General features: G+C 40.4%; 1 protein-coding gene across 3 annotated transcripts; it reads left to right on the forward strand.

The window, feature by feature from the left end:
• The first annotated feature begins 4,470 nt into the window (after positions 1 to 4,470).
• Positions 4,471 to 30,667, forward strand: IRX3 (iroquois homeobox 3). 3 transcript variants are annotated; one of them, XM_038368347.2, is made up of 4 exons: positions 4,473 to 5,315; positions 6,592 to 7,606; positions 8,522 to 8,588; positions 9,295 to 9,706. In XM_038368347.2, exons 1-4 carry the CDS (start codon positions 5,097 to 5,099, stop codon positions 9,347 to 9,349), a joined length of 1,356 nt encoding a protein of 451 aa, XP_038224275.1. In that variant the 5' UTR covers positions 4,473 to 5,096; the 3' UTR covers positions 9,350 to 9,706. The 3 variants fall into 3 exon arrangements, with proteins under 3 accessions (XP_043350961.1, XP_043350962.1, XP_038224275.1); XM_043495026.1 differs by lacking the exons at positions 8,522 to 8,588; positions 9,295 to 9,706 and adding an exon at positions 29,052 to 30,667 and having other exon boundaries at positions 4,471 to 5,315; XM_043495027.1 differs by lacking the exon at positions 8,522 to 8,588 and having other exon boundaries at positions 4,472 to 5,315.
• The last annotated feature ends 41,422 nt before the right edge of the window (positions 30,668 to 72,089 follow it).

The following is a 72,089-nucleotide window of genomic DNA, read 5'->3' on the forward strand; positions in this document are numbered from 1 at the left end:
TTGCGGGGGGAGGGAGAAATCTGTGTACCAAAGGTTTTAAGATGGATACATATATTTACAATTTGAAAAGGGTTCTGCTGTTTCCTGGTAACGCTCCCCACAAATGGTAATAATAAAAGGCGAAGTCTTTTTTTTTTTTCCTCACCGTAGGTCATTAGATTTACAGACAAGGTACTAAATCATTTTAGGTCCCAAACCCCTTAAGGAAACACACACACACACATTCTGGCCCCCTCCCCTTTGTAAAGAAACCTTAGATAAGAGGAGACAAAACAAACGCAAAGGTTTTATGAATGTCTCCTACTAATAGCTTACAAATACAAAAAGTTGATGTCGGTTGTAAAACGCGAATTGTCAGTGGCCTCTTCCCAAAGCCTTCACATGAAGGGTCATTAATTGTGTTTTCTTTCCAAATCATATGTCACTGCAATTAACAGATTTTGATCAAGAGACTCCTTTAAGATTGATTCCATATGTGATAACGAATGTGCAGCTTGTTATCTATCTGTCGCCTTGGAATTATGGAAAAGCTTCAAACGTGTAATTTGAAGAGTCTTTTACTCAGCTCTTTGATCTTTCCTTTTAGTTTTAACTCCTTTTTTCACTGCAACCCTTTCCCTGATTTCACTTGTTTGTTTATTCCCTGCCTTCCCCACCTCTAGATCTTGTATATTGGCTGTTTTCAGCCTTTTGTTTTCCCCGTGTGTTGATTGTGAAAATTGCCAACGCTTTGGCAATCCACAGTTCCTAATCAAGCAGTTATCATAATCGTCCCGGAAATTGGACTTCACAAGGGCAGGTAAGAGCCTAATTAAACTCACAGCTTCAGTGACAGCTTTTCAACAACTTCCAACAAGTGACACCCATTCTACCAGGCTGTGGTCCTGAATTCGCAGTCTCGATTGGTTATCTGGGCCACGGTTCCCCTTTTTCCTAGCTAGGATCTCTAGAACTCTAGATGTTTATGGAGTGAGTGAGGGAGATGTTCAAAGGAAACACAGATTAAAACATGGCACAGTGTCCACGTTATATAGTCTGTGACCTGATGTATCTGGGCGCAGCAGACTGTGAGTGGTACGAAATGTTAGGGCTATCAAGCCCATGTAGGGTGTGACAGGAGCTTTGATTCATTTATATACATATTAAATAACAGTACATATACTTCTGGGCTGGGGTGTTTTATGCACAGGGCTTGGGTCCTGTCTGCAGAATTTCTTCTTGCGCCCACATAAGGACCGAGGCTCTGTTTGCCTGGGGAGAGGCGAAAGCCGCCGCAGCTTCGGTACAAATGAACGCAAATCCAGTGCACGCTTCTTGGTCTCAGTCCGCATTTTCCTTATTACAGGGTCCCAGCTTCTCTCAGAGCTTGGAGCCAAGGAGGCTCTGTTGCAGTTTGAGGAGGTTTGGTTTTAGCTCACTGACCGTGTGAGTGAGCCAGGGAGGGAGAGGATGGCTGTTTGGGGTAATAAATCAGAAGCAGCTCTCCCAGCTTTGACAGATCCCGGCCAGGAGACACGTGTCTGTCCGGAGTAGGAGCGCCGCACCGAGACAAGCCGGCTGACCGGAGAGAGCAGCAGATCCTTTCAGTCCTACGGGCTTTAGCCATCTTGTCCCTGAATAGGTTTTTTCTCCATCCGAGCAGGCACATTCGCTGCTAGCCAGCTCCAGGGCTCCCTTTATCTCTCCAGTCTGTTGCCAGATGTTTCGCAAAATGTGTCCCACTTCTCTGCTTTACATCCGTCTGCCTCTATTATTTTTCCTCTCTTCCGTCTTCTATTTTTTCTCTCTCCCACCCTTCCTTCAGCGTTGCTTTTTTCTTCCTCCCCACTCGGTAGCACTGCCTGGGCTGAAGGCACGGCTGCTGCTTTAATTGCTCCACGCTTAGCAAGTTCCCTGCCCCATCCGCAGCTCTCTCCCTAGACGGCGCGTCGCTGTCACATGCTGGTGTTTCTATCCTCCCTGTGCCATGTGCCTTTCTGGCCGGGGAGATGCTTTGAACCTTCCCCTGCCATAGTTCGGCTGGAGTCTTTTCTCTCCCCTGCTCCTGGTTGTTGTTTTTCGGGTTTCTTTTGAACCTCTCCGCTTAACAGCCGGAGCTTGCCCACTTTCTCCTCCAGTCCATTTGGTGCGACTGCATTTCCTGTCCGTTTCTTTCCCATTAATAAACCATCATTCATCCTCATCCTGACCTGAATTCATTCGCCCCCATAAATTTCTCGCCTCCCATATTCCCTCTGTCAGGGCTTGCATTTGCCCTCACGTATCTTCAATCTCACTTCTTTTCTCCATGCTGTTTGATAGTAGGATGAATGTCTACATTTTTATTTCACCTGGGTAGCGGCGGTTTCTTCCCTCCCACCCCCGTTTTTGGTTTTATTCTGCACTTTAAAGAAGAACCAAATAAACCTAGATTCCTTCTCTATACTTTATTCAGCTTCTACTACTGTCAGTCATGAATTAGATTCAGCACAACAATCCATGTCGAACACGTGTATTTCCCCTTTCGGGATGAATTTATATTGATTGTATTGTTGATTAAAAATCTATCTTCATGACACAAGACAATAGGATGAGATAGTAAAATAATCTTGCCAGCTTCATAAACTCAGTAAATGAGCAGCAGTGATGTCAATCGTGAAGCCACAATAAAAATACGTATCTGATGCGTTAGATCTAGGCTGTGTGTATGCAAATCTATCATGTGTGAGTGTGGGTACATTATGTAATATGTATGTAGAGTAGTAGGTAGAATTATGGGGACTACCTGCTGAGAACTGATCAAATGATAATTCATTTCCGTGACACTTTACCTTTCCTCCCTCCCCCCTATAAAATACATTCCTAAAAGTTGTGTTCCGCTTTCAAGCTATTTCCAAACCTTCTCAGAATCGCAGCGATTAAACCTTGCAATTTGTACAGAGAATTAAAAGAAACAAGGACACAGGCTTCCCTCACTACTTCCTTCAGAATTAAAAAGAAACAAATATACAACTGAATTTAATATTATCTCCATTACATTATACTATAAAAACCTATTACAAGAGCAAAGTTGAATAGGAGAAAATAAATTCCTCCAACCCAGAGTTGTTTTTGCACTAGATTAGCAGATAGGGGATGCTATAAAGATGAACTTAATACGATTAGAGATGTTTCCTACAGATTTTCATATATTGATTCAGGGAATTTTAATTCTGGGTCTTGCTTTGCCATAATCCGTATTTATTACAAGATGATACAGTTTTATTATAGCAAGCTATGAAGGTCGATTCCTTTAACTGTATAATCTGACATGAATTTCATTTTTTAAAGAAATGTAATTGTAAAAAGCCATACTGTGACCATAGGTATTATATTGTAGCTAAATCATATTTTAATGGTGATAAATCCATAGAGTATTCTAAAACATGGGGCAATATGATTAAGTGACTCTCCAGCATAACAAATATAAACGCCTCAGAGGAACCTTCAGAGGTTTGTTTTTAATTAATTTAATTCCCAAAAAGCAACAGTGGTAAATTCAGAATTTTGCCCTGCAAAAGTCTTAACTCTACAGGTGGCAAAAACTTTTTATGTTCCATTTCCTCGAGTCCTCCAACACAACGGTAACAAGTCAGGATACACCTTTTCTTTCAAGACACCCACTTTGTCTTAAATGCATTTTAACTCCTCTTAAAACGCTAAAATTACAACCCACACGATGGTTTCAGAAAAACAATATCTCCGAGTGTGTTGATCATAAAGCAAGGGTATCCAGTAATTAAAACATATTTCGACTTGCTCCCAGGAACTCTTTAAAACATGCCACTACACCCATGGCAACTGCTCTAGGTCCCAGGTAAGGCTGCACGTGTAGTGATTCAGAACAGAGGGAATAAGCAAAATGATCATAAATTTCCTAATTAGAGATTTCGCACCAAGACAAAAAGGTGTTAATTAGTTTAATTCCAGTGCCTGTCATTGTCCCTTTTTTCACACCACTTATTTACTAATGGCCCAGAGGGCTGCTCCCGTCTCTTCTTTGTTAGGATTTTAATTTGCCTTCTTTTCTGCCTTTGATGTAAAATTGTGACCCTACAACTCTTTGAAGTCTCTTATTAAGAAGAAAATTAACTTAGCTTTTTCACTGTATCTACCCACTGTTAGGCCAGACAAAATGTAGAGAGCTCCTTAAAGGTTCAGTATTAGGAAATTTCAAACTGGCTCTGGAAATGCAAATTAAAAAATCTAATAGACTTTAAATCTATATTAGGAGATGTAACCCATGCTAGGGCCCGGGGAAAGGGGGAGGGAATATCTTAATAAAGAAAACAAAAATGAACCTACACTAGATTTTGTAAACGTAAAATTCGGCAAGGAAACATAACTTTTTGTTCTTTTTCCTGCGTGCAATTTTCCAACAGCTTCCTATTTCTTTTATTTCGGGGGAGGGGGAGAGGGAACCAGGGGGGGTATGAAAAAATAATTGTGTGTATCTATCTATATATAATACATATATAAATCATAAAACCGTAGGGCAGGGTTTAAACCTTTGTAAAACACAGAACTGATTGGCGATTGCTAAAACGAGATTTGAAAGCAACTCAAATAAAAGATCGCGACGTCAGTAAACAGATTTAGAGAAGGGGAGGGAAAAAAAAAAAAAAAGCTAGTGACAAACCCAGGGAGAGAGCTCTGGGCAGGAGAGAGAGAGAGAGAGAGAGACTTAAAAGAAATAGGAGGGGCTTGCGAGAGACTAGAAATGTCAATCAGAGCCCAGAGTCCCAATAATCTCCGCCAATCTGTTAGGACCTGACCTGAGTCCACTCAGATCAATAGGAAAAGTGAGAGAAGAAAGAAGCGATCGGATCGTGTACAGCAGCGGCCGGAGAGAGAGAGGAGGAAGCTCACGGCCTCTCCAACACCCCTCTTTCCCCCTCCCCTCCCCACCCATGTCTGCAAGAGTTTGCGGGAGGCACTGAAAAGTGCAGACAGCCAGCAAGGGCGAGCGAGCCAGCTCCCTCCTCTTCTACCAGCCCTTCTACTTTCTCTCCTTTCTCTCCTTTTTTTCTCCCCCCCCCTCCTTTCCCCCCTCCCCTCCCCTACCCCCTCTGCCCACCATGTCTTTCCCCCAGCTGGGCTACCAGTATATCAGGCCGATTTACCCCTCTGAGCGCCAGGGGAGCGGCAGCGCTCGAAGCGGGACAGAGCTCACCCCGTCCGGGACGCTCTCTAATGTGTTATCCTCCATGTACGGAGCGCCTTACGCCGCGGCAGCTGCTCAAGGATATGGTGCTTTCCTGCCTTACACCGCCGAGCTCCCCATCTTCCCGCAGCTGGTAAGAGCCGCACAGAGCCCCCCCTCCCCCCGCCCCCCGCCCCAACTCCGTCCGCGTCCTCCCTCCACCCCCATGCCCCCGGCTCCCCCTCTGCCTTGAGGGGGCTCGTCTGTGGTTTTTCGGCTTTGGCCTTTGCGGAGGAGCGATTGGCACAAGCCGGAGCGGAGAACTGGACCGAATCTCTCCAAGGAAATCCGACTTGCCTGCCTTCCTGGCGCCTTAGAAAGCCCCAGATTGTTTTCTAACCGAGCGAACATCTTCACCTGGATCTAATTCTTTCCATGGGGGGCAGGGGGAGAGGAGAGCGGGGGGGGGGGAGAAAGGAAGGGTTTGGGGTGGGGGGTTTTGGTGGGGGTTGGTTTTTGGTTTTTTGTTATTGTTTTGTTTTTGTTTTTTTTTTTTGTTTTTTTTTTACATTGCTTTCTGTTTGTGTGAAGCCGGCAGAAGACATGCCGAGTTCAGGCCACGTTTGCACGTTGGCAGGATTTGTAACGATTAAGGAGAAGAACAATGAGTGATCTATTTTTCTTTCTTTCTTTTTGCTGGCCAGTTAAAAGGCAGGCAGGTGAAGGGGGTGGCAGGGGTCAGAACTTTAAACAAACCCCAGGGGGGGCTTGTTGTTTCTTGCTGCGCCCGGGCAGGTTTGAGAGGGGCGACAATCCGCCTGCGGTGGGAACTGCGGGGACCGGAGAAAGATCCGCGCACCGAGAGAGGGGCCTGCTTGAATTTCTGCCGGGAGAGGTTTTGATTGACAGTTTCGGCTTGTGCTCTTAGGGGGTCTGCGAAAGGCTTTAGAAGTGTTTTATAAACAGCACGTCACACGACAGGGGCCGCGGCACTGGCTGGCTGCGTTGTTGTTGTTTCGGGGGGGGTGTGTGTGTGTGTGTGTGTGTGTGCGCGCGCGCCTGCCCCGGCGCCCATTTTTATAAAAGCGTTTGCAAAGTTGCAAAGTGGGGCTGCAAAGGCAGGTCGGGGTGTCCCGCTCGGCGGGGGGGGGGGGCTGCACCCGGCAAACTGGGCCGCTCTGCGCGCTGCCTTCACCGCCAGGGAGAGACCTGCCCGCTCCCGGCCCCTTTCCCTCCCGTCTGCAAAATCATCCGGCGGGGGCCCCCCCCCAGCCCTGGCGGGGGCTCTCCGCACGCCTGCCCAGGGAAGAAAGCCACCCCCCCAGCCCAGTGGCCTGGGACACCCCGGGGAGGGACATCCAGCCAGAGCCCTATTCTTCCCCCGCCCCCCCGCTGAAACCTGTCTCTCTCCTTCTCCCCGCTGGCTCTAGGGTGCCCAGTACGAGCTGAAGGACAGCCCCGGCGTCCAGCACCCGGCCTTCCCTCACCACCACCCCGCTTTCTACCCCTATGGGCAGTACCAGTTCGGGGACCCGTCCCGGCCCAAGAACGCCACCCGGGAGAGCACCAGCACCCTCAAGGCCTGGCTGAACGAGCACCGCAAGAACCCCTACCCCACCAAGGGCGAGAAGATCATGCTGGCCATCATCACCAAAATGACCCTCACCCAGGTCTCCACCTGGTTCGCCAACGCCCGGAGGAGGCTCAAAAAGGAGAATAAAATGACCTGGGCGCCCCGCAGCCGGACGGACGAGGAAGGCAACTCCTACGGGAGCGACCACGAGGGGGAAGAGGACAAGCGGGAGGACGAGGAGGAGATCGACCTGGAGAACATCGACACGGAGCACATGGAGAGCCACAAGGACGAGCTGGAGGAGGACCCGGACCTGCTGCACTCCGACTCCAAGACGGACTCCGAAGGCTCCGAGGGCTTCGAGGACTTGCCCGGCTCCGAGGAGCGCTTCCTCAAGGCCATGGAGGGGGAGCGCCCCCACCCGCCGGCCGGGGGGCTGCCGGAGCCCCTCAAGCTGCCCCGCCAGCCGCACCGCCTCTCCCCGCCCGCCCCGGCCTCGCCCCCGACGGAGGGCAGCTTAGCCAGCGCGGGGCAGAAGCCCAAGATCTGGTCCCTGGCTGAGACGGCCACCAGCCCGGACAACCCCCGCAAGTCCCCCGGGGGCGGCAGCGGCTGCTCCCCCCCAGCGGCGGCCCCCCAGAGCCTGCCGCTGGCTCCCCCTCCGCCCCACAGACTCGTCTCCTCCTGTCCGCTGGGCAAGTTTCCCAACTGGCCCAGCCGGGCTTTCTCGGCCCACCACCACCACCCGCACCCGCTCACCTTACTGAACACTCCCCATCTGCTGGGACTTGGGGCCACCCCCGGCGCTGCAGCCATCGCTGCCTTCTCCAGACCCGCCGACCAGACTCAGAGCACGGAGTCCGCTGGAACAGGTGATGGCTAAGGGGGTCTCCTGGACCTGGGGGCTGGGCTGGGGGGCAGAGTGTAGGGAGAGGTGGAGGGGCAGAGCTGGAGAGACCCACCCCACCCTGCGGGCAGAGAAACTCCCCTCCTGCCACTCTCCCTTGCTGGATCCCCCCCCCCTTCCCTTTTGGGCTGAAGTGGTTACAGATTTTTGATCCCTTGGACTCTTCTCGGAGCAGCTAACCAGAGGGGTGGGGGGACCCATGAACCCAGAAGCAGTGAAATGGCTATTTGCAAAAAAGTGGAACGACCCCAATGCTTAAAATCCCAACTCTTCCAAATTACTAGTAGCCCAAGAAAGGGGCGGGGGAAGGGGGGGACTGAATAGAAAAATGATAATTGGTTAATATATAACTTCTTTGTTTTTAATGGTAAAATTCTTCTCGCTTGGCTAGCGGGGCCAGTTATATTTCAGGGCTAGTTCTCAATGTTGTTGCGTGTGTTTGGTTATGTTTTGAACACCGTCTACTTCTCATTTAGCATGAAGTGTGGTGCTCTGCAGTGACCCGCAAGTCTGCATTGTATAGTTGTCAGTCACGATATAGTCACTTACTGTGTTTCACGTGGAAGAGAATAAATAGGCGGTTGCTAGTTCCTGTTTAATGTAACACGGCGACGTTACTTATTTCGTAAAAATAATGACTTGCCACCAACGGAGATTTTTGTTGTTGTTGCTACTAAAATGGCCATCGCTTGGAACTCTTTTATGGGGAAGACTGGCCCTGAGACTTGCTTCAGTGCTTTACAGTCATTTCTACAGCAAACCAATCTTTCCCCCTATTTGAAACATGCTAAGCAACAGTGTTATCCCCAGCGGCTTAATTCGGGAATGGGGGGAAAAGAGAGGGGTTTTAAAAAGGAACATTTTTTTCTTCTGTTTTTAGATCGATCTAGTGCCTTGGAAGTAGAGAAAAAGTTAATAAAGACAGCTTTCCAGCCAGTTCAGAGGCGGTAAGAGATTACTTCCTCAGTCTCCTATGGATATATATATAGAGAGAGAGAGAGAGAGATGGAGTTGCAAATAGTTAGATCATTTTCTCTGCTACTTTCGTTCCCTTTACAGTATCTAGTCATAAGAAAGCAGCTTTTTCTTCCCGGGGGTGCTTTGTGGGGGGGTGTTATGCTCAGTTAAGTATTGTTGAATTTTCAGTTCAGCGTTCTAGACTTTGCAAACCTCTTGTGCAATGCAAAGTTGCATTAGGCACGTCTTGATTTGTGGGCTTGCTCTTTTTGTTTGTGTTAAAATAAATAGACAAGGCAGCAGGAATAGTTATCATAGTTCTTATCCCTTAAATAGTGCAGGTAAAAATCAGGCCTGGATAAAAACAAAGGGGGAATTCAGTGAACAGTAGCAGAAGATATTGGAAGGATGGTTGGGATAAGAGAAACTTCAGTCTGCTCCTGCCAGCCTCATTCAGGCATAACTCCCACTCGAGTCAATGACACTTTTGTGGGGGGGAAAAGAATTGGACCCATCCTGTATCACAGCTAATTAAAATGGGTATAACTAGTCTATAGACATTTTTAATATTTATATATAAATATTTTTTAATTCAAAACAACAACTAAATGCTATCTAAAGTTAAAAATCACTGTGCCAACTAAACCTGAACAGAAATCCTATTAAATATTTCTTCTGTGTCATTTTTTTTTCCAGGCCCCAGAACCAACTTGATGCAGCTATGGTTCTATCGGCGTTGTCATCCTCATAGTTAATTTTTATTATTATTATTACTATTGTAATGATTGTGTAAAAAAACAAAACAAAAACAACAACAAAAAAACTCTGTATAGTTACAACTTGTAAGCATGTCCGTATATTAAAATAAAAAAAAATGGAGAAAGAAAGAAATAAAGAAAGAAAGAAAGAAAGAAAGAAAGAAAGAAACCGCTTCTGTACTATCATCTGGATTAGCTGAGTTCGTGAGGTTTTTTTGGAAGTCCAGTGAGAATTAGGTGTCTCAATTTTTTTTTTGTATATACAGTAAAAATGTACATATGTGTGAACCAAATTGTACAAGAAAGTATATATTTTGGCTAATAAATAAACTGTTGCCACTTTGACTACATTCTCTTCCGCCACCAATGGAGTTACTTCCCCCCTTCTGTTTGTAAGCCTGAAAAGATGGTTTGGGGGATTTAAAATAGGCTAGTTTCGGCCGCGTCTATGTGTCTTGTCTGCTCAGAACTTCTCTGGAAGGGGGAAGGCGTTTGGGGGTGTAGGCTCGAGTCGTAAAATACAGGATAAAGGGCGGGGGTGGGGGGGATGATAGGGGAAACCATGTGTAGGCGGCCGAGGAAAGGCAGGGTTGCGGAGAGGTGTTTGTTTCTCGGGTCTCTGGCAGAGGAGCCGCTGAAGTTCCATGGTTGGGGCTAGCAGCGAATTCCTTTCGGGGGGGGGGTCGCCTTTTAATCGGGGGCGAGATTTAGGAGCCAGAGCTGCGGGGAAACCCCTACAGAAACAGGAGCCCTCTTCAGTTATTTGCAAAAAAAAAAAAAAAGAAAAGAAAAGAAAAAAGGAACCTTTGTGCCTGACCACGGCTCATTGCTGGCAAAGCTCCGACGGCAGGCTAGCCTTTTCGGGGTGCATTTTCGTGGGTGCAGACAGTCGGGAAGGGGGAGAAGGGTGTGTGTGTGTGTGTGTGCGGGGATTGCCAAGGCGAAAGCTAAAGGAATCAAGAGCAAAGCCTGTTTCAGAGGCTGGGCAAACTGGGCGTGAGCTTTGCAGTGGAAGTTGTGCTGGGATCGGAGGAAGGCTGGATCGCTATTTTACACGATTCTATTACATTTGGTCGGCTACCCTTTCTATTTATAAAGGCCTTTCCCAGAAAGTGATAGGGGGAAGGGGTGTCTTCGTTGTAATGAGCCCAGGGAATGGTTGAAATCTGGAACTGGAACGCCCTCTACAGGAGGAAAACACCCTTTCTCTCCTGCAGGCACCCTGGGAAAATTACACCTCTACAATTACCTCCCCCTCTTCCCACCCCAACACCAACTTTTCTCTTTTAAAGATCGTTTCTTTTCCTGTCCTCTTTTGTCTTGCTCTCACAGTTTTTCTTTTAAGGGTCTGGCGGTTATTTCTTTCTTTAAGAATCAGAGCTGGTTTGGCTTCCAAAACCAATGGCCATGTAAGTTACAGATGTAGACTTGGGGCTGGGGAGGGGAGGGTGATTTAAAAATCCCCTGGGGAAAAGTAGAAGGGGGGTGGGGAGGCGTGAGTCTGGAGACCCTTTCACTAGGTGAGCAATGGCTATCTGGGAGCAGCTCAAATATGATCTATGACCCCCCCCCAGGACCTTATTACTAGGTGTTAGCTGTTGCTGCCCTCCCTCCCCCCCCCCCCCACAAGTGGAAGTTGAATCATGGAGTAAGGAAGAGTTTGATTTAAAGAAAACTTTCAAGAGCTTCAAAGTCATAGAAGTCAGACTAGAGAAAAGTGTTGGATTTAACCGCTTATGTAGGAAACAATCTACAGAGCAAGGTCAATGGCAGCAAAACAACAACAAAAAGGGGGACGGGGAGGAGGGGTCTTCTTTGTCGCTTTGGTTTGACCTTCTTCTTTGTACCTTTCTTGGTGGGCTTCTGTTCTGAGCAAACGTGGCTTTTTACGTGCTACTTAGACCTTTAAGGAATTGGAGATGGGTCCCGGCTACTCTTTTACAGGATAGTATTTAAAATAAAGATGGTTTGTCTTCTGCCAGCAGTAAAATAATGACAATAATTAATAATATTCGGTATGGTTAAAATTTTTTGTGAAGCTGCCCTGCGGCAGGATTGGTAAAACTCACTGGCCCATGTGAATAAGTTATTGATGGGATGAATTCATAGCATATGGGTGATATAGCTCGCTGTAAATATCATATGCAAAGCTGTTAGAGCCTGAGCCACAGCTCAGTGAAGTCAATGGGTGCCTTTTTTTCACTGATTTCTGTGGGCTTTGGAGCAGGGCCTGAGGTCTTAAAGGAACACACCAATATTTGGGTTTGAATACAAGTGCAGAAAGGAGCTGCAGCCCTAGTCAGGAAAATTTAGAGCAAAGAATTTTCTAATGAACTGTTACTTTGATCAGGGAGAGCCTTGCAAAACCTGCACAGTGAAAGGATGGGGTTCAGCTACCTAAAACTGGAGTTTTGTTATGCCTAATCTAAAACACACTCTCAAAAGGCAGGGAGCTACTGAACTCCTCCCCAATTTGGTTTTAATTAAAATAGCTACAACTTTGCAAATTACATTTTAAGCTGATGGCTAGTTGCAGCGTCGACAACTTTTAGCTTCATTTCCTTGGCAAAGTGCTGAAAATTGGTCAGATCTGTAAGAGGTCAAAATGCTTAGAGTCACTTCAATTCTACCTGCCAACTTGAGAGTGCTGGGAAAATCATGTCTGCAACCTGAAAGGAGCCAGGGCTTCAGAGGGGGGAGGACTTCCTCCTGCATTTGTCTTTTCTCATTAAGAAAATTAAAGCAGACACATTCTAGAGGCTGACCCCTTGCTTTAGACTTAGTGAAATCACTACAATCAAATTAAAACCAGCCCAGGCCTTTGTTTTCCCCCTTTCCTTTCCCCTGTTAGCTTCCAAAATTACATGTGAGCAATTATTGAATGTTAAAAGCTAAAGTAAAGTCTGTAATGAGGTCGAGCAGGGCTGTGTTGAAAATGACATGTCATATTGGAGCTAACAAACTATTGAGATTAACAACTTGGGCTGTATAAGCAGCAGGACAGTTCATGCCAGCTTGTGTTTAGATGCTCTTGCTTAAATTCTCTCTATAATTTTTTTACTCACACTGGAAGTGGCAGAATTTGGAGGTGGTGATTAAATGGCTGGTGCCTTTCTTATTTCGGGGACCGGCCATAGGGGAAGAAGGGTGCTAGGTGCTCAGAGGCAAGAATTAAAATGAAAGTTAAAGTACAAACAGAAGCACATAGCTGACATGCTTCAAGTTTAGACAGTGAAAGATATGCAAATGTGCAGGGGTGTGCAGTATTGACATTTTGAGGTCATAGTGATAGGAATGTATTATTTATAGGATTTGGTTGCAGTAGGCCGCTAAACTACATTTTAAATCCTAGACGTTTGTAAGCAGTAAGTTTTTTGTCCCTCTCCCCCTCAAATTTCATGATTGGTATTCCAACTGCCAGGCGTGTGTTATTGTTGCTGCACAGTGGAGAGAATATACCTTGAATTGTATGTGTGTGTACAAATCTCTGAGCTTGTGCTAATAATCACTGCAATGGAGCAGGCTCAAGCACACACAGAGGCAGGCAGAGGGGGCCCAGAAAGTTTAGCAGTTTATAATCTGTGCGTTTTAGCCTCTTTCTTTTAAAAAATGTGGTCTCCCAGCACCAATCGCTCAGGAAATAAACAGGTTTTTCTCTCTGCAGCCCTAGGTGTCTGTGCAACTACAGCAGCCTAGTGTGTCGTTACTACAGATGAGCAAACTCCTTGGGTAGGTGTGTATAGCAGGAGGTTGTCTCATGTAAATGGAACCCAAGTTGCTATACTTTATTTCCCAGCTTCTCTTCTTCAGTTTCTTGCAGGGAAAAGGTTAATCACACACAAGATTTCGGGGTGGGGGGGGAGTGAGGGAGAGAGTCAGAAGCAGTTTCCTTCCACCCTTTCCTCTTCTAGACTGGAGTTGCTGGAGAAGTGGAGATTTGTCCTCCTCAGAGTGGGAGTTCTATTGAATGGGTGGTGTGGGCAGCCTGGAGGAGTCCATAGGTCCTATCAATCCTCCCTAAGGTGGAGGAGACTCCCATTGATTATTTGAGCAAAGATTGTGTAGTGCATGTTGCAGGAGACATTCAAAATCCCACTTACATATTTGGAAAGATCCTTCACTCATTGTCACGGTTTACTGGAACCCGAGTCAGGACTGCTTGAGACCTCTTAGCAAGGCCTCCCTGTCTTTCTCTCCCTCCCGCTCTCTCTCTCAGTCTCTCTTTCTAGACTGCTCTTTTCTGTCTAATCAATTATCCTCCTAGCTAGTCCTTCTCAAAGGTGAGAACTCATTATGCATATTCATAAATCACAGTGCCCAGGCCTGACACTGATTGATGTAATCATCTCCTGCTCACTCCTTTTTTCCATGGGGCAAGGATGGAGGAAGTGACACAGGAAGGAGATGGCAGGAGAATACTTCCAAGTTGTCAAACCAACTTCTAGCTGGGCCTATTAGAAAACAGCTCTCAGAGTTAAGCAAGCCATGTAATGCTTGCCATTCATTGCAGCCAAAGTGCCTATCATGGACTTTTGATAAGAGAAGGGAAAGCTTCTCTGAACTAAGAAGTATCAGTGAGTTGTCTTCAGCACACTGCTTCCTCTCAGCCTACTTAACCATTTTGCAGACAAACAGAAAGTGGGAAGGAAAAGATCATTTTAAAAACAAAACAAACCTCCTTTTCTGATATCTAGAATCAGCATATACCTTAAAAATAAAAATGACACCTTTCACGTTAGCTTATAGCCTTGCTTTTTATACTTCTTGGATAGTTCAGCCCCATTTTATCCCAGCAGAAAGAATACATTCTGTCACAGTACTGGATCAGTAAATCACAATATTAATGTCACAGTCTCTAATACGATAATATGATTACCATCCTTATATTAATCTGCAGCTGTTTTATTTGGATAAATTGGGAAAACTTTAAAAAAGAAAAATAAGTCTTGAATTAAATAAGTTATTGCTTCAGTGATTTTCAGGCTAACAGTCTCATTTTTGACTGTTTCTATAGGGTTTCACATTATTAATATCTCTCTGATCTGTGATGATTTATGTTTTCCAACTACGCTCAGGCATGGCAATTTTCAAAATGCAATTCAGACTATGCAGTTTACCTTCATGGCTAATATTTACAAGTTTAAAATACTCTTTTTTATGACTGATGAGAAATATGAGTGAAACAAAACAATAATACAATCTGTCCTGGAAGCCATAACAACATACAAATCAAAGTGAGCCCTAATCAAGTACTTTTGAAAGTGTTATCTTCCCTGTTAACAAATGGATACAATATATTAAGGCTTATACCCGGATTGAATTTTATCTAAGAAAAACAATAAAGATATCACAGGTTCTTATTTTACATAGGTTTGAATATAAATATTTTAAATATTTTTTATATTCATTTGTATGTTAACCCTTTAACAAAACAGTCTGAATCTACAGATTGGGAAGAGGATATGCTGCCGTTTGGGTTTTTAGGAAACTGGTATTTAAAAGTGTGGTATATAATTAAGACAAAATCTTTCATTAAATGCTGAAACGGAACAAAGTAACAATGGCTGTTTGCTACCTATGAATGTCCAACAGGCCTCTTTACTGATCAGCAAATGGAAGATATTAAACAACATTTTGCTTAAAGGTACATTGAGGCCATTTCCATTAGGACATGGTGTCATTCATTTATTCACGTGTTAAGTGGGTGTCCTTGTGGCTAATGAGCAATAATCAACAGTGATTCCACTTTATTCCTTTGCTCCCAGCAATGTTAAATACTCTGATGGAGTCTCTTTGCTGACACACTAGAGAATATGGTTAAAAAGTGCTTCAGGACATTATCAACAGAGAGCAGTCACAAACAAACACATTGGAAATAGCACTTTTAGTACAGTCTATTCTATTAGGAGCTCTGTTCTCGTTGTTTTAGGCAACTCAGATGGAAAGCTCTGATAGTCATTTGAAGATGTTTTATGCCTTAAATATCCAAGAGTCTAAGCCTGAGAATCAGTTTGGCTATTGCTGTGAACCACCTGCTCTATAAAATATTGGCCACCTGCTTTATAGAAATCAAAGGTATGATACAGTACATTTGCAAGATTCTAGATACAATTATTCACACAGATGTTCAGTAGAGAAGTGATTTAGGACAAAACTTTCTATTCAAAAATTTAGTTTGATACAGATTGTATAAAAGAAAGCAACTCTGCCACCACTTAATTAATCCATTTTATTACATCAGCCTCAGCAGTTATGAGCAAAAAACCTATATATTAATATAGTTTATTAACCTACTTATGATTGTTCCATTGCTTATGCTAGAGCCTGCAGCTTAGTTGTCTTCTGTATCAATTCCTAAAGTTTGAAAGGTATAAATGAATCATTCTTGGTCATGATAAAGCTTAAGTTCGAAATAAAATATGTCAATCAATCTGGCTGAAAATGTTCCTGCTGTCTAAGTTGGTTATGCAAAGCACTCTAAGGTGTATAGGCATGATCAATTAGGTCAAGGGATGTGATGGCACTCCTAGCCATAACGGTGTGTCACTTGGATTCCTCATTATTTTTAGCAGTTGTGGAAATGCATGTCAGTAGGCCAGCTAGCCAGTCTAGAATAAAATTACTTACTAGCTATGCATGAAACTAAGGTCTAATATATTAACATCAGGTTTCAGAGTAGCAGCCGTGTTAGTCTGTATTCGCAAAAAGAAAAGGAGTAATTGTGGCACCTTAGAGACTAACAAATTTATTAGAGCATAAGCTTTCGTGAGCTACAGCTCACTTCATCGGATGCATTTACAATGCATTTAAAATGCATCCGATGAAGTGAGCTGTAGCTCACGAAAGCTTATGCTCTAATAAATTTGTTAGTCTCTAAGGTGCCACAAGTACTCCTTTTCTTTTTATATTAACATCTTATCACTAAATGTATTTTCAAGCAAAACAGTGAAAAAGGACTATGGTCATCTGTAGAAAATATGTGAGCACCACCACTGAATTGAATTCATTAATAATTATTAGTGTAACACACCAGAAATACACAATAATTGACATGATTCATATCCACATAAATAATCCTACATACTACTACAAGCTCCATAAGAAACAGTTAATGTGATATGTATAAAATATATATGTTAAATGAAATTAGATATAAACAGTAAGCTTCTTCGTACTGATTTGCTTCCATGAATAAGTGATTAGCCCCTTCCCAATAATTTAATATGAACATGCATTTAAGAAATGTTGTAGGACAGCAGGGTCAGTGTGTATGTGTATGTACAATGTCTTATTTATTAATAGAGCCCTGCAAATCTGTGGATAGCCATGTCGGTGGATCGCAGAGGGATGCAGATCCAAATTTTATAGCTAGAGCCCTGCAAATCTGTGGGTATCTGCTTTATATCCGCAGCCCATGTTTGCAAAGTGCGGATTGGATGCAGATATAAATTTTGTATCTGTGCAGAGCTCTAATTATTGAATGAGATCGTCAGGAAATTTAGGCTCAACATTTAGGTTTTGTTTAATCAATTAAATGAATAAACTAATATTAATAGAAATAGTTTCATGAAATTGAAAAATGAAAAATTCAGTGGAAACAAGTTTTCAGTCAAAGCCAGCTTTCATGTTATACCTACTGAAGTCAACAGGACTGCTCTCTTGAACAAAGTAACAAAGATGTGACCCTTTGATTTTAAACTTTTCCTGGCAGGTTCTGCACCCACCACATTGCAGCCTTATGCTAATACATGAGAAACTGGAAGTGAAACTGGCTAGAATAAAAAGTGAAACAGACTAGTCTCTTTTCACAATCCAAAAAAAGTAACATGCATAAATGGAGAAAACTAAATTAAATTTCAAAATGCTTTCACTTATCAGCATCTCAGGTATAATCTGTGGCATTGGTATGGATGCTGTTTTTGTAATATATGATTTTTTTTTTCCCTGACATTAGCCCTCTAAGAAAAAGACAAGGGGGATAATATTTTGTTCATTGCAAACAAAATGCAGTTAACCTTGTGGATTAATATATTTAGTCTAGTAAGAATGTCCCATTCTTTTCTTTCGGATATCAAAATGGAGCCATCATCAGTCAGTTAGTTAAATAGGAGAGTCTGGAGAGTAAGTAAATGGAAGAGCTTTCAAATACAGAGCTAAAACTGCCCAATGAATGCGTAGGGGGCTCCAATAAAAAGATTTTGACTTGTGTTTTCACCCCTTTCCCAGTTTACTCATTGTTTACTGACACCTCTATGGACAGAGTATTCAGGCAATGCCCGCCCAAGCCCTGGGATGTAAAAATGTCATCTCTATTGTGCTGCTGGGCTGGCTTTGATGCTGCCGCAGCCCTTTGTGTACTCTTCTAAATCCCTTTATAAGGCTATCCCGCTTGTCCATACTGAACATCACCACAAAAGCTTGTCTTATTGAGAAAATAAAGTCAGAGAGAAGCCAAATGATGGGTGATTGGGCCTTTGCGGTAAAATGCGTACTATTCACATGCCGTAGTGAATTTTTTTCACTCTAGCATTATAAGGTATGGCTTGAAGGACCAGCAAACACAGACAACCTCATAAAAAGTCACATTTAAACAGTCTCTTCTCAAAGCTTATTTAAGTTATTATTACTATTATTTATTTGGAACGATGGCATCATGCCTCGAACAAAAATGAAACCATTTGGACAGCGTTTACCAAAAACGTTAAATTTAAGCAAAACAAACAAAAGAATTGTGCTCTGATTGTTTTGTCCCAGCAGTTTAGCAGGCAAGCAACTCAAGTTTAGTTCGGTGAGTCTAAAAAAAAAAAGTGGCTAACGTTATGTTAAAGGAAGCAAAAAGGATAGGTTTGTCATTTATTATGTGAGAACAGATTTCAGCAAATCTTTTGAAAGATGAAACCAAGATTGGGGGAATCGCTTGCTCTCTCTCTCTCTCTCTTTTCACCTCTAGCAGCTCTTCTGATTCTTAATGCTATTCTAATTTTTTTTTAACTGAATGTTAGTGGGCAGGCTGGAGACAAAGGCTGGATAAGGTCTTATTCTTTAGGAATAGGCCAGCGGAATGGGAGGACAGTGATTTCATGGCTTTTGTTACTGAGGTTAGGGAACTGAATTCTCTCACTGAATTAGAATAGTAACAAGTGGGACTGGGGAATCTCTAGGGCTTTTGTAGTGCACTCATCTGAGAGATTGCGCTTTTCTCAGCCCTTCAGATTTATTTTGCCAAAGTTACAGGGCAATTATGGAAATGCGCCCTTTGAAGCTAGGCCGATTTCTCTTTATTTTCTTTCCCCCTCTCCTCCCGACAAAGCAAAGCTTCCCTTGCCTCCTTTTTTTCAGCAAGTCAGCAATCATTAGACAGTGGGGCTGCAAGTGGTGATTCAAACATTCTTTTGAATAAGTGATAAAAAGTTTTAATAAAAATATGTTAAAAATAGACTTTGAAGATTTTGAGAAGGACATGTAAAATAACAGCAAGGGAATGACATCCTAGAAATGGCTTTGTGTCTGCAATGTGTTGGTACATGGAATCTCTCCTATGAAAAGAGCCTTAGTGAACTAAGACTGCAGCTGACTGGCAGGCATGTAGTATGTTTGGCTAGCTGATTGTCTCAGCTGTCTTACTTCCTGCCATGCCAGTATAGTTGTCAGCTCCACAAATTTAGCAGGATAAGTGTTTTGCTCCTTTTACCTCACATCTCGGTAACAAGAGGCCCAGAATAAACAGAACTATACTTTCTCACCTTTGTACATTATTTATCATTGTAGTTCAGAATCTCAGTGCTGCGTGTGAACTAATAAGACATATTTTTTCCTTTACTTGATACACTACCATTAAGGAAATGTGTCTGAAACCAGATGGTAAGATCTGGCATTGGAAAGTCCATAAGAAGAATTGTTTTTACCTCAGAAGCTCAGTTTTATAGCTCTATGTTCAGCTTGTATTCTGTTTGTTTCTTTATATCTGTTGGATTACTTTGCTCTTGCAAGATAAATTATCATTTTTCTGGGCCATTTAACAAATGTTATCGGCCAAATTCAGATTTGGTGTAAGTGGGTATGGTTCCATTGACTTCAGTGGAAATTGCACCTGCTTACACCACGTCTGACTCTGGCCAGATATGCAGACTTTATATCACCTAGGAAATATGTGTGAACACAAAGTGTGATTGTTTGGTTTTGTAATTTTTGTGGGTGAATATCCTTTTCCTCATTACATATTTTTTTTACATAGCACCACAGCCAAATTTAAACCTGTGATACAGATAACAGATTTTGTCCCTGTAGATGCACTGTTTGAAAAATTTGCAGTAAGAACGTCCTCCTAAATACAAAAAGAAAAGAAGTACTTGTGGCACCTTAGAGACTAATAAATTTATTAGAGCATAAGTTTTCATGAGCTACAGCTCACTTGCATCTGATGAAGTGAGCTGTAGCTCACGAAAGCTTATGCTCTAATAAATTTGTTAGTCTCTAAGGTGCCACAAGTACTCCTTTTCTTTTTGCAAATACAGACTAACACAGCTGCTACTCTGAAACCTCCTAAATACACAATCATTTGACAGCATGCAAGAAAGGCTTTACCTACCTATGGGAGTGGCTTTGCAATAAAATAATAATAATAATATTGGCCTCAGTCATTCCATTTGCTTTTGTGGAGTGGTTGCTATGGCAGATTTCTTATGATGGGTGCAAAAAGGAGGAATGCTGTCTCTGTGGCATTGATCCTCTGACACAAAGGATTAAAAAGAGCTTCATGCAAACTGGGCTCAATGGAGTTTTAGAGAGGGTAAAATGGGGAAGAGCCACTATCTTTGGCATTTTCCTCCTCCCATCTGTCCCTCATACCCAAAGACTTCTCTAAGCTTTAGCCAAAATGCTAAGGGCCCACTCCTGCAGTCCATCCACCCCTGAATAGTCTCACTGATTTTAGTGACAGGTTTCAGACTAGCAGCCATGTTAGTCTGTATCCACAAAAAGAAAAGGAGGACTTGTGGCACCTTAGAGACTAACAAATTTATTTGAGCATAAACTTTCGTGAGCTACAGCTCACTTCATCAGATGCATGCATCTGCAGGTCTAGATGTAGGTGTAGATACAAAACGCATGAAGAATGGCTGAGGTCAGATCTGGTGTTTTAGTTCAGGAGTCTCTTTAATTGCAATATAGATTGGTCATACTTAAAAGAAAGGAAAATGTGCTCAAAATATCAAGAAACCTGCTGCTACTTAAGCTAGTAGGGTGTGGAATTGGCTCCCAAGGAAAATGGTGGAAGCCCCTCTGTCTGGTTGGGACACAACACTACTAAACATGCACTGGGGAATAATCTTGTTTCAGCAATCCTGTGTTGGCAGGGAAATTGTCTAGATGATTTGATGGGGCTCTTTTCTGTCTTCTATGATTGTTATGTTTTCAAACAACCTGACACTAAATAACATAAACCAAACAGGGTGCACAAAGATCCTGAGATCAAAGAATGTCACAGACCTACTTTCATGATTAGTGCATGATGGATCAGGCCAGACCTGCTGCTCCAAGATGGAGAACACCCTGCACTTGTTGTCATTAGATCATATTATATTTAGATATTATTATAATTTTCAATCCCCACTGTTCACAGTTGCCACAGTGGAGCACAGGTCAATAACTGCTTCCTCAGGGATTCTGGCTCCATATTGTTTTAGGCTTTAAATAGTAATAGTAAAAGATCTTGAATTGTACTTGCTAATGTAGTTTACAGAGCATGGGGGTTTGCCAACTCTCACAGATGAAGCCCCTTGAGCAGTCCTGCTTCTGTGTTCTGCAATAGCTCCAGCCTGCAGGTGGTTTTCAATGGTGCACATTACAGTAATCTGGCCTTGAGGCCACAAAGACATAGATCACCATGACAAGGTCTGTGCCTGGAATTAAAGGTCACAAATTTTGAATACTTTAGAATTTTTTTTAAAAAGCCACTTTTGATGATTGCTTTAATAAATAAAGAAATAAAAGCTTTCCATGTTCAGATTGCTGTCAGAAATGACCCTCGGGATGCAAACCTCAGTTTGCTTGGGTTAAATCCCACCACTACGTAGGGCAGCCATCAAGCGATGAGCTCTTCCAGATGGCTTGTCCCACAACGAATATTTCCATGTTGTCTGGGTTGCGTTTTAGCTGCTTGTCGTGTATCCAGTTTGCAGCAGAAGTGAAGCAGCAGTACTAAGATAGTCAGTGGCTCCCTAAGGCTGCAGGGAGATAGGTATTAGCAGCAGATACATGTTGCCTAAGATGATGATGCCTATTAGCTTGATGAGTGGACTTCAGATAGATGTATTAATTAGCTGACCATACAAAAAAATGTACAAGTAACCATTTTAGTGAGTAACAAAACAGCAGTACACAAAAATTGTTTGGTTCCTAGTGCAGCCTGTTCATGCTGATGCTTCTAATTCCATCATCCTTTTCTACAAAACCACCATACCCACGGCTGTCTATACCTTGCTTATGCTCTTAGAAGATAAATTGATACATTCTAAGCCTCTATGTGTGTTAAGAGGAGAAAAATCCACTTTAGACTTCCAAGGAGTCACTACCTATTAAGGGCCTAATGCCTACCAGAGTAGCAAGAAAGAGGGTAAAGAGCATCTCCATTACTCCTTAAGGGGGTACCCGCATCACCAGAACCTGTGCAGGAGGAGAAGGAGCAGTCAGACTACTATTCTACCACTCGTACAATAGGGAATTTCCCTCTGCATTACATTAGTTTTAAGCTAATGAAACACCACTGACGTCAATTAAGATAGACTGTAAAACTAGAGTAATGTAGTTCTCTACAGTCTTGGAGCTTTGTTTTAAAAGTACAAGTGCAGGACAGAACCATGTCTGGTATTACTCTTTTGGGACTCTGTGAAAGAGCTACTGAGGTGTTCCATCATATTGCTCACAACCCTTAGTTCAAGGATGTACCTGGAAGACGTAAATCAGATACGGGAGAAGAACCTACAAGTGGCTAATATGTTAGAGAAATTGTTTCACTATATTTGAACCTTATGCAAAGCTTAGCTTTAATTGTACGCTCAATTAAAAATAATACAATGAAAAAAAATTGTTTTAATCCTTCCCGTTTCCTCTCCCAGTGTACTTGTGCATTAGTTTCCTCTCACTCCTGCTAAGTGAGTAAGTATGTTTGTGGTGTTATAGACATCTGGGTTGGAGAATACACATTTCACATAAATTAGATGGGAGAGTACAGTTCCACTATTTTATTGTCTAAATTATATAGAAATTGGCCTTATGCAAGGAGTAAGTCCTCACAGAACAGGCCCTTAGGCTTTCGGTTTAATTATCATAAGCTTCCATTTAATTAAACTTACTAAGTGAGTTGGTATAAGAGTATGACTATCGTTTTGCAGATGAGTTCTGTGAAGAGAAAATATTTACACTCTAAATGATTGGAAAATAAATGAAACTTTGTTCTAGTGTAGTTTTCAATTTCAGTTTGTATGGGACAAGAATTTACCCATTTTTTTTCCTCCAAAGCCTTGTCGTGGTGATGCTTCTTCTGGCTTATTAGCCAGGATGGGAGGGCTTTAGGTGCTCTAATGTATATGAAATCCACTCCCTCGCCATTTGGCCTGTGAGTTAGAGCAGCCTCTTTGCAGTTGCTATTTCAGTTTGTGTCCTGGAAGAGAGACTGCAGCTCCTCTCTGTCACTGGCATAGGTTATGGCGGTTGGCTGATCCATATAAATGCACATCCTTCTCACTCTCAGTGCCTGCTTCTGGCCTCCTCCTCCAGTGGCCATACAGACAATCCATGCAGGGTTGGTAGCGAGACCCTTTCTAGGTTGCTCCACAGGCTCTGTGTGTGAGGCCTAAGTATGATAGAGGGCTATGTACTGATCATCTTCACCCACAGAGTTCATGCAGGCTCAAACCTTTATGTACTGAATCAATGCCAAGTAGCTCCATACAACATGCATTAGCTTTGTTAACTTTTAGGAAATAGCATATAAAACATTTATTGAATAAATACCTATTATCTCTTATTTTATTGTATAATATTTAAACTTCAGAGGTGTCAAACATGCAAGGAAGTGCTTCTTATTACCATTCACCTAGACATGAGGTTGTGAAGCAGCAAGACATAGTAGACTGTGTTGTTCTGCACTTAATTGTTTCCATTTTAGAAAATATAATTAGGCAAAATTGTACAAACAAGATACTATACGGACAGGTGGGAAGCTGATTGAGTGGTTTTTCCTGCTAATAAATATGTTTAAGAACAAATAGGTAGAAGGAGAAAGTACACATGACTAGTGTTAATAGAAAGTCTTAGCTGCCTAATGAATTTGAAAAATTGCTTGAGAATGGTTTATCTGTGTGATAACATGACCCTCCAGGTTAGTTAGATCTGTGGTGAAGTCTTATCCTCATGACTAGTAGCAAGGTTCACAACAAATTCTTATAAAGGGAAAACCATTCACAGTTTGAAGCACATATACAATTCTGTTTTTTTTAAATGTTGAAATTATATAAAAAATAGAAGTATGGAAAAGCAAGCTCTAAGGCTATGCATTGCTAATTATATTTTGATGACAATCTTTCATGACTTTTGAATACACTGCTGTGCAAGTAATGATTTATTATAGAATCATATACAACTTTAAATTATAAAGGGTGTTTCTCCACAACAATAGTTGATTTTTAGATGTGACTGTATGCTGAATTAAACCCTGTTCATGTGCTGAAAGGCAAAACACATCATCTGAGTATTTTCCTTGTTTAGTCAGGCATTCCTTACACACCCTTTACAAAAATTTCATGGGAAAAATCACAGAACACCCACATAACTGTTTTTATAGACTAGAGTTGTAAAGTGCTTAGTAATTGCAGCCTCGTCAGCACAGTATGAAGGGAGTTAATCGTGAGGTAGCTACAAATTTTTATAGAGATTTCAAAAAAATGTTACTGTAGACAGAGTTATGTGTTACCATATGGGAGACCTCAGATCCAATGTGACCATGAGATTCCTCCTTCCTGAACCAGTGGACATCAGCTTGATTGCAGAGGGAATATAAGTATGGGGAGGCAAAATTAGAGGATGCTATGCCATGCTCTTAAGGCACTCCATGCTTGGAGGAAGGTGGGAAGTTAAAGGAAAAATTCTACTGCAAATGTAATTTTTGATACCCATCAGAGCAAAACCAGAGAACTATTAGACTGCTTTTCAGAATGATCTAAGACTATTTGGTACCCAAATTCCATTGAAATCTCCACTGAAAATCTTAGCTTTAAGTGCGCAGTGACTTGCTGCAGCACCAGTTCCTTCTTTTTGAAGAATGGGATAGCTTTTTCTCTTCCAAATATGAACATACTGGTTTAGAAGAAAGGAAGAGGAGCAGCTGATTTTGCAGTAGGCCTGGAGATGCAACAGAGCAAAAGACAAGGCTGATCTCAATTATTATATATAAAATGTGAAGTGAAGAAGCCTGTGCTTTCCTCTGACTCAGTATCTATACTCCCAAACAGGAGGCTATGATCTGCTTCTCTCCAAAGGTCTTAAGAAGCTCAAGAGAATGGTGGTCCTGAGAATGAAAAGCAGAGAGTAAACACATGTTTGAGCATACATCCCACCATAACCTGCAAAAGAAAAGTGAGAGGGTATTTCTAACACCAGTGTTAATACTGCATAGTTGTACTCAGGAGGTCCTGCCAAAAATACTTATATATAATTTAAGAAAAAGAAGTTTTAATACTAAGAAATTATGGCTTAAAGCTTTCTTATTTGGAAAAATTCCAGCCTCTGTGCTTATATCGCAGTTATTACAGTAAAGATTTCCAAATGGGAGGTATTTTAGAAGAGAACTGCACATCGGTGATAAAAGTATCATGCTTATTTTTCTTAATTCAATGGTAAACTTTTACTTTGGGAAGGTATTTTATAAAGTTCTAATGAGCTAGTACAATAGACAAGTTCTACTTGTAACATGTATATAACATATATAAAGGAAAACAAAGGATACTTTAAAAAAGACTCAAAGAGCTGCATAACAATACCATTGCAAGTAGGCATTTTTTAGTCCCACAACTATTTAAAAATAGAGTTGAGGTGGAGGCATCAGGGTCTTTAATATATGACAGTAGAACAAGGAAAAAGTTGCGAAGGACTTTGAAAGTTTTTAGAAACTTACAAGCATGCTAGTTAACTTCAAAATTGTATTAGTTATTCCACCTGACTTTTGTGGAAGAGATGTATCTAGGAAAGATATGTGAACAGATATAGATAAAGCTCTGAGCACTAGCCAACACCAGTTGATGGCTCTTGGCATGGTATTTGCTATTATGACAGCTGGAATATTTATTTTCGGTGATTCTACTAAAATACTGATAGAAATAAATTTTATCAGCAATGACAGAAATGCAAGGAAGATTGCGGAGTAAGATCTGGGTATGCGGGAGGAAGATCAAAAAAGACATGACAGAATCTAATATCAGCATCTTCTGTGATACGTACGAGAGACAGTGAAGCTTCAAAAAGATAAGAAGAAAACTGATGATGGGAATGACAGAAGATGCTCCTCTCCAGGACAATGATGGAACAGTAATTATAGACAAAGATGACATGTGATGGAGAGTTTTACCCTCAAACTCTACAGGAATGGATCTAGGCAAATATGTATCAACATACTCTATGGTAGGAGGAATGGGAAATTAAATGAAAGGTGAAATACATCTTCCAACTGAGCAATAACATCAGCCTTGTGGTATCAGAAACGAGATGGGAGCCTAACAGCAGCAGATAAACTAACAAATGTGTCCCCAGGAGAGAGACAAAAAGAGCATCCCTGAGACAGAAAGAACCTTGTCCCAGCAATGCATTCTCATGGTTTATAAGAAAGCTGCCAAAGGACATGTAATTTAGGGTTGGTCCTAGAAGGGGCTTCTTTCTAGAACCCTTTCTAGAATATCAAAAGACCAGAGGTCTGGATGCTGCCTCCAAGTAGTATTTGTCTCAGTTTGTACTATGTACATTAAAGAGTGCCCATTTTAGGCTCTGTGCGCCATAAAACTGTCACATAAAAAATTTAAACCACTGCAGGTCCACCCCACAGAACCAGAAATAATGAACAGTTGTTGAAATCAAAACCCTTCCCACCCTTTCTGCCACAAAGACTGGATAAAGATCAGCCATGTGAGTGTCTTTGATCATGGTTACAAAGCTGAAGGCCTTTTGTGGAGAATATCCTGCTGGCAGCTTCCTCTCTTTTAAAGTGAGGGGGCTTGAACTTCTCCAATGACCACTGCTCTGGAATTGGGGGAGTGGGAGAAGTGGTCAAGCATAAGAGTTTCAAATGTTGTGAAGTGTGATCTGAGCCATTACCAGTCATGTTTTTATTCTGAACAGTACACTAACAGGCTGGAAATGAGACCAGTGAAGTCAAGAGTCTGTTAGACACCATATGGTTATAGTGCCTGAACACTGGCTCTTGCCACAGGGACAGTCTGTTTAAAAATCAAACCTTTTTTGCCCTGCTTTACTACCACAATGCAAAAATAGTTCATTTTGTTCAAAGCAGAAGTAAAGCAAAGCATGGACATAAGAACATAAGAATGGCCATACTGGGTCAGACCAAAGGTCCATCCAGCCCAGTATCCTGTCTGCTGACAGTGGCCAATGCCAGGTGCCCCAGAGGGAGTGAACCTAATAGGTAATGATCATGTGATCTCTCTCCTGCCATCCATCTCCACTCTCTGACAAACAGACACTAGGGACACCATTCCTTACCCATCCTGGCTAATAGCCATGAATGGACTTAACCACCATGAATTTATCTAGTTCTCTTTTAAACCCTGTTATAGTCCTCGCCTTCACACTGCCTTCCACTATCACTAAGGGGTCGGAGAAGATCCCAATTAAGACACACTGCAGCTTTAATGTGAGACACTATGCTTCTAGGGGTTGCTCTTGCAGGAATACTTTCACCCAAGGATGGAGCAATTAAATTATTAAATAATGTTCCATTTCAAACACCACAGAAAAAGTCATAATTTTAATTAGGATAATCAACAAATACATCCATGCCCTAGACTAGCTGTAAGATGTTTACGTTCCATTAAAACATTTCTAGTTCGCTAGGATATAAAACTTATTATTGTGCCTACATTGTCCTGCAGAGAATAATTTCCACACAAAAAATGCAAGGAACTTTTATTATTTATATTATAGTATATTATATATATTACACCTGTAGGACCAGATCAGGGCCCCATTGTGTTAGGCTATACACAAACTTGTAACAACACTGTCTTTATATCTGCACAAACCTAGCCAACAAGATCATAGCAGATTGTAAATGCCCTCCCATCGCTGTGTCACTCTGACTCCTTTATTACACCATTTTAGATACCGCTATATGAAAAAATAACAGAGTCCCATCATCAGCTCCCTATCATTTACATATAAGACACTGTCAAAGAGTTAGCTGAGACAGGAAATGCTGTAGAAATGCTTGTCCTGTTCACACACACACAACTCATGAACTATGAGAACTGATAAAAGATCAAAAGCCTATAAACTAGGCAAATTAGTGAAAATTAACTCAAACACTGTGATCATGCTCAAGCATGCAAAAAAAATGAAACAGAAAAATTGGTATGGAATACAGAACTTCAGACAGATGTTCAAGTAGAAACAAGAGGAAATAAGTAAGGAGGCAAACCATGCAAAGTTGGCTTGAGAACATTCAGGAATATGAGAAAAACTGTAAAGAACAATTTCCCATTTAGCCCGAAGCAGAATTAGGGCCTGATTTTGATTCCATTGAAGACATTAGTTCAATCAGCTTCACTGGGAGCCCCATCCGGCTACCAGAGTTAACAACTCAGAAACCCATTTTCCGTATCCAAAACAAAAAAACCCCAAACCCAGAAATTTGCCATCAGAGGAACACATGTCCCAGTCCTGCTCCCATTGAAGTTAATTACAAAATTCCTATTGACTTCAGTACTGCTGGATCATGCCCACAACATATTATATATTGGCTAAGGCTGCACTTTTCTCTGTGCTCTCTTGTGATTTTTTTCGTGCTTTAAAAGAAAAATATTTATGATTTTAACATATTGGGATTCTTAAATATGCAAATTATGGTGTGACCATAAACAGATGGACAAATGTCTGTGATGGCCTTGGGGGGTGGCCGTGCTTTGCATAGGAAAACTGGTGTAGAGAAAGTGTTTAGTGGCAAACCTGTTGTGATGCAAGAGCCCCCTTCCCCCTCCCCCCCAATCAGAGGATTCTCAATCAGACTTTTAATCCACCAAAAGGTCATATAGTTCTGTGGCCTACCCTACATTGAAATCAATGGCCATTAGGAGCCTAAATACATTGGAGGCTCTGGGCCTTCATGCATGAGTAAAGCAAGCAGAATTTGACAGCCTTGGTGGAAGTGAGCATTAAACTGTATGGGATATTTATCCAGCAGTGGACTGATAGAAATTGCTGCCAGTGGTGACACTGATGCAGATAAATTTCTTTTAAAAAAGTTTAGTGTACCTCATGCCATGATTAATTTATACATACCAAGGAATAATTAACAGAGGAACCAGTGTTTGTCTGATATTTATTGTGGGATTGAATTAACTGCTAAACTGGAATCGCAATAGGAAAAAAAAACCCTTTAAAACGTAAATTAACAGATTGTGTGATTCATTGCAGCATGTGTGATCCTGAGAGTTACCCTCAAAAACCAATCAGCCTCCACTGCTGCTGGCATTGACTTGTGAGTCTGAGCAAAGAGGACAAGGAAGAAATATGGATGAAGATCAAACCACCTTCTCACCTAGCTAGGGTGTGGTCCCTGCAGAAGAAGGTTGAGACACAGTCCCAGAGTGGTGTCAGAAAATTTGTGTAATCACTGCCCATGCAGTAAGTATCATGGATAGGACTTCAGCTTCCTAAATTTTCAGTCTGATGCATTACATCTACTGACTCCTATGATATCTTTACAGAGCAGTGGGTATTGTCCAGGGTTCTCTGCTCAGGGTCTCATTCTGAAACCCTTGCTTTGACCCTATGATGTGCACTCCCCCCCTTTCTTTTTATTCATTCTTTGTTCCCTGTATTTAAGTTGATTCAGGGGTTGGCCCTTCCCCACTGTTGAAGGGATGATCTTTGTTCTTTCTATAGAGAGAGAGCCCCCCCTTCAAGACACTGTCCTGGTTCTCTGCTCAGTGTACCCTTCTGGTTTCCCTTTAATGCCCCTCTAACCTCTCGCCCATCTCTGCACATTTCATTTTTTCTCTGTATTTAGGGAAATGTCTTTCACTGCTAACTCGGGCTCTTATATGTGTGTTGTCCCTAACCCCCATCCCATTCACACAGAACACTCTGACCCAAATTTGGTGGTGCATTCTACCAAAGCTAGCTGGCTTGTTTGGGGCTCTAGGCTGAAGTTTGAATGAGGCTTTCACTCAAGCTGGTAACTCACCCACTTTGCAATGAGGACACATGCTAAACCACTCAGGCGCGGATCATCCTCCATTGCCTTCCCACAATTCTCCCTGTGTGTCCAGACAAACAAGTTCTTCCACAATTCCCTGGGAAATCATCCTAGAGCAGCTCAGCTTACTGTAGCACAAAGAACCATGGGATATTCCCCAGAAATTCTAGCAATACACACACACACACACACACGAGTGCAGCACTAGTGAGGGCACAGTAACTTAAGTATGGCTTTTCAGTGTAGCAGCTCACATCAGCACCAAACTAACCCTGGTGCTCAGACCTGGGTGCTAATCACCCAAGTGAATTCTGCAGTTAAGACTCATCCTTAATTGCTACCTGCCTCTTTGTAGTCCCCACTCTTTCATGAGCGAAAGCCATGGCTGTTTTTGTGGGAAGGACCTTTCAGAGGTCTAACCCCTCATGCAAGAGTTTAACAGACTGATCCTTCATTACCACTCATTCAAATAGCAATTTAAAAATATTTAAAATAAATAATTGAACAAGTCATTAAAATAATTGTTCAGTGTATTTTCCCTCTCCACTGGATTGCAAAATCATCCGGAATAATGTTACCATGTCCTTAAAGTGAATCCACTTAGAGAGAATTCAGACATACTTAACTGTCTTCACAGTGGAATGGAATGAAAAGCCATGAGTTGTTTCAGAAAACTTCAGTGTGCAAAGTGAGATTCCAGTGATCCACCACATAAAATGGAATTGTTCTTAAGAAAGAAATAAAATCTATTCTCTCAAAGAGGGTTCTGCTTCATTTTGATGAAATATAATTTTTTATGTAACAATATAAGACTTCTGGCTGTTTTCTTACACACTTAAAATAAATGTCTGAAATTGTCTTTACTCCATTTTTTTAAAAAAAGTCATGAATTTTCTGATGTTATATCATAACAAAGTACACCTCATTATAGCATACTGATGCATGTACAGCTAGGCATAGACAGCCTTATTACAAAGAAGCACTATTTATATATATTTAAAAGAATTTCTTTTAAAAAAGTTTAGTGTAAGCAAACCGTTTTGAACTGAATGTGCATCTCTGAATCTACTTTCTTATGTCAAGAAATTATTTGCAGTACCCTTGTCATTAGTCAGTTATGTTTGTGATATTAGATACATATGATGGCAATTAAAGGCAGAACCTCAGCAGATTCTGGTAGTATATTCAGGCATAGCTACAGCTATTTTCAGCAGAGTTACACTTACTGCATCAAAGAATGTCAGAGAGAGAAGAAAATATGGTAACTGTTGCTTTAAATTATAGCTATCATTACTTCAAAAGGATATTCAATCAGAAACCACTGCAGCTTAAAACTATTTACTTCTTCTGACACTGAAAGGAAAGTAGGCAGTTTCAGCCTGTCAGCTCTTAATTTTCTTGTATGAAAAAAAAAAGCCGTTTGGTCTAAGAAGAGTTAGTTGGGAATTACCAGAAGGAATATGCTGAAATAGCTCTCCTGCTTTATTTTGACCTTTCGATGCCTGTCAGCCTCCTTAAGTGTCCCAGGTTCCTTGAAGGTTATTTAGCAGAAGCAACTGGAAAAAGAAGTCATGTTACTGTTTTGGCTACTTTAACATCATGTATGCACAGCAGTTTAGCAACAGGTGGAGTCCCTCTTACTCACACGGACATGTTTTCTTCCTAAGATGAGAAGGTAGAATAAATAAAGCCATGGTCTTCTGAAGAGTAAATTCTAAGTCAAAGCATAGGCTCATGTACAAATTAGCCGGAGGGATCAGAGACTTTTTCTAGTCACAGGAAAATACCATCTACCAAAAGTTTAAGCAAGGGAGTTCTTAGTCTACGGTTCTGTTCAATGCAATGTTTGCTTAGGTGGGTGTTGGCTGTGGGAAGGTCTGTAGAATTCTCAGAAGCTAATCTTAAATAAAATAATAGCAATTTTACTTATACAGGTATGTCCTTTCTGCCCTTTCCCCTTGCCAACATGCTTAGGATGCTGAGCAAACAGTTAAGTTACCAGAATATTAAAAGAATCATAAAAAGGAGAAAAGAACATTTTAAAAAGCTAATTTAAAAGTGTAACATTGCTTAAAAAAAAAAAGGGAGGTGGGCGGATATCCTACATAGTTGCAAACAGAGATCACCTTAAAACTAGCGAAAAACATTTGCCACTGAAGGCAAGGAGCATGTAGCACAAATCAGGAATTAGGAGGTGAGTGTGGGTGAGAAGGTGGCCCCCAGAGAATCTATGCCCAGTGCAGACTTTGTGAGGTTAGGCGGTACAGCAGGAATACTCATACAGCGCAGAGGTGCTCAATAAAGCTCAGAACATAAGAACAAAATTTGGTAAGCTCATAATGTGCCGATTGAATAAATAATAATGTATAGTTTAATCTAGGAGTGTGTTTACAGCACAGGTAAGGAAACAGATTTGAAAGGCACGAGTTGATGGGTTGAGATTAGGCGTCAAGGGTGTTCATGCCCGTTTCAAAGGTGGAAGGTTTCTTTTGAACATTTTTGCTTGTAACCATTTGTCTCTGAAGCCACAAACATCTCAATAAGAAAAGGAGTACTTGTGGCACCTTAGAGACTAACAAATTTATTTGAGCATAAGCTTTCGTGAGCTGTAGCTCACTTGAGCTGTAGCTCACAAAAGCTTATGCTCAAATAAATTTGTTAGTCTCTAAGGTGCCACAAGTACTCCTTTTCTTTTTGCGAATACAGACTAACACGGCTGCTACTCTGAAACCTGTCATTATGCAAAACATCTCAATGACTCATTATTTTTTATGTGCATTGGAAGTGATATCGGCCTTGCAAACATTTGCCTGTTACCTCTCCAATGCCCGACATTTGTTATTCTTGGTCCCAGTAAAGCCATTTTAAGGCCCAAACCCCTTCCTAAGAACATAGATCCAAAGACCAGGCAAGAAATAAGGAGAGGGAAAGAACCTTTCTACCCATGGCATCCTAACTGCCTCATTCCAAATCACCTTTGGGGTTCAGAGAGCCTCAGTGGAGTTGGGTTTTCTGGTATGCAGAAGATGTGCACCCTACACTGGTTTTCAGAGTCCTGTCCTCCAGTAGGAGCACTGGAACCAGACTGATTCTCCTGTAAGAAGATCCTCTTCACCCATGGTGGTGTAAGGAGCGGAGACAGACTTTACTCTGAACTGACAAACATGAGCACATGTGAGACCACAACAGTGTACCATCAACTCTTATATTCTCATCTCACCCTTTTAAAAGGGTCTGGTTAAACAATTTAAGCACAAAGAATTGAACCCTTTTCATTGCTGGAATTTCTGCCATATTTTAAATGTTCATTATTTAAAAGCAATTTAGCATTTTGCCACTGTTTTTTTTAAAAGACTCCACCCAGAAGCAAAGTTTTATGCTGTCTTAGATTCATAGATTCATAGATACTAAGGTCAGAAGGGACCACTCTGATCATCTAGTCCGACCTCCTGCACAGCGCAGGCCACAGAATGTCACCCACCACTCCTATGAAAAACCTCACCCATGTCTGAGCTATTGAAGTCCTCAAATCATGGTTCAAAACTTCAAGGAGCAGAGAAGCCTCCCTCCAGTCAACCATGCCCCATGCTACAGAGGAAGGCGAAAAACCTCCAGGGCCTCTCCAATCTGCCCTGGAGGAAAATTCCTTCCCGACCCCAAATATGGCAATCAGCTAAACCCTGAGCATATGGGCAAGATTCACCAGCCAGATACCCAGGAAAGAATTTTCTATAGTAACTCAGATCCCATCCATCTAATATCCCATCTCAGGGGATTTGGCCTATTTACCCTGAATATTTAAGATCAGTTACTTACCAAAATCCCATTATCCCATCATACCATCTCCTCCATAAACTTATCGAGTAGAATCTTAAAACCAGATAGATCTTTTGCCCCCACTGCTTCCCTTGGAAGGTTATTCCAAAACTTCACTCCTCTGATGGTTAAAAACCTTCGTCTGATTTCAAGTCTTGCTCCCCTTCTAATTCTGCAGCATCAATTAACTTCAGCCACCTTCTTTTCACTGATATCAGTGGTCCCACTGGGGTTATAGATCAGAGTTTTGCCTAAGCAAGGACTCCATGGATTGGGCCCATATACTTTCCCCAGGGCACTGTGCATGTCAATCAGTAACATCAGTGTTCTACAGATGCACAAACAATACTAAGCCATGTCATTTTGTCTCTTGCATAAGAAAGAGAGTGTGAGTGAGGGAGAGCGTGAATGTTTCCCGTAAGTGGATAAAAATATTGTTGAGCTCCTCAAAGGACATTGAAAACATAATGAAGAGATAATAGACTATTACATTTAAAACAGAGTTGATTCAAGATTAAAACTGAGAAAACACCTAACCAGTGAAGAGAACTGGTGAAGAGAATATCAAAACTTGCCTGAATGTTTTACCCCAGGGGGAACACTGTACTTTCTTCATGTCCTAATCACTCAGTTACAATAGAATCAGTCTCATTGGTGACAAAGATGCAGCAAGATTGTTAGCACTTCACACAAGACAGTCCATATGATAAGTCATGGAGAATGTAAAAGGTTGCTGACATTTTCCGTTATGTGTCTTTTCATTAAAGGTAACTACCACTTTAAGCAAATTGTTTCAGGGACTGGAATGTAGCAGTAGTGATCTAATTAGCGTAGGCTGTAATTTAGGAGGGTTCATTATGTCACAGACATTATGACTCCTGGGTATTACTAAAGGACTCATTTGTAGTACTTGAAATGAATTTCTCATGAACACATATAATGTCACTCATATAACTAGTATGTAGCTTTAAGATGATTTGACATATTTAAAATCTTTGACTTTGTTGGGGATTAAGTTTCCAGACCGTAATAAACATTTCAGCAAATACCAGAGATTTACTTCTTGCTAAGAAAAAAAAAAGTGGGGGGGGGGAAGGCCATTTCAGATTGAAAAGGCAAGTGAACTCTGACAAAATTACAAAGAAAGCTAATAAATCATTTAAGGGGAAAATATTTACAGTAATTAATCTAAAACTCACACACACCACAACAGAACAAAGACTTTTATAATTTTGGGTATCTATTGGCTTCACCCAACATAGCAGAAGTTTAGTGGTTCCTTAAGAGAAGCTGGTTTTATTTGTTATTTCTTTTCCTAAAAGCCCCCATGAGCCCTACTTTAATAAAAAGGCAAGTTACAGACATACAGGTAAAATTACAACCGTATAAAATACACGAGACAAAGATATAAAGATGCCTTTTAGTGCAACTAGTTTCAGTATCAATGTAGTTGAAATAGAAGCTGCTTTGTAATTAGGTTTAAATTGCTAAACTGAAAAGCTATTAAATATACAATCTCTAGTCTTATTTGTATATTATTTGCTTTTCCTTTGTGGGGAAGAGGGGTTTCTTACCAGTTCAGACATCCACTGCTTTTAGGACAGAGTAGAAAGTGCATTCTCCTACTAATGTTACTGCTTTACCCATTAGTCACTTACACCCTGATTCAGAAAAGCACCTAAGCATGTGCTTAACTTTAACCAGGGATTTAGCACCGGATCCTGCATCCTTTGAAGTCAATGGCAAAGATCCCATAGATGTCACTCATATAGGCTCAAGGCCTTAGGAACCAATCCTGCACTATTAAAATCAATGGAAGTTTTACCATTGACTTCCATGGCTTCTAAGGGTAAGTCTACACAGCACACCCACCCTGCCTGCACTTCAACACCTGAGCCACAACTTCAAAGCAATGTCTATGCAGCTATTTTTATGATCACTAGTGCAAGCACTAGCCCGAGTCTGTCAACCAAGGCTGGGAGGCTTGCTCTAAAGGACAATACCATAAGGGACCGTATTCTGATCCCACTGATCCAAAGTTCATTAAAATCAATGGGAGTTTTTCCATTTACTTCTATGGGTTTTGGATCAGGCCTTCAATGGCAAAACGCCTGTGTGTTTTCCTACTGCCTACCAAGAAAACCAATTTTAGCAAATGAATAAAATATCCCAAATAATTAAGCAAAATATTGAAATTAATGCCAATATTCAAAAGATAGTATTGCTCAGTCTTAAATGTGTCTACCCAGTTGTGCATTTTCAGGATTTCATGAAAACAATGAAGAAGCTGAACTTTTATTGAACCTTTTCTCTTTCCATTATTGTTCAATTAATTTAAGATGATTTTGTCAGGCATAACTGAAAGAGTTTTATAAGACTACCAGAACTTTTTGGACATTACATTTCTTACAGGAAATAGGTGGCTTAGAAAAATCTCAGACATAGATTTCATTTCAGCATGTTGTTAGATTTCAGTTCCCTTACAAGTCTATGAAAACTTCTTTCATATTGTCATGTTAATTGTTACCTTGGTTGAAATAAATTAGCTATCAAATGCACCTTTTAGACTGGTTATTACTACTGCTGGTGCCCTTGTTGGCTCTTACAGTTATTTTTTATATTTCTAAAAGTGTACAAAGAAACATTTTTTTAAAAAATACAATCATAACATTTTTTTCTAAAATTAAGTTTTGACAAGAGTTCCTTATGCCCATTATGTCCATTGTATGTGAAAAAGTGTCAATAAACCATGCTCTCATACAGGCAGTACTCAGCATCCCTGTATCTGAGATGCTGTAGTACAGTATCCTAAAGAATGCTAATTTCTTATACCTTTCATTACTGAGGTTCTTGTAACGTGAGCAACCTTATTTTGTATGCAAGAAACACGAACCAAGCAATTGTCCTAGGGGTGCAGTAGGTTTCTAAAAGTCCATTAATCTGATTAATAATTGGACTGCTGACAATTTAAGTGTCTCAGTGCTGTTAAAACTAAGTATATTTTTAACATATCTGACTTATTCCCATTATCTGTCATCTCATATGAAAAGATGGGCAAGTAAAAGGTTGATAATTGTAAGTGTGTAGAAGCATCTATATCATTAACTTATTCCTTTTACACTAGCACTTGGTTTCTCACACTCAGAAATCTGTTCAAATAACATATGCAATTCACTAACTCCTCAATTTGGTGCTTTCCTTATATAGTTAATGTCCCTAAGTTGCGCCGTTCTAGACTGAGGTATAATTTCCAATATCAACAAAGCCCATCAACTTGCAGATATATGTTTAAAAATTGTGCTGCTGACTTTCATTTAAATGTATGTGATTAAGTTGGCAGGGCACTGGCCTGCAACTAAGGAGACCTGCTTTATAACCCATGCTCTGCCACTGACCAGCTGTGTGATCTTGGACAAGTCACCTCACCCCTCTGTACCTCTGTTTCTCCTCTCATTCTTTGCCTCTCATGTCCATTTGGTGTATAGCTCTTCAGAGTAGGGATTAGTTATTACTATGTATTTGTACAGTGCCTGGCACAATCTCAGGTGGTGCCTCTAGGTGTAACACTAATCATGAAGACGATGGACTGACATCTGAAGTAATCTGTTCATCCACAGTGGGGCAGGAGTTTGCAAACTGCTCTACAATGCCCCACTGTGTGCCTTAGTCATGACCTGGAGAGACAATTGGCACAGGTGAGGGGATAGGTCAGTCTTTACACCTTTGTCTCGCTGCTGAGTCTGCCAACGAGATTCCCAGCTCATGCCAAGTGCGATAGTGTGCTTTGTGATATGAAGAAACTGGACTAAGACCTCCCAAGAAACTGGACTAAGACCACCAACAACTCAATTCACCAAAGAGCCATCAGATACGACGGATCTGGGCTGGATTCACAGTGATTGTAATCTAGTGGAGAGGATACACTAGACTGGAAGTCAGAGGATGGGGTGACAACAATGGACAAGTCATATACATTCTTGGGGGAACGATGCATACAACTGATCTTCCCCACTAGCACTTCTGTTCCCAAGGCCCCTCAGCATCCCCCTGAATCATTGATATTATTTGCACAACAGCAGCGGCTGCCTTAAAAAGCCAACCCCCATTTTTATGGCCCACCTTAACCCTCCTGTGAGTGGAGTGGGGAGGTAATGGTAAGGTCCTGGTAATGGATTTGCTGGAGGGACCTGGATGGAAAAAGAGGGGGAAGTGGTAAAAGTCCCCTGGGTAATTATGGAATAAACACGGGGTTATCTGTACTGTACACTTTTATCTGCTGGGTAGTCCCAGACATCTAATAATAAAGATGTGGCGTGATTAAGCCCATATCTAATGTCTCCTGTCCTTCTTTCGGTATAGCTAAAGAAGAAGACTGCAGACTGCAAAGCTGCAGACTGCAAAGCTCTACCTTTACTCTAAGTTATTGTGAGTGTGAATGTCACCAACATATTCTGGGAATATAGTAATTTAGTAGGTAGTGGGAGATCTGGCAGTTCTGAAAATATCAGAATAGAATTGTGAGATAAGATTAAATGCCTTATGTCTTGTATTATGTGTCTAAGGTTTAGAAAAGAATACCAAACCTTTGGTCATTCCCATAAAAGAAAACCCAGCAACGGGTCTCTGGCATCCTAAGATAAGATCACAGCCTTTGGGGCTGGTGAAGCCTGCAGCTAAAGAAGGAGCCTTGATTTGGGGAAACTATAAACATAAAGAAAAATCTCAGCTTTTGCTTTAAAAATAAAATAAAAAAACATTTCTAGCCCTATTCCTTGTAAAGAAACCCCTGAAAAACATAAATGAACATTAATGGGTGAAAGGATCTGCAGTAGGAGGCTGGAGGGAAAGAAAGATCCTCTTCTGTATCTCACATACTTTTTAGGTAAGGATTAGTCTACATGCAAACTTGCATCAATTTTCAGTTTCAGTTCACCTCTTTTGTTATATGTGCATGCACATTCTTTTTATGGAATAAAAGTGTCCTCTTTTGCTTTTCCTTATGTCTTCATTTTTACTATCCACCTGCAGACTTTCTCTGAAATAACAAAAGATATTAATCAAAACCGGTTCTTTATTTTGGTGCAAGTTTGTGTGTAGACCAACCTTAAAATGAATGGTTTAAGAATGCGGTGTAATCTAAAGAATCATCTAATTAACTCTCCTCAAAATATTTAGGGTGTGTCTGTGCATAGCAGTGTGATTTCGAGAGACAAGAATCAGTTATTTCTGGGAAGATAGTTTGGTAGGCCGAAACTGCTAAAGTTTAAGTATCGATTGGATGGAATAAGAGAAAATTAACAAAATCTACCTCTTTCCCCTCCCTCAAAAAACCAAACCAAACCTCTAACACAGGTTTTATCCCATATAGAAATAAGTGCCCAAGACTCCATGAAGTCCAATAAGGAGTTAACTGTTGCTATTGGTTTTACATGAAAGGCATCCAGGTACTACATGGATGGGCAGCAGTAGAAAACCTTAAGATAGATGGATATGTCAATAGACGACGTGAGGGAACGTACTGATAATGGAATTGAATGGATTGCCAACTGCCTCAGAAAAATCAGTTGCATCTTGATTTGAACACTTTACCCTGGATCTTGTACAAACAACCTCCAAGGCACAAGGACTGGAATATTCCGTGTGGCTCAGAATCCACAACTGGGGCCAGATTTTCAAAGACCGTAGCATGCAGGTGCTGATCCCTTTTGAAAATCTCACTATAAAGCTAGTCTTCATTGCAGAGATAACTTGGGCTATTACTTGGGCATTGCCTCTAATCCCCTTCCATCCATACACAAAACCCTTTCACCTGAGTTTAGTGGTCTTTTTAAACCCAGCTAGCTGACCCCACTGGTGGGATAAGATGGAGTTCATCTATTTTCATCCAGGCTGGTAATCTGCTCACTTTGCAGTGCGGACACAGGCTAAATCATTGATAATCCTCCAGTGCCTTCCCACAATTCTCTCCATGTGCCCAGACAGATCAGCAAGTTTGCCCACAATTCCCTGGGAAAGAATCCTAGAGCAGCCCATCTTACTGCAGCACAAAGACCCATAGGATATGCTCCCAGAAGTTCTAGCAACACTCACAAGTGAGTGCAGCACCAGTGTGTTTTTAAACACCTTAGCCAAAACATCTTAAAAACTGAGTGTAGACAAGGCATGTGCAATTTTAACGTGAGTTAGCTGGTCAAGATAAACTCTATACTTGACCAGCTAACATGTTAAAATGCAATTGCCTTCTCCACACTAAGATTTTTAAAACATTAAAAATACACCTTTTTCCTCATGTAGACATGGCCTGAGAGAGACACACAAGTCTAAACTCCTGTCTCCAGCAACGAGAGCAGAAAGAATCACAGGAGGAAGAGGCTTAAGAGACGTGAGCATGCTTTGTCTTCCCTCTCTTTTGCCCATTCTTTTATTCCTCCACTTAACAAATGGATCATTGTATGCTGAACCAACTGTAATTGCTAGATGACTCTCTTGGTCAGGGCTAGATACAAAAGAGTATGGAAGTCCAGGCTAAAAATAGGGACTTGGTCACAGTAATCTATATCTGTTATGTAACAGGCACTTGACCAACTAAAGAAAGAAAAATATTTCTGAATACTACTGTTGTCATCCACTCATGATCTGCCATTGTCTCACAAGGATCAGAAAGAGCAGCAAACAAGACATAGCCTCTAAATATATATACAAAGGGACAAATTCTGCACATGCCATGCAACCCCACATGTTCTGTGGGCTCTGTGATTGCATGGGGTGTAAGTTCAGAAAGATTTTGTCCCAGAGCCCATATGAGCAAAATTCAGTTCCAGTGTAACTCAACTAAATTTTCACTAGGAATGAATTTGACCCTATATGCCTGGCACTAATCATTCATTCTGAGCCAATTTGAATGTTCACTTCTCCAGAGACAGCATAAGTCTAAACTGAAACATTATGGGAAATAAAATGTCATTTCACTTAAGAGTGTAAAGTAAATGAGGAAAGAACCGCGTGAAGGGAACAGAATTCAGGAGGCATTCTTTTAAGCTGTCATTTATCACATATGACACAAGAATGTTGACATCATCCTTGGATAAATGACATTGGCACCTGCATCAGAAAGATATTATTTGGCAAAATGGGCAGTTCTGTGATACAGCAGCAGGGCACTACTCATAGGCTCCGGGAGCTTGCAAGAAAGGAAAGACAGACAATGGTAATTTTCTTCTAAAGCGTACCGAAGGGTTTTCAAGACCCATTCTCTTTTTTTCCCCCTACCCCTTCAGGGGGCTGGGAAACTATTTTCTAGCTAGAACCTAGGAACAGTTTAAACTCAAGCTGTATGTTATTTAAGAGCTAGATTATGGCATTTAAGCTACAGCTCTGTGTAGGGGCAACGGCAAGCCACGTTGCTCCAGAAGGAAGACCAGGGATATAGTGCCTCAGACAGGCACAATCTTGCCTGCTGCTGCTGCTTTGTACACTCAGGAGGTGGCAATGTGCAATCTGTTCCATCCATTGCTCCTTCTGCTATGACTCTTCCTTGCTCCACCACCCTGTTTTGGGGGACTTGTTCCCTGCTGAGGAAAGCAGGAAAGCCTCCCCAGAATATAGCGAGCACACAGGCTACTACAGGAAGCTTTGCTTTGCAATGTAAAGGGGTTGGAGCAGGAAAAGCTTCTTGCACAACTCATGCCTTGGTACAATAGCCAATCAAGGGCTATCACAATCTGTTTCTAACTATGCAAGCAAAGGTGCCTAGAGAAATCATTTGCAGCTTTGTCTGGAGATAGAGACAAAGAAATTTTTCTGCTTTGGAAAGTTGAAGACCAGTTGTATTTGTGGGTCCTGCTAAATAAAAAAAAAAGAAAATATCAGATTTGTTTTCATACCAGATTTTCCATTGGTTTACAGAATTTAGAATGGAGAGACATTTAGAATGGAGAGTACAAAGTTTAAAAATTTGCATGAGTTATTCTTCCTAGAATTAAAAGAAGACGAGAAAAATATCTATTTGATTTGGAACAGAGGATTGAGGAGACTAGTTCCTTAAGAGGAGGAAAAAATAAGAAGATAAATGTATTACACAGGTATTTAAATCCATTCTCAGGTCATTTACACTCAGTGCCAACGAATTCACTACCTACCATCCAATCTCCAATTTATTCTAATTCTCAAACTACTGTCCAGTTTATTTATCATATATAACCAGCATTATTACACAACATATTTTCTAGGGGATATAAAGATCCTTTTTGTACAGCACAGTCAGTACTGTCTTTAGAACTCTCAGGGGATGAAAGAAATTGGAACCTAGATGAAGTGAATCCAGGCAAGTCAATAGCAATACTATCTGGAAGGAGGAAACACTCTGAGGAACTGAGGGGTCATTCTCTGGATTGTATGGCTCATCCTCTGGGAGTTAGTACAGTATTCAGCTTTGGGTCTACCAGATTCATCTCTGGTGTTGGGCTGTCAAACAGAAACAGTCACGATGGGATCTATCAAGTGGTTCCTATCAGAACAGTGACTCGGTGACCATGCATCCAGGTGTATTGTTGTAGCCTAGGCCTAGATAAGAAGTTGATGGGGGAAAATACTGCTGATCTTCTAATCAAGATGCATATTACGCTAATGTGCCTCAGTTTACACTGTCTTTAATATGAGGTCCTGTCTCATGATTTGAAAGAACCTATCTTGTGGGCTGAGTTGCTTCCTTCTCTGGTCCAAAATTTGCTGAATCAAACAGGGAAGAAGGAAGGGGAAGAGCAGCACATGGCTCTAAGTGGTCACCTGCAGCTATAGCTGCCCCTTTGACTAGGTTACTTACCTAAAGGCTATTTGGGTTTGTCACACTGTATTGAGGGCAAGGACATGTGTGTGGCCAGTTCCAGTAAAGCATGTGCTTGACTTTAAGCATGTGATTTGTCCTGTTGAGGTAAATAGCCCTCTCACATGCTTAAAATTGAATATGTGCTTTAGGCTGTGTCTACACTACAGACTTCTGCTGGCATAGCTACGTCAGCCCGGAGCATAAAGAGGTGTGATCCCTGACCAGCGTAGCAGAGCTGTCAGAACTTCCTCATGTAGATGCAGGTTATACTATCAAAACTGTGCTTTTATCAGTATATCTTATTTCACTTGTGAGGGTGGTTTTACAATACCAGTACAAATCACAGCTGTGCTGGGATGACTGCATCCATACATAGGCTGTCAGAAGCCTCTAATGTAGACATGGCAAAACACTCTTAGGCTTTTATAGCATGACAGTATTCCAATACTGGTAAAGTGCTCCTAGTATAGAGGGGAGCTAAGTGCTTTGCTGGATCAGGGCCTGTGTGAGTGACTGTCAGCAACCTGTCATGGACAGAAGTAATTTCTATTTGTTTTTTGGAATGGCAAAATATTACTACAGGGTTTTAGTTGTTTTTAAATTGCTCTTTTATAAAGCACACATTTTCCTCCAACTCAGATTGGGGGCTTTTTGGAAAAATAACAATCAAAACACATCCTTGGTTCTCCTAATAGTTTACTTGTCACAACCTATTATTTGTTCAGTTTATACTGTCAAGTGCAAATAATGATGAAATAGTTTAGTGGTAATGAAGATAAATACTCTCCCAGAACACTGGAAGATACTACATCACAGTTTATATGTAATGCTTCCAAAATACCCTAAAGAAAATTCTTCTGGGCTGGTTTCAAAAAAGAATTTATACGGCTGATTCTGATTAAAATATGAGTTATTGAAATGTTATATTCAGTCCAAATCTTGCATCAACTGCTTGATCTGATAGATTGAAACAAAAATAAGGGGAAAAAAATCCTCCAAGGACTTTTTGTACTTTCTATGTTTTAGCCAGATTATGATCTAATAGCAGCACTGACTTCAGGGATGTTTGTTTATCTATTTTGAGCCCAGTTAAAATGATTTAATGCTGTCGTAGTGTTTCATTGGTGGTGTGTTGGACCAAACCAAAGCATACAATAACTCTGTCCTAAAGTATTCACAGCAGCAGGTCAGTAATACTGACAGCATCATTTGCAGATGCAGTACCTGAAAAATTGGTTGTACTCATTTATGAGTATTTGTGAACACAAATCAGGTGACTGCATGTTTAAATACCTGATTGGCATATGTAGATCTACATCTGTGTCGCTGCGGTTTTACATATAAAATGGCAGGGCCAGTTACGAAAATTTCTTCCCTAAGAGCTCTGTGAAGTGGTATGTACTCCCCATGTACCAGGAATGGGTTAATGTGGGCCTAGGAGGCCAGTTATGTTAGCTAGCTGCACCTGGAAGGAGATCCAGGCTTAATTGATCATGAAGCCCAGCTAGGCAGGAGCCGGCTGGTTAGTATAGAAAAGGAAGTTTGTAGTAGACATGGGCTTGAGGCTGATGAGCCAAAAAACAAACAAACAAAGACAAAGGCTGTGTTTTCACTAGAAATGCTGCAGCAGTGTCTCAATGTCGTCACTCACTACAATGGGAGAGGAGGAGGTTCTCTAGTCAGTGTAGTTAATCCACCTCCCCAAGAGGCAGGAGCTAGGTGGATGGAAGAATTCTTCCATTGACCTAGCACTGTCTACATTGGGGGTTAGGTTGGCTTAGCTATATTGCTCAGAGGTGTGGTTTTTTCACCCTCTTAAAAAAAAAGACAAAGAAGAGGGCTGCAGGGAGAGAGTCTGCAGTGCCTCTTTGGAAACAGAGAAGTGGTGAGGCAGCAGCCCAGGAAGGAGAATGAGCCCTGGATCCTAACCTGAAAGAAGGGTCATCCTAGAGACATTGCAGGGAAGAAGGCCTGAGAAAGGCTGGATAGGAAGGAGCCCAGGGAAACAGCAGCAAGGAGTTGGGCTGTGCAGACCTTGGCTGCTGCTTGTAGAGTAGAGATATGGGAAGAGAGACCTCTGCAGGGATGGAGCAGCCATCAGACCAAATGGCAGTTGCCACAACATGCCTGTCCATAGGAAGGCACTCCTGAAGTGAGCAAACCCCTTCACAGGACCTGATCTTGAACTGACACCTAACTCAGGCAACAGGAGTTCTCCAAGAGCTGTGTCTGAGCTAGGAGTTCAGGATCAGGTCCTTAGGGTTTTGAAAATCTGCACTCTATGTTGGGCCACTTTTATAAAATCTCCTGTTAAAGGAAAATATAGCAAATTTGGGGGTAGCAGGAGGAAATCTGAAGCAATAAAAAATTCCATAAATATGAACTCAGTTGTATAAGGAGGCTAAGTATAAAAGACAGCTTCCTTGTAATGTCCAGCTGTTTCTCCTAAATATTTCCAGTGAACCCACATATGAATAGTTTCAGAAATGCACCAAGAGGGAATATTAGTACTTAGCTTAAAAAAATTATGAAGGATTGTTTAACGTTTCTTGCAGCTCCTTGCACTGAAATCTGTCAGGATTGGACAGGTGTTATTTCAGCATAGTACTAAATAGCTTTCCGACTGCCTTAACTGTGGATTGATCCATTTTCACCCCTTCTTGCCTTTCTGCAGTCAAACACAGATGTAAAACAGATTAAGGCTCTGTGGAAAATAATAACAATAAAAACAACATTTGAGACTTTTCTGAGTTCCTTTACAATAAAATGCAGAGAGGTGGAAAAAAAACCCACAAGAGACTGAAACAAAACGACTAGGGTCTTGACTGATAGCTTCACAAGATGACAGCTCAGCAAGTTTTTAGACATCTGTGGCATGAAGACTGTTCTTGTCTATCCACAAGTTAAAACATATGTACAACCAAGGAGACTGCCTGCCTGCCTATCTGTTGAAGTTCATTTCTCCCCTATTACTTCTGTATAACAGAGCCTTTCTTTAGACTCTGTATTGTGCCAAAGGGCTAGATCCACAGAGATTTAGGTGCCTAAATCCAAAATGTAGATCCTCAAAAACTCAGCTGCCACTTAATTCCCGCACACCTACGTTTCCACTGCCTAAGCCCTAGAGGTACCTTAATTTCTGCCAGGGAGATGTGCATAACACCTAGGCACTTCGCACATGCCTAAGTCTCATCAATATTTTCAAACTAGGCAGGGCACCACCTAGCTCATCTATGAGGCCTAAGCCATCAGGTGTTCCCAGCTCACAAGACGGCCAGAGGAGAGGGTGGTCCCCTTACAGCTTTTAGCCCAGTGGTTAGAACATTCATGCAGGATGTAGGAGACCCAGGTTCAAACCCGCTTACCTGATGTATAGTATGGATTTGAATATAGATCTTAAACACCTAACTCTCTTTGTGCACAGCCCACCCCCTCAGCCTACGTCTTTCCTGTTATCTGTCTTAGGTGGCTCCTTACTCAGATTGCTGACTTTTGTGGATCCCATTCAGAGGGACCTAACTCTCTCCATACATTGAATCAGGGTCTTCGGTACCTAACTCAGGGCTGTAGGTTCCACTCGGCTTGAGGGCACCCAAATGTTGGCCATTGCAATGCTGAGTCTAAGTCCCCTTTGTCGATCTGGCCCAACACCCTTCACTTTACAAAAATATTCTTATTACATTTTTAATGTTCTTAAGGCTAACAGTTGAGAATGCCTGAGGACAAAGTAGAACAACTAACAAACCATTATCAATATATTTGTATTTATATAGCACCCAAAATATGCTATATAAATAAAAGCAAATAAAAAACATAATTCACTTTTCTATAGTGCTTTTCATGTATAGCTCTTTACAAGAGATGGTCCATCGGATACACAGAGGGGGTAAAGCTACTTGGCCAAGGTCATACTGAAGGTCAATATCAGAGATGGGAATAGACCCCAGATAGTTGATTCTCTGTCGCCCTTCATCTTGTATAGTTGTTTATACAAGTGCAAAATGAATGTAAAATGCTTCCATACTGACTTAGCAGCATTTTACTTTGTTCTGATGTAATTGCCTGCACAGGATACAGGGAAACAGAACATCAAGTCCCTGGGTTCTAGTCCCACCTCTACCACCAACCTTAAGCCTCAGGTCTCTTGCCTCCCCATCCAGTGCACTGTTCACTGGCCCTCATAACACACTCCATTCATGACATTGTAAATGCTCCAACACAGGAACAATCTAATTTTAAATGTGATTGCAGTGAGTGTTACAAATAATAGGAGAAAAATGGGGGAAGAAAATATATTTCACCCAAGGATGGGATGGGATAAAAGATCCCCTTTGGACCTATCTCACTCTTGCTTATAGCATAAGAAAAGTAAAAACCCTGCTATAGCCAAAAGGCAAAAATAAGTAATATCTATTTTTAATTTGTACCCTTTCTCACTACTACATCATAAAAAGCTATAGCAACTGGAAAACCTGGAGCAGGTTTTATACTTTTCAGAGTAGTTAGTAAGAGAGGTCCCTTACAATTTAGAATGTTAAAATAGTAAATCACAAGGATAAATAGCATTTTTCATCTGTGGCTCTCCAAGCTTTCATCTGTGGCTGTTCTTTAAAATGAAGACAACATGCACTGCCCCATTTTACAGGAGGATAAACTGATCCTCCACAGAGTGATTAAGTGACTGGTCCAGAGTGAGGAACACATAGGAGGCATATTTATTCTGAGGGTTAAAATATGAGATTTTAGTAACAGAGAATCTGGATAGTTTAGAAATTAAGACAAATACTTCCATTGTACAACCAGAGGCTGAGCCTGTCATAGGAAAAGCACCACAAATGCTGACTAAAGCCAACTGGAATTTGGAGTGGACACCTTATGGGATGCTGGAAATTATTGGGATTTTTGTTTTGTTTGGTCAACAGTTGTAACATTTTGGCCAGCTCCAGGATTTGAACTTGGGATCTTGGACATTAAAAGCATGAGCCAGGCTCTCAAAAGAAGTGGTGTAATAGACCCACGACTTCTGTGCATCAGGCACTGCGGGAGACTCGTGCCCAGTGAGTAACAAATACATGAGGCTTGTTTATTGATTTAATTATATTAAATAATGTTGCTGTTTTTTAAAAAGATTGCCTTAACCCTGACGGCATTTGTTATATTTTGATGTCAGCAAAAGGAAATATGTTGGCTACTCCACCAGTCAAAGTCTATTTTCCAAATGCAGCAAATTCTGCCAGGAGAAAATCCATCAGCCAGCCATACCGGGGACATTGGGCCAAGAGGTTTGAATGACATGTGGCCACACCAAAAAACCTCAAAACACATGTCTGAGCTGCCACACGACTTGTAGAACACTCTTCATATGCACCAACCAGACAACAACTTGGTGAGCTACATCTTCGGGATATTTTATACTGTCTTGTAAACTGTTTAGTCAGAGAAATAGGGTTGGCAGCAGATATTAAAGGTGGCTTGGCCAGGGCAATGTCTGGGACCCTCTAATTAAAAAGAAAAAAGACAGAAACACTGAGTGGAATGAAAGTCACATTCTTATTTCAGTACTAAGCACTTGAGCAGTGGAACTTGGTTATATACAAAAGACACAGTCATGGTCTGGATTATTATCCAATGCAGATTTCACCTTGGAATTGAAATCACATAATTAAACAGTCAAGGCTGTATATGGTACTTGAAATGGTGCCAATCCCATAGAAATATGCTAATGATGTCAAGGGAAATGGAATTCTGGACTGATGATTTAATTGGTTCTTCAGGATTCAGTTGGATAGACTAATCATAGTGAACTTGGAATTCGTGAGCAAGATGATAATTACCAACTATTTATTTTGTTAATTTCCCTTATTTTTTCCAGACTCATGAACCACTTTTCAGCATTCAGAAAAAGATTAATGAATTGTTTGTGAGTCAGCAGGAATTATTAATTAATCCATTTGCACTGAAATTGATACATTATTTATCCAATCATTTGTGGAGCTGGATTCATTTGTGGAGCAAGTAGGAAATTTTGCTGGCCCTAATATCCTGCTGCCTGTATATAGAAAAAACTAGAGACAAACAAAAACTATGAACATACCAGACTTTGGGGAAATCAAACTCTGGATCTGAACTTTGTGTTTTAAACTCATCTCTAATTAAATCAATCTAAGGAATCTTTTCAATGGTTTTCTGAATAATCTAAAGCCAAGAAAGTCTTTTCTTATTTCACATTCCTATTGATAGTGGCCAAACCCCACTCTCTGCTCCATCTAAGTACAAGGGAAATGGATGGCCCATATGAACCATAGAGTCTCCTATTCTTTTTAGGATAGGATAGTTTAAATGTGTGAAAAATGCCTACAGCATTGACAAGCAAACCTGTAACTACCTTGTTTAACTAAATCAAGAAAATCAAAATGAAATGAACAGGTAAAAAAAATCATCCTCTTCAAATTAATACAGTATTTGGTAATTCCTACAAAAGAAATCTGACTCTAATTCTGGACTTGTCCATCTTCTGATGTAAAGTAGTATATATGTATGGTTTAAAGAAGCATTTCCTTTTTATGAAATCAGCATCTCCTTTCCCCCAGTGGGTTATTATCTCAATTTACTTTTGTGCAAGAGGATTATGCAGCCGCAAGCTATCACTGAATGAACCTGGGGCCAGGACCTTTCTGTCTTTGCTCACATAAGTATTCATTTCTCACACACAAGTAGTCCTGTGGAAATCACTGAGTCTACTCATAGGACTAAGGGTTGCTCACATGAGTAAGAGTTTGCAGGATCCAGCCCATACTAATGACCTTTGAATTATTTTCTTACCTGGAAATTATTCAGTTTCATGCAGTTGGTTTTCATTCCGTTGGTTTTCTGCTAGTAGATAATCATTTCCCACTCACGTTCTTCCAGACGGTCAGTCAGAGGAAATCAAGAATAACTCCATTGACTTAACAGAGTAACTCCAGGCTTACAACCGTGTAACCAAGGGCAAAGTGTGACTCTTTATGCCCCTATCAGCAGCAGTACCTGGCCAGCCCCAGGGGTTCTCTCTTATTCACTCAGTAACTGTCTTCTACTGACACATAATGCTTCGTTTTGAAAGACTATACTATAGAAGAGATATAGAGATTTTTCATGGCAGCATTTCAGAGTTAAATCCTCCTTTGATACTGTCAGAAAATCCTTGTCGAGCTGACACTCTATGTTAAAGGAAAAGGGTTCACAATAATAGAAAGCAAAAATTAAACAGGATATTAATACCATGTAGTTAAGGAAATATTCCCTTTTGATTTCACTCTTTCTTAGTGAATAGCCAAAAATGCATCACAGTATAATTGAAGCAGTTCATACAATTCTCCAGAGTGAGAGAGCAACAGGTCTCCTTCTCCTTCTCCCAGACATACCAGTCCATAACAGCTGGTTAAAAGTAGCCCTCTGCTGAAATGCTTCAGCTGTTAAGTATTCCCTTCAGAAATCTCACAAGTTTAAAATAACCAGGTTTGCGTCATTTCCCACCAATCTTTTATCTATCTTATTTAGTTTCCAAAGAGACAAATATGAGGTGACTTGAGATTAACCATCATATTCAAACAGCCCACGAATGCTAACTGCATCTTAGAAACTTGAAACTCGTTTGTACCCTTCTGATTTGCTCCTTCTTCCATTTGGTGAGAACTGAGAGATTTTGCTGTTGTTGTTTTGTTTCTCTCTCTCTCTCTTTGCTGCAGAGAGAGGATTTAACATTAATGGGAAATACCTGTGTAAATCCCTAACAGATTGAATGGAAAAATAGACCCTACTGACTTTTTCTCTGTTTTGAAGGGAGCTGTATTAACATGCTTGGGCTTATTTAACAACAACTTAAACCTAGTGGTAAATTCTTTCCAAAAGACTTATGAATTTCTTCTATTATGTGCCATATGTTTTGGAGACCTAAGTCCACTTCTCTTGTATAAGAAACTCTTTATGATTCATTGTGGCTTATTAGTGCTACACACAATAGAGTCTGAAGTAGCTGTTATGCATGACTTAAGATAGATGTTATATATTAAGGATAGTGTGGGATAAAATGTGTGACTGGATGTAAAAGGAATTTATCAGGCTTTACAGATCTGGATATAGGAAACTAACTTTTTTTACTTCTCTAACTCAAATGATAGACACCTACAGGGTTCTCTCCTTGCTAGCAATCTGCAGAAGGGAGTGGTCACTAGGCCCAGTTCCTCAATGGGCATTAGATGCTCAAATACCTTTGGGGATCTCAGCCTTCATAATTAAGATTGCCGCGTGGCTTCTGTTTAAAACATAATGTTGAATCCTTTCCACAATCCACTACACACATACACAAACACACACACACACATATATATATGGTGCCTGATTTTAAACATGTTATTTATACAATTACTTGTGCAAAATTTACATGCAATTTAACTCCTGATTTTTGTGTGCAAATTGCGTAACTGAGCATGCAAATGACTGTCATTGGGCATACACATGTATGTAACAGCACAGACAAATTGGGCATACTATGTCAAGGACATTTTGTGCACATCACTGTGTTTACAGATCAGACACTTTAATATTATATTAATAGCCCTGTACAACTTAGAGATGTGAGTCAGAAAATTCAGCTTCCTGGCACAAAATTGTGGCCAAAAACATCATTTAATCCAAAAGAGGAAAAAAGACTGAGCAATTATGCCAGTAAGATTGAAACAAGCACTATAAAATGGGAAAGCGACATGGCATAGGTTTGTGGTTCCCAGCGTAATGGAGCTAAACCCTAACATCAGATGGTTTGTATTTTACATTATTGTCAAACAAAAATAAATCATCAGAATACATGGCAAAAAGCAAGCACAACTGGCAGTACATATGTAGAAACCCAGCCAGTGGTTGAAGTGAAAATTAAGAAGTGCTGTTCGCCTCTTCCCAAAATGCCAGTGCTGTTAACCAGAAGAACCAGCTTACACTAGTAGGCCCTGCATTCTTTCCCCCATTTTTTGTAAACACTCAGCTGATATGCCATAGCAGAGTTCTGCTCCAGTAAGATTCTGCTTCTTGAGATTCACAGATTAACATATTAAGTACATTATGTACTATATTTACATAACTATTGTACTACAGCACAGTTAAAATTTTGTCAGCATTTCTATTGTATACTCCAGTTTCATAGCTTAGAACAGTGATTAAAAATTATCTCCAGCTGAACATCTTTATGGGGGTTCTGTGCTTGGGGAGTTTTTTATTTTGATACTGTATATTTCACATTTTAAAAAGAAACAGACAGCAACTAAAAGCACAACAATTTTAATTAGTTCTGGAGGTTAATCCACCCATTTCTTCCAGCAATAGCTGACCTTAAAATGTGTGATTTGGCAGGCAATTGTTCTTAAAATGACACACCAGAGTTTATTATTGACAATATTGCCAGCCCCAAGCCTTCAAAAATTATGAGTCAGGCCCCCAAAATCATCAGATTGACTGAAAAAAACATGAAATGATATAAACAAGAAATCTGAGGGCTTACTTTATTTGCCTTCTGACTTTTGAGACTTTAGGGTTTATACTTTCAAACTCTTCTCCAAGATTGCGAGGACTAGGAACCTACTTTCTTTTAATTAACGCTCTCACATCATCCCAGCAGTCCAGGAGCTGGGGCTTAAGAAAACATCAAAAATCAGATTATCTGCCAACACTGTATTTAATATTTTGGTTTTTACTCTAGATTTTTCTAATACATTCTAGGAAGAATGAAAATAGCCTTTCTCCATTTCACAAATGTTTAATATTCCCCTTTGCGTCAAATGAGTGCTGCACATACTTCCTCAGTATATTAGTACCAGTGTATGCATGAGCACAGTTGTAGGCAGCTTGTGCTCCCTCTATTGCCTGGATGGCTATTCTGCCTCATCAGAGTACAATTAACATTAGGTCCTGACCAATGGAGTGGATGTTTGTTTTTCAGCCACAGTGATAAACAGATTGTCTGTCTGGAATTGGCACCATGGGGCAAATCATTCTGCAAGGACACAACTTGAGCAGCTGCACTTTGCGCTCGCCTCCCACTCTAGCCTGATGTAGCAGCACATCTATGCATCCCTATAAAGGAGGTTCAACTTGCATCATCCTCTCTACTCCACAAAACTTCTCCCCCCGCCTGTCCTCCCCCCCCCCCCCGCAAGCCCAGCTTCTCTAGTGGAACTTTCATGGTTCCACTTACTGCATTTCAGCCCCACAGTGGTGGCAGCAGCAATTAACCCTTAGAGCCATTGTTTATCTGTTTGCAGACTGAACACAGCATCAGCTCACCTTTAGAATAATGGATACAATTTTCAAAAGTGCCTAAGGGCCAGATTCTTAAAGGTATTTAGGTGTCTAAAGATGCATATTGGCACCTAGCAGGATTTTCAAAAGCACCTAGACACCTAACTACTATTGATTTCAAAGAGAGTTAGGTCCTAGCTGCTTTTGAAAATCATACTAGGGGCCAATATGCATCTTCAGGCACCTAAATACTTTTTAAAACCTGGCCCCTAGAAACATAGGCCCAAATCCTCAAAGGTATTTATTTAGCTGCCTAACTCCCATTGAATCCCACTGACTTTCACTGAGACTTAGGCTCTTAAGTGCCCCAAGTCAGTTTTGTAAATAGGACTAAGTCACTCATGTGCATTGAAAAATTCACTTAATATCATCTAACCAGAAAGGAGAGAATTGTAACTTTTTAAAAAATGAACACTTAAATCCTGCAGCACCTGAAGAAGGCACCAGAGAAGTACTATATGGTGTAGCACATCCAGTCAGCTCAATATAAGTCCTGAGTCAATATGAATTACCATCCTGACAAAAATTAATTTTAAAAAATGAAGCCTTTATTTTTAAAAATTATTTATCAATTTCTTAGGATTATAAACCATGCCCCAAAAGCTGTAAACTTCATGTCAAAACAGATTTTATTTTAAAGAAAAGGTTCATTGGTTTATGCTGCATACCAGTTGCAGTCATGAGGAAATGCTTATGCATGAGTTATAAAGCCCTGAAAATAGGGGGTTGTAGTAGAAATGGAAATACATACAGACCATTAACTGTAATGGCTGGAGTGGGGCTATGTTGATACCCACATATATATCAAATTTATTGACGAGTTACAGCATTTACCAGTTTCTAAGTTCCTAAAGTTGGAAAGTTTGTAGCATATGTGAAGCCAAAGGCCAAGCGCAATATTTCACCACTGAAGTAACTTTTGAAACCCATGAATTTACCTGGCAGTAGATCTTAAAATAGATCATGTGACAAGTCTACATCAATGAGCAGTTCTTTTGGTCCCCAAGATTATTATAAATTATACACATTGTATTATGCAGAATGAGGTAAAAATCTTTAAAGCACTGAAGCAGCTCACCTTGCTAAAGTAAACACCTGTCTTGTTTTGAGTCACATAAAACTGAGCCAAATAATTTAGCTTCGCTGTCCTCTATTTAACAAAACACCCATGAAACTTCAGCTACTTTACCTTCAACATATTATAGAAATGTTAATATTTGCGAATATGAAAAAATTTTCTTTCTTTGGCATCTCTATTTCTCAAACCTATTTTAAGATAAACACTGACAGCCGATAGTACTTGGGAATGCTGCCATAAATTCTCTTAGAAATGGAGTCCTCAAATATGGCCATTATCCACCAATTAGCATATTTGCTAATTAGCCCAAGACTGCTCAAATATCTTCCACTTCCCCCTCAATGGAGAACCCTTCTGAAGAATTCTTATCTGATGCATCAGGACCTCCTACTAACTACTTACCCATTCTAACAGTTTCTGATTTAATGGTTAACACAAGGAATCAAACAATTATCCTGGAGAGCAAAGTCAAAATGTTAAAACTGTAAATTTTCAATTTTTTTTCCAGCTGAGCAACACAACCAGCATTTGCAGAGTTAATATTTGAATGCCTTTTCTAATAAAACCAGCTTCCAGTTTTTCAGTCTTTTATGCAAGTTTAATAAAATAAATTTTGAATATCAATAAAGTACATTCTATTTTTCTTGGCATGTCTTTGCCTTGCTATATCCTTCTATTGCAGAAGTCATGCCACAGGGAGATCACTTTTCCACAGTCCATTGAAGTTGTGCCATAAAGGCTGGAGATGATTTGCTAAAATGCTCTAAAGGTATTCAAATTTCTTTAAAGAAGAAATTCAATTTATGTGCATTTATATTACAATGTCTGTCAGGAAGAAAGGTTATAATCACCAGCATATTTTAGACTTACATTTTCTTCTGTACATGAGGTAATGGTATTAGAGGTAAACTATGAGGTTTAAAGTTGAATTGGATGTATGGTACTATTTTCATTCTGCTAAAAGCATGTTTTTGAAGTTCTAGAGGAAAGCATATGTTAGCATATGTTACTGAAATATCAAGAACAGGATGCTGGGTGGCTCAGAGGATAAGCCATTTGTCTTTCTTCTCTGCATCCATATGTAGAGTAGAGCTGGATTTGTCTGATGAAACGAGTTTAGGGTTCTCAGCTCATGTTAGCTCTTATCATAAAGTCCCAATATTTAGTTCTCTATAAATGTCTGTCAGGCTTATCTCTGAATTAACATGAAAGCTAGAGGCCTTCACTTAAGTTACCATTGATTAAGGAGAAAGAGAGACCTTTGGATTTTTGTGATACCAGTTATGTAATCCTCTAAAGAACAAATATTCATCAAAAATTAAAACAAAACCCTGTCACAAAAACGTTGCTTTAGGAAATTCTTTGCCTCATTTTCTACTGAAAATTTACTGCATTTGCATTTACTGTGAGTGTATTAAATATTTACATGTTGATATTTTCTGTGAATGGAAAATGTTATCACAGTTCTTGTCAAGTTATATTACTTTTAAGTATATTTTTAAGATATCTGGAAACTAAATGGCCATTCTTATCTCATTTAGGTCACCACTGAATATAGTAAAAAAAACTTTGATCAGTAGACTTCAATTGATTCTGAAACTGTAGCTGAATATCCCATTATATAACTACTCAGAGACAGTTTGTAAATTTATTTTAGAATTTGACTCCTACGCCTTCAATCTCTCCCAGTAAGGAAGCATCAGATCTATTACTGTAATGGAATGTTAAACAATTTAGCCACTAGGTGGCACTGTGAATAAAATACCTTATTTAAATCTAACCTTAGCCATACCTGGCAAAGCACTAAATGATCTTATGTGCACAGTCCGTATCTGGTACAGAAGTACATGCCATGGTGTCAACTGGGATTCAGAACAGAAACAAAAGGAAAACAGGTTTCAGAGTAGTAGCCGTGTTAGTCTGTATTCGCAAAAAGAAAAGGAGTACTTGTGGCACCTTAGAGACTAACAAATTTATTAGAGCATAAGCTTTCGTGAGCTACAGCTCACAATGCATCCGATGAAGTGAGCTGTAGCTCACCAAAGTTTATGCTCTAATAAATTTGTTAGTCTCTAAGGTGCCACAAGTACTCCTTTTCTTTTTTCTAAAAGGAAAACAGTAACAAAGGTTCCAAAGAGAAGGAACGAAGCAACAAAGGTGGCAGGATCTCATCAACATGCCACTCTTCAATGCACCAGAGAACTTCAGCTTTGACAAACCTTCACAATTGACAAACTGGAAACAAGATTTCAAATAGCAAACAAACTCCACAAAGAAACTGGAGATATACAGGTATCTTCTTTAATTTATGCTATGGTGAACGAAGAAAAGTGTATCTTCAAATCCTTTGACTCTACTGAAGGCAGTCACAAAGATGACTATGAAAAGGTTCTGGTTATATTTGATACATACGTTATACCCCAGAGATATGTGGTTGAGAAAGAGCATGTTTTCACCAGAGAATTCAAGAATAAGGGGAAAATGTTGAATGTTTTATAAGAGCTCAGCATACATTGGCTGAAAACTGTGATTTTGGGAATGCAAAACATGAAAATATCAGAGACAGGCTGGTGATTGGGTTAACAAATAAAGCAGCTACAGCTGAAGAGAGATTTAACCCTCGCCACAGTTATACAGATAGCAAATCATTCAGAATTAGTCCAGTTACAGAACAAAAGGCAGGAACCACTTGTAAAACCTGAAAGTAGCTTAGAAGATATAAACAGACATTGGAGTGTTAAAATCATCATTATAAAACCCCTAAGGCAAGGAGAGAGAACTCCCAGGCTAAAGTCTAGCTGCACACTAGAAGCGCTACATCAACCTAGCTGCACTGATGCAGCCACACCACTGTAGTGCATCTGGTGAAGACATTCTATGTTAATGGGAGAGTGCTCTTCCACCAGCATACAGCTGTCCACACCAATGCTTAGGTCTGTGTAACTTATGTTGCATAGGGGAGAGGAGGAATGGATTATTCACCCTCCTGAGCAACCTAAAGTTATACTGAAGTAAGTGGTAGTGTAGACCTGGCCTTAGATGGACAAACTCCAGCCTACGTGCATAAGGTGTGGAAAAAGTCATATCTCAAGAGTTGATATGTATCCAGCCAGAGGCACACAGTGTAATACATGCCTGAAATATGGACATTTTGCAGCTGTTTGCCCCACCAAAGCAGTAAGGGAGTTGATTCATATTATACTCAATCAAGAGCCAATCAATCAATCTGGGATCTAACATTTGTGATGACATAGAACCTGCCTGGAGATTGAAACTTTATTGATTTTAAAATTGACTCAGGAGCTGACATCACAGTCATCTCAGAAGGGACTTACAATCCCTCCCAGAGCTTAAGTCACCTGACCCAGCTCTGACCAACCCTGGAGGTATTCTAAATTGCATGGGTCAGTTCACCACAGAAACAACTTACAAAGATAAAAGATATGCATTCAAAATGCAAGTGATCAAAGGATCAAAGACCAACAACCTTCTCAGCCACAGTGTGGCAGCCCTGATGGGCCTAGTGAGAAAGGTGGAAGAACTCAGTTGAGGATTTGATGATATTGGTCTTTTGAAAGGAGATCCAATATAAATCAGCTTAAAAGACAATGCTGAGCCATACAGTGCACAAACACCCCTTGGAAGAAACTAGCTGCAAATGTATGTGAATTTAGAAGACACCATTACCTGGCCATCATGGACTATTTTTCCAGGTATATAAATAATGTACTTGAAAGACATAACTTGTCACAGAATTATCAAGAAACTGAAGTGCACATTTATTCACTTCAGTATTTCAGAACAACTAGTGACAGACATCAGATCACAATTCACTGCAGCAGACTTTAAGTCATTCTGAACAAAATATAATTTTGATCATATTGTCGCAAACCACATTATCCATAAGTGACCGGAGATGCTACAGACTGCCAAGAAAATGCTATAGCTGGAAGATCCATTTCTTGCTCTTCTGATTGACAGATCAACAGCATCAGCAGCTACTAGATACAGTCCAGCACAACTCCTGGTGAGAAGACAACTAGAAATACTGTTCCAACTTTGGTAAAGGATCTCGTCCAAAATGGACAGACATGAAGAGAGTAGACAAATCAGATAAAAAGGCTGAAAGAGCTTATGAATATTTTTACAACAGATTGCACTCAGAGAACTGCTGGATCTAGAACCTGGTGACTGTGTTCATGCCAAATTGAATGGAGACCAGGGATGGACCATTCCAGGTGCCACAAAGAAAAAATAATTCAGCACCCAGATCACATCACAGCACCCAGATCGCAATCGATACCAACAATGGAGAGTTCAACAGAAGCCATCGATAGCTATAGTTTGTTCCTCAGAAAGAAAAATCCACAGAGCAAACTCCACAGATGGCAGATGCAGAACAAGAGGAAGAAGACGCAAGGATTCCAAACCTACCACAGCCAATGGTTGCAACTCATGGACAGTCAGATGACCAAGTTATTATGTGTTTGGATTGTGTAATTAAAAAACAAGTAAGATTCACTTGGAGACACTTACCAGACTGTTCCATACCAAACTCAAAGACAGTGTGCTAGTGCAAATATTGTAAATGGTAGGAACGTAGAACTTAAAGGGGGAGATGTAATGGAATGCTAAACTGTATTATACTGTTTAGCCACTAGGTGTCACTGTGATTAAAATACCTTATTTAAAGTTAACTTTAGCCAGACCTGGCAAAGCATTAAAGGCGCTTATGATGAACAATCTGGTGTGAAAAAGCAAGCTCTGTAGCCAGTCCGTATCTGGTACAGATGTACATGACAGTTACAAAGGTTATTGCACAGCAAGTTAACGGTATTTAAAGCCTTCTGCCAACTGAATTACCTATAGCTGTTCAAACTTTGTAAACACTCATTTAAACAGCATCCTTTGGAAAAATACACACAGACACATTACTCACTACATATACTTTTCAGAGCTACAGATACTGTTCTTGGTGTATAGACTTTAGTTTTAATACATTATGATTAGATTTTACTGGGCCAGATATTTAGACAAGCTAGGGCCCCAATCCTACAATCATATCCATGTAATTGGACCCCTGTACGCATGTGGCGCCTCACTGACTACACTGTAATCAAAGAGTATCAATGCACAGAAATAAATAACTTCAAGGAAGACAGATCTTTACAGATATGATAATTTTAGCCTTTTTGCTTTGTTTATGGTCTGTCCCGCATATCTCCCTTTCATTTACTCCCCCCATTTTCCCTGAGAGCCTCTCCACATCTCTTAAATTGGTATAAAATATTGCCATAGGCCAGCCTATGATGTCCTATGTTTGATTTCCCTCTGTAGATATTTATAGGGCGCCTAACACAATAGTGTTTTACAATACCTGCGTAAGATATGGAAGCTGTATTTTCCTCATTTTACAGATGGGAGGTACAGGGAGACTAAATGACTTGTCCAAGGTCACTGTAGCAGAGCCAGTAACTGATCCCTGGTCTCTTGAGTTCTAATCCAGTGCCTCAACCACAAGATCATCTTCGCACAACCATCTTCCCACCAATTAAAGGGGCACTGTCAACTTAAAAATCATTTATTGAATGAAAACTTGACCCAATACAAATAACATCTAAGATGACTATGACTGAAGGAGAATGGGGGGAGGAAATATATATATCCAGTATGATTAATTTGTGCAATGCACTTTGCTTAAAGGGGCTGCTACAAAACAGAGGAAAAACTGGAACAACTGAGATCAGTTGAAATCAATAGGGCTGCTCACAAAATAAGCACCAAATGTGAGTAAGGGTAACAGAATCCATCTATTTGTTTGTATGTTCTGAGTTTTGAATATTTTTCAATGTCCTGGTTTTTGGCTTTCAATTGTATTTTGTTTTTGTTTTTTCTTGTGGGAATGGAGGGGGGTTGCCTCTGTTCCATATGTTATATATTTTTGATCCTGTACTCATCACAGTTTTCTTTGATGGTTTGAGTGCTCTTTCCTGCTGTAGGTTTCTTCTCTTGTCCATTCTTACTTTCCTGTTCTTTTATAGTGATCACAGTCTGTCCCCCTGCTTGCTTCTGCAGTGCAAACAGTCACTGGAAAAGGCTAACAAACAGCACTCACCACCACAAAGCTTTCTAAAAACGAAAAAAAGAAAAGGAGTACTTGTGGCACCTTAGAGACTAACAAATTTATTTGAGCATAAGCTTTCATGAGCTACAGCTCACTTCATCGAATGCATCCGATGAAGTGAGCTGTAGCTCACGAAAGCTTATGCTCAAATAAATTTCAGAGTAGCAGCCGTAAACTATTTCCCCATGGTATTTCTCCCTCCCACCCCACCCCCCACTGTTCCTCTGATATTCTTGTTAACTGCTGGAATTAGCCTACCTTGCTTGTCATCATGAAAGGTTTTCCTCCTCCCCCCCCCCCCCTGCTGCTGGTGATGGCTTATCTTAAGTGATCACTCTCCTTACAGTGTGTATGATAAACCCATTGTTTCATGTTCTCTGTGTGTGTGTGTGTGTGTATATAAATCTCTCCTCTGTTTTTTCCACCAAATGCATCCGATGAAGTGAGCTGTAGCTCACGAAAGCTTATGCTCTAATAAATTTGTTAGTCTCTAAGGTGCCACAAGTACTCCTTTTCTTTTTTGCGAATACAGACTAACACGGCTGCTACTCTGAAGCCTGTTCTAAAAACAAAGTAATTAAAAAAAGTTATGCTTCAACCTAGTTTTAAAATTAACAGCTTACAATGGGTAAAAATTACTATTTACATTACTATCCATTCACCTCTGATACAGTGGGTAACATTTTTCCATGGCAGCTATAGGATTAAAAAATGAAAGTCCAACAGTTAGGATTTACCTACACTAGACTTTTATGGGGAATCTTCTGGTGTTGCATTTCTTTCCCCAGTGCTCATTGGTTGTGTACTCCAGACCCTATTTCTCCCTCAGTCTCTTTGCCTTAGCTTCACTCCACACCTTCCCTTCTTCCCCTCTTCTTTCCTGCCCTGTTCCCACCCCCCACCCACTTCCTTTCAATGTCCTTTTCTTTTTCTTTGCATTTAAATTAAGTCCTCCAAACTAAAACCAGCCCTCCCCCCTAATTGTGGTGCTAACATGTTGTTTACTGCTCTCACATTGTTCACTCTGCTGTTGTGTTCTACTCCTTCCCCTGCCCTGTGTTGGTCTTGTCTATACAGACTGTAAGCTTTTGTGTGCAGGGACCATCTACTACTCTGTGTTTGTATGGTGCCTAGAACAATGGGGATCCCATTCCTGGTTGGTCCTTAGGCACTACTGTAATAAACATGATTAATAGCATTGTCACTAGTGCAATTCCACTAGTGCTAACAATGGTAGCATGCTAGAGCAGACAAGATAATGTCATTTTTAAAATGGATATCACAACACAACTACCTAGTTTTGTGCTCTCATCACATCTAGCACCAGTTGGCTAGTGTAGAGACAGCCAAAGAGAAGCCATCTATCTCTTTGACATAGATCCTCCACACATGTCCCGATCTCCAGCTTCTCCAAAGCAGCAGCATTAAAGATAAAAGTGCTTCTCATGGCATGATCATCCAATCAGCCCTAGAAATGCTTTAATCTCTATCCCCTTGTGCCCAAACAAGTTGTCTGAGTGCCTTCTTCAGTGAATTCCAATAGTGGTATGTTCTTATTTTTTAAAGGGGCCTCCGTAAGAGTGTTGGTGTTAGCACACACAGGCAGGTGATAATTGTAGCTTTCCCCTGTGGCTTGGTGTTAATTGACCTTCATACTTCTGGAGTTATGTGAGTGATTGGAGAGGGAGGTGCAAATTCTATAATGCAGTCCAGTGCAAATGGAAGAGAGAAGGAAAAGGAGTTTTAAGTAATACAAATAAGAGAGAAAAATAAAAAAGTAGAGTGCTAAAGAAAAAAAGAGAAAAGATTGATTTGGATGCTAATTACGAGAACTTTTCTGACTTTAGAATGAAATTCAAAGAAGAATAAAATCAGAATTTTCTGATTTCAGAGCTCATTGAGGCTGGGGCCATGTCTTACATATTATATTAAAGTAACATAGTATTTGCAGTGCGGTAAAATAATAAGTTAACAATGAAGAAAAACCATCCCAGAGTTGGAAGAATTATTTTGCCTAGTTCTACCACTGCTAAATAAGAAATAAATAACAACGCTAATAGTAATGACACCGTGGTGAAAACACCCAAGCCTTTTCTATGCTAGCTCGTGCACTCGTGGATGAAATGAGTAGCTGCCATGTTGGTAAAAAATGAGTGCTAATTTTCCTAACATAGACAAGGCCAGAGATGCTGATGAAATACGGGAATTTAAGTAATGGAAAGATGGGGCCATTAGGAAGGAAAACCAATGGGACACAAGCTCTGTGGGTGGGGAAGGAAACAGATATAGTTATTATACTGGTACAACAACCTAGCGTGGAGGCAATTATACCGGTATAAAGATACCTTATCTAGACGTCACCACCTTCCACTCCAAGTGAAAGGCACGTATCTCTGACCTTGCCTTCTCTAACAAAACACATAACAGCATGCATGTTTAAAAAAAATTACTCTACCAAAACAAGAGACTCTACTGCTTCTTCCCCTGGGGATCAGATGAGAGAACAACAACAGATGTTAGTCACATTGCTCAGCGTACTAGGGAAGGAACTAGATACTATAGTGATGAGTGTGGTATAAGAACCTATATAGAATAGAACGGAATACAGATATAGCTCATCCCCTCCCTCTAGCAAAATATGCTATCAACATGTTTATAACAGTTTAACTGTCTTCACATGAAGGGGAGAATGTATTGCTTTAATTGTATCAATAGAGTCACTGTGGTACAACTTCCGTGTGTAGGCAAGGCCTGTGGGATTTTTTATAGCAGCCTGATCAATATGGTGATATATGCACTGACACAGTACTCAAATAGAGATGATCAAAAATGTATTATATTTAAATTCTGTTAGAAAAGAAAAACATTTTTAATTTTTCAGATTTTCAGCTCTTTATCAAAACCCAAGCATTTTTACAAGAAAATTTCTGTTTTGTCAAAAAGTCATTTTGCATCAGAAAACAGTATTTGACCAGCTCTGCTGATTAGGGAGATAGAATACTTCAGAAGGATGGGTAAATATTCCCTTTAGCACATACACTGAAGTGACATGTTTATGCCATGTTTTCTTATGTTTGTTTGTGCTTTTGGAAAAGAAAAGTGCTTAGTATACCCATTTCCTTCTCTTATTTTTACCATGTGAAGTTAAGTTTCACTCAAGCAATTAGCAAGATCCAGAGAAGTGTATCATGTTTACTGTAACATAGAATACTATTTGCACATAGATAATAAGACAGAATTATCTCACATTCTTCGTTAATGGAATTCACCCTACATTCTGAGATATTTACTGCATATGTAGCAGTATACTGTAGCAACCTGCACTGTTTTGTTTTTAATTGAAAATGCAACAAGCTGCAAAAGTGTGCATCCACTTCTGGCAGCAGAAATGAAATCTCTCTTTAAGATCTACCTCTTCTGTGATACCTACAAGAAATTATGCAACAAAAGTTAGGTCAACCCAGCTCCGTTGCTCAAGGATGTGAAAAATCCACACCCCTGACTGGCACAGTAAAACCAACCTCACTCCCAGTGTAAACAGCCCTAGGTGGATGGAAGAGTTCTTCTGCTTACCTAGCTATCGCCTCTTGTGGAGATAAATTACCTAGGCGGATTGGAGAACCGCTGCTGCTGGAAAAGGTAGTTCCTATACTGGAGTGCTACAGCCCTGAGACATTGATTTATTTTATTTTTTAAACACAAAAAAATTCCTTGTTGCATCATGCTGTACACTAGCTTCTCTCCAGGGCCTCTCCACTAGAAAAGGTTAGCCAGTATCGATATACAAAAAGAAAAGGACTACTTGTGGCACCTTAGAGACTAACAAATTTATTTGAGCATAAGCTTTTGTGAGCTACAGCTCACTTCATCGGATGCGTGCAGTGGAAAATACAGTGGGGAGATTTTATATACATAGAGAACATGAAACAATGGGTATTACCATACACACTGTAATGAGAGTGATCAGGTAAGGTGAGCTATTACCAGCAGGAGAGAAAAAAACCTTTTGTAGCGATAATCAAGGTGGGCCATTTCCAGCAGTTGACAAGAACGTGTGAGGAACAGTAGTGGGGGGAATAAACATGGGGAAATAGTTTTACTTTGTGTAATGACACATCCACTCCCAGTCTTTATTCAAGTCTAATTTAATGGTGTCCAGTTTGCAAATTAATTCCAATTCAGCAGTCTCTCATTGGAGTCTGTTTTTGAAGTTTTTTTGTTGAAGAATTGTGACTTTTAGATGTGTAATGGAGCGACCAGAGAGATTGAAGGGTTCTCCGACTGGTTTTGAATGTTATAATTCTAACTTCTGATTTGTGTCCATTTATTCTTTTGCATAGAGACTGTCCGGTTTGGCCAATGTACATGGCAGAGGGACATTGCTGGCACATGATGGCATATATCACATTGGTAGACGTGCAGGTGAACGAGACTCTGATAGTGTGGCTGATGTGATTAGGCCCTGTGATGGTGTCCCCTGAATAGATATGTGGACACAATTGGCAATGAGCTTTGTTGCAAGGATAGGTTCCTGGGTTAGTGTTTTTGTTGTGCGGTGTGTGGTTGCTGGTGAGTATTTGCTTCAGGTTGGGGGCTGTCTGTAAGCGAGGACTGGCCTGTCTCCCAAGATCTGTGAGAGTGTCCTTCAGGATAGGGTCTCCTTCAGGATAGGTTGTAGATCCTTGATGATGCGCTGGAGAGATTTTAGCTGAGAGCTGAAGGTGATGGCTAGTGGCATTCTGTTATTTTCTTTGTTGGGCCTGTCCTGTAGTAGGTAACTTCTGGGTACTCTTCTGGCTCTGTCAATCTGTTTCTTCACTTCAGCAGGTGGGTATTGTAGTTGTAAGAACGCTTGATAGAGATCTTGTTGGTGTTTATCTCTGTCTGAGGGGTTGGAGCAAATGTGGTTGTATCGTAGAGCTTGGCTGTAGACAGTGGATCGTGTGGTGTGGTCTGAATGAAAGCTGGAGGCATGTAGGTAGGAATAGCGGTCAGTAGGTTTCTGGTATAGGGTGGTGTTTATGTGACCCTCGCTTATTAGCACTGTAGTGTCCTGGAAGTGGATCTCTTGTGTGGACTGGTCCAGGCTGTGGTAGATGGTGGGATGGAAATTGTTGAAATCATGGTGGAATTCCTCAAGGGCTTCTTTTCCATGGGTCCAGATGATGAAGATGTCATTGCATTTGGAAAGGAAGATGATGTCTGTCTGTATCTGTACAAATTTTTTCATGAAGTTGATGGATTTCCATTCCATACGGCTAAATTCAGTGCCTTGCCTATCAATATACAGCTATAGTATAAACCCGCCCAGCTGGCCCCAACTTATACCAGCAAGAGTGCTTTTGCCACTGTAGCTTATACCAATTGCCTGAATGAAATAAGCTATACTGTCGGAGGCATTTTATGATAGTAAAACATTGTCTACACCAGGGCTTTTGCCTGTATACAAACGTAAAAAAATTACACCCCTGGCCAACATTACTTTACCAGAAAAAGTTTTAAGTGTAGACCTGGCTTAAGTAACAACATTCTCCTTTTGACATTAAACCTGTACTTATTCCTGTGCCTATCTCTACTACCTTCTCACCCTCTTACTCTTGTTGTGCTATGTCTGAAAGTATGCCCCAATCTTACTGTTATTCCACAGCACCCAAGAGTGTGCTAGGTACCTCACAGCACACACAGATAGGATCCCTGCCCAAGCAGGTTACAAACTACGGCCCTGATCCTGTTGGATCCAGGTGGGTGGGTGGGCCCTTACACTCATGCATTGCCCATATGAAGCCAATTACAGGATCAGGCCCAGAGTCTGTAAGTTCCCTGGTCACAGATCATGTCTCCTTTTGTCCTGCTGTGAGATAAATTAACAGACACTTGGAGTGCTGTAAAATAATAGATAATGGTAATCAATTAAAATCTTCATTTGCTGTCCCAGGTTCAAAGAACTGCATTCAATCACTGAAATGCCCTTGGAAATCCAGAAGTGGACAAATAAAATAATTTTGGAAGGGGCTGAATCAATTAAATTATTTGGAAATTCAAAACCCACCTACAAATTCAGATTCTTGTTCTGAATGTTGTCATGGGAAAGAGCACATGGTGCTGAATATAAAAATCACACAGGCAACAGCCAAATCAATGAGAAGCATAGACACTTGTCTCTACTACATTTCATTGCAGCTGGGCACACGGTACTTCAAAAAGCATGGTAATCTGTGAAACTAATTTTGTGAAAACTTCCATGCATCTCCCCATGAAGAACAATTTGACTAGTATATCTTACTAGCTGTGTGTGTGCTTTTAGATATTAGATGGATTAGTGCAGACCAGTAGTGAGGGAAAAAATGGAGAGGATAAACACTTTAAAAATAATACTTGGCACTTTTCTAGCAGCTTTCATCAAAAGATTTCAATGTGATTTACAAACATTAATTAATTAAGCCTCACAAAGCCACAGTGAGATAGATAAGTATCATTAGTCTCACTAACTGCAAACTCATCTAAGTCTCCACCCACCCTCCTGGCATCACAAGCCAACCCGAGTCAGAAGTTGCTCATCACAGAGAGCCCAAGCATAGCTCACAGTTCATAGCTTGGGTGAGAATTCTTGACCCCTTTCCGAGAAATTACCCAGTGCCCGGTCTGGTTACCAGCTGGGTCACTGGGGTCAGGACTGGAGCCCAGAATACAAAAGTAGATAGAGTGAAAGAGGGAAATGCGTCTACCTGTTACGGCTTTCATGATCTGGGCCTGTGAAACACTGCACAGCCCACATTATGGAATCATTCAGCCAGATACTTATACATGACCAAAAATATCACTTGCTATTTCATGTAGCTCAAACTATCAAGACAGCTGGCAGTCAATATCACAGACAGTTCTTCTCAGTGTAGGCGTATGGACACACTAATACCAATGGGCTCATTCTGAACGGTCTGGAGGCCAACATTGCAGGTACTCATTTCAAAAGTCAAAACACTTGCATTGGTGAGCGCTCTGCACCATCATAGAACTGTAAAGCAACATATGTTTCTGTTTTAAACCAACAGTTTTTACTTTAAATGCCTGAGATTGCTATTGAATACATTAGCAGAGCTCAATTTACAAGATTTAGGGCATCTGTTTAAAAAATGGAAACAATGTTTTTTGAAATGGTATTTTAAATACATAATATGTGCTCAACACGATTGTCCCTGGGAACATGCACAATATTAAAAAAAACACACAACACCAATATGTTGATCAGTAACAATTGAAACAGACTCCTACCACATAAACGGCATGTGTACGCATAACCCACAATCAACCCCCACCCCCAAGGCAAACAGATGGGAAGATAGATAGAAACAGTAAACAAACCTGGTCTCTGCTGGATCACTGGAGGAAGTAAATTCCAGATCCCCTGAACTATCTCCATTCATAAAAAAGGTGCCCGAGTTAGTAATAAAGTCGGCTAGTTGGCTGATGAGAGTTGGCAGCTGGACATCAAAAAAATCAGCAGCCCCTCAGCTACCTGTCAGGCATTAACATGGCCAGGAAACAATTAGTTGTCCATGAACTATAAAAACAATAAAAACACTATTGTCCAGATTGTCCAGATTGTCCATGTGCAATGGCAAAGGAAGCAAGACTCACAATGAAGGAAGGAAACATGTCCCTTGCCAGGCATGCTCTCATGTGCAAAGTTCCAAAAGGCTCAGTCCTATGACAGGAAAATAGCCAATTTGAATTTTACATGAGGGGCCCATCATTATATCTAAGTTCCCCTATCAGAAAGGGAATAACTAAAAAAAAAAAAAAAGCACCATGAGCTAGAATATGTCCTTGGGCTATGTGGAGTGTCAAGGTTCCTTCCCCACTCTGAATTCTAGGGTACATATGTGGGGACCTGCATGCAAAACCCCCTAAGCTTATTCTTACCAGCTTAGGTTAAAACTTCCCCAAGGTACAAACCATTTTACCTTTTGTCCCTGGACCTTATTGCTGCCACCACCAAGCATCTAACAAATATAACAGGGAAAGAGCCCACTTGGAAACATCTTTCCCCCCAAAATCCCCCCAAGCCCTACAACCCCTTTCCTGGGGAAGCCTTGATAAAAATCCTCACCAATTTGCATAGGTGAACACAGACCCAAACCCTTGGATCTTAAGAACAAGGAAAAAGCAATCAGGTTCTTAAAAGAAAAATTTTAATGAAAGAAAAAGTAAAAGAATCACCTCTGTAAAATCAGGATGGTAAATACCTTACAGGGTAATCAGATTCAAAACATAGAGAATCCCTCTAGGCAAAACCTTAAGTTACAAAAAGACACAAAAACAGGAATATACATTCCATTCAGCACAGCTTATTTTATCAGCCATTTAAACAAAACAGAATCTAACACATATCTAACTGGATTGCTTATTAACCCTTTACAGGAGTTCTGACCTGCATTCCTACTCTGCTCCCGGCAAAAACAACACATACAGAGAGAACCCTTTGTTTCTCCCCCCCTCCAGCTTTGAAAGTATCTTGTCTCCTCATTGGTCATTTTGGTCAGGTGCCAGCGAGGTTATCTTAGCTTCTTAACCCTTTAAAGGTGAATGGGTTTTTCCTCTGGCCAGGAGGGATTTAAAGGTGTTTACCCTTCCCTTTATATTTATGACATGGGGGCATGAGACAGCCCTAACTATCCTATGGGGCTGCGTAAGCTTTGCCTGGATTGTGGCTTCAGTGTTGTGTATGTGTGGAGGGAAATGGGCTGTGTCCCCTATCCTCCACTCACAGCCACTAACAAGTAACTAGGCAAGAAAGAGTGGAAAATGGGCAGGGAGTTGTTGGACCTATGGCTCTGTTCCCTCCCATGTACCAGCAAGTAGAGCGGGCCAGGCACAAGTGGTGAGTATGCTGCAGCTGGAAAAGGAGTGAAATAACTTCCTTCCTTCCTCAGAGGAAGGGAGACCCCAGGCCGGGAATAAGACACAATACCTCCCTGTCCTAGTCCTGGGGTAGTATGGCTTAAACAATTTATTCTGTGCTCATTGTAACCCTAACCATAAATACTATGGTGAGGGATGAGTTAAAATATATATAGACAGACAGGAAGAGGTTGATGTTTCCTTTGCCTTCTCTCTCCCACTCCCCTTGCTTCCCCCATTTCTATTCCATACAGTCGAAAGCAGTTTACTAGATAAAAACATAATTTGCTAGACTGTCCTACATGGAAAAAACAGGGTCATAAGTAGCAACAGAAATGTAGTAAGGCTAGTACACAAAGATGGTTATTGACTTGTAATGTATCTGTTTGTGTGAAAAATAAGTCCAGATATTAATAAGGCTGCTGCTCTCCTAAGGCAACTGGTTAACACACATGTGCAAAATAACGATATGTGTGGTATATTTGGCTGCTGAACTACTAATAGGGAAATGGTTCTGGTTTGTTGTTTACAAGGATCTCTGAATTAGAAAACAAGCCTCCTAATAGAGAAAACTCCAAGTTAAATTATTTATTCAAGATTTTATATTAAATCTTATAATAAAACATCATTCCTTCACAGAAAATGGATTTATTGCATACAGATGTGCCAAATCCAAAACATCTGCTCATCCAAAATAGTCAATAGTGTGATATTTTATCTACTTAATGCAGATAAACCAAATAGATAATTACTTTCTGATGAATTCAGTTTGGAAAGTCAATGCGCAAAATGTTTCTAGGGTATAAAGTAATGAAGTAAATATAGATTCCTGATACCATTTCAATTTATACTTAGTATACTTACATTGAGTGTGCTTGCATCCAGTTGTTGCTTTGTAAAATAGTGCAGCCTGACTCAAACACTATGTCATAACATGGGTCTGATAATAGAAAGCATATTTACTATTAATTTGCAAAGTATTAGCTAAGAATTCTAGAGTTTTGGCTAATTAATTATTTAAGCAAGATCCTCTTTTTGCTGTTACTGAAATTAAATACTTCAGATCAGTAAATCTCTGTTAATTTACAGATGATCTCTTTGGGTGCCGAAGACTTGTGTCATAATTACAATACTTTTATGAAATCATATGGAGAGCGGAGTCAAATTTTTGATCAGCTCCTAAAACCCTACATTTAGCAGCTGGAAAATATTGAACAGGATCAACTAATAATCTTCTCCCTGGACTGATTTTTCTTCCACTGTACTGCTTAAAAATTTAACCCAATAACCTAAGCAAACAAGAAGTCTGTATGTTTATTACTTTTGATAGAAAGGTTTGTAACATCTTGTAATGTATGAGCATTTTTTATTCTGTCTGTATACTAGACACTGAAGTCACTGGGGACATTTATTAAAATGCATTCAGCTTCTCTTTAGTATGATGTTAATGTTGAATTTATACTTCCATAGAGCACCATGTATAAGACTGTAATGACAGTTGTTTAGTACTTTATCCACGTACAAAACTGTTGGCTGTAAAAATTCAAGAAATATAAAGAGAGGTTGAGTAGTTTAAAAAAATCATAAAAAGGTGAAAGATTTATGGAAGTTTGGGGAATAGCTTTATTGCTTGTTTTTAAATATACATTGCTAAAGAGCTGGGATGTAGATGAAGTAGAAACAAGTGATCATGTGTCATTTAAAATCTGCTTTACTTTAAAAAGTTAAATATCTACCAACACCTTTTTGCTATTGTAGGAAGTTTTTAAGTCACAAAAATGTGTTACATTTTATCCTAAGATATCATCTTTAATATTTGATGGCAGCATGTGCTCTATTGTACAGCTTATATAAAGCATCTGATCTTTTTAGGTAACACAATCCCCTTCTCATTTTTATTTTATAAGCCCTTTGTCAAAAAATAAGAATGGTACAGATTCCGAGTACAGCATATATTATGCAAAGCAATATGTAAATTCAGACTTTTGGGCTAGTGTGGTGGAATGTAAACTAGATACCAAAGCTGCCTTTGACTGCAGGAAAAGCTGGTTACAAAGGATACTGGCTTAAAATCAATGTGGAAGAAAGAGAAAACAATATATGCATCTAGGACATAGTGCCAAGCCTCAGATCAGGCCCACTGGACAAATCTCCCCGAGGGTATTTCATCTATTTATCAAAGGGAGACACTAGCAGAGCTAGTTCCCTCCCACTATTTGTTTGAGAGATCTCACATGCCATAGACTGTGGAGGTGGCCTGTCAAACAGAGGTCCTGCAGCTGTCATTCCAACCTCTTTAACCCAGAACTCTTTCCTCCCCCGCATGTACAGAATCACTGATTGCAGGAGCCACTTAACCAGGCTACAGCAAAAATCTTCTGAAAGAGCCTCGCACAAAATGGTTAACGTGTAGGCTGCATTATAACAGGTGCTTTCCACATGCCTGTTCAGGTTCTGAAACTTCATGGTTCATCTATCTCCTTGTAATAACATTTACAGATACTCTCTTTCAGGCTGTGTACATGCCTGGACTCTTGCTACTACCACAGCAATCACTGTTTGCAGAGCTTGTCTGGTCTCTCTACAAGAGCCCATTAAAAAGCCTTCAAAAGAAAAATGGACATGACCTCCTACCAAGCACCAGCATCTTTTATATTTTGCATGATGACAAAATACATTAACAATCCAATAAACATGTGAGCGTGTTTAATGTTAAAAATGCATACGAGATGCACATACATTAAGACATGGTTTCACGAGTTACATCAATGTTATAATGTACATTATTCAATAAAAGCCAATAATGAAGGAACTGGAGGGGTTTTTTTTACATTGCATAGCATCACTTACGTTTCAATATCTTCAGATGAGACAGTTTGTCAATGCTGCTTTCATTTAATAAGTCATTTGTGTGATTTGGGGGCAGATGAAGGGAACTGGGAATTTGAAAGAGGAATATGGGAAGACAAAGCTCTTATTTTAAAATTGGAAAGGCACCTACTATTTTTAAATGTGAACCGAACGTAACTGTATGAAACAGTTGGGGTAATACCTAGAAAAGAGGTGGAAATGGCTACAGAGCAGCACTATTATTATATATTATTTGTACAGCACCATCAGGGTGCTTGGTGCTTTATAGACAAGGAAGAAGACAATTCCTTTGACTCAAAGGGCATGCAGTCTAA

Source organism: Dermochelys coriacea, chromosome 12 (assembly GCF_009764565.3).
Source record: "Dermochelys coriacea isolate rDerCor1 chromosome 12, rDerCor1.pri.v4, whole genome shotgun sequence".
Lineage (NCBI taxonomy): Eukaryota > Metazoa > Chordata > Testudines > Dermochelyidae > Dermochelys > Dermochelys coriacea.

Excerpts from the sequence above, each read along its gene's own strand:
- IRX3 (XM_038368347.2), top strand. The coding sequence starts at position 5,097 with ATGTCTTTCCCCCAGCTGGGCTACCAGTATATCAGGCCGATTTACCCC. Across the intron at positions 5,316-6,591 it reads TCCCCATCTTCCCGCAGCTG|GGTGCCCAGTACGAGCTGAA; the intron begins GTAAGAGCCGCA and ends CGCTGGCTCTAG. Across the intron at positions 7,607-8,521 it reads CACGGAGTCCGCTGGAACAG|ATCGATCTAGTGCCTTGGAA; the intron begins GTGATGGCTAAG and ends TTCTGTTTTTAG.